The 72,089-nt window shown below is 35.9% G+C and overlaps 3 protein-coding genes and 1 pseudogene across 3 annotated transcripts; 2 read left to right on the top strand and 2 right to left on the bottom strand.

Annotated features, from left to right (window-relative positions):
* The first annotated feature begins 1,629 nt into the window (after positions 1-1,629).
* LOC146955400 (uncharacterized) lies at positions 1,630-2,097 on the top strand. The gene has a single exon (XM_085748370.1). The coding sequence runs from the start codon at positions 1,630-1,632 to the stop codon at positions 2,095-2,097; it is 468 nt and encodes a 155-aa protein (XP_085604496.1).
* A 23,020-nt stretch (positions 2,098-25,117) lies between these two features.
* LOC146955399 (uncharacterized) lies at positions 25,118-26,190 on the bottom strand (annotated as a pseudogene).
* Positions 26,191-29,335: 3,145 nt separating this feature from the next.
* LOC146955398 (uncharacterized) lies at positions 29,336-29,797 on the bottom strand. The gene has a single exon (XM_085748360.1). It carries the CDS (start codon positions 29,795-29,797, stop codon positions 29,336-29,338), a length of 462 nt encoding a protein of 153 aa, XP_085604486.1.
* Positions 29,798-33,736: 3,939 nt separating this feature from the next.
* Positions 33,737-34,198, top strand: LOC146955397 (uncharacterized). Its single transcript, XM_085748355.1, has one exon. It carries the CDS (start codon positions 33,737-33,739, stop codon positions 34,196-34,198), a length of 462 nt encoding a protein of 153 aa, XP_085604481.1.
* Positions 34,199-72,089: the final 37,891 nt, after the last annotated feature.

Genomic DNA, 72,089 nt, shown 5'->3' with positions numbered 1-72,089 from the left:
TGTGGAGTGGAATAAACACGTCGGGATGGTCGTGAAAATTGATTTTGCTGCAAGCAGCATTATTGTTGATATAAATTATTCTTTTAGGTTTTGAGTAGACATACATCCTAATTAATACTGTTTATTGTTTCTCTTCAACCTGCATATGGTTCTGGAATTCTTATAAAATTATATATATACAAGAGCGTTTAGATTAGAGCCATTAAAACGGGCTATTTCGGGCCGGGCCAAAAAGACCCGGAAGATAAACGGGCTCACAAATATTTGTCCAAGCCCGGCCCTTTGCGGGCTACTGGCTTTCGGGCCAGCCCGGTTACTTAAAGCTTTTAATTTAAAAAAAAAATATTACACTAAAAGATACCTACCGACAACTCAATTAGCAATTTACCACTATTTTTTTATAAAATATCTCACTATTTTTTTATTAAGTTACTGCTGCTGCATCAAATTGGAATTCCACCTTATTTATATCTTATTTCATTTCCATATTTCCTTAGTTTTATCTATTTCCATGTGTTTTTGTGCGCTTCTGTGATCAGCTAGATCTGAGGCAATGTACTCAAGCAGTTTTAATTTGTCATAGCAAAGACCTGCTTAATATGTATTTTCCTTTTTGTTTTGTCATGTACCTATGTACTGTGATAGAAATTTTGTGTATTAATTTCTCATCTGTATGAGTAGTTATGATATATGCTGGCTCATGTCCTAGTGCTATTCTATATTCAAATGTTTATGTTATGCCTTTTTCGCTGCATCCCATTTGCTAACTGCCTCTATGATCATGTTAATTGTAGATAAATGTGTCTTGTGGTAACTATTTTTGTTCCTGCAAAGCATTTTTTGGTTAATATCATTATACTTTAAATGTACTCAATTGAATTATGACAACATCTTCATGGTGGGCTATAGAAAATTATAATGTCAAAAAATAATTATAAATTAAACGGGCTACCAGTGGCCTGGTTGAGCTAGCCCGTGACGGGATTGGGCCTCAACGGGCTCGGGCTAAAAAGACCCGGTTTTAAACGGGCCCAAATTTTTGTGTCCAAGCCCTACATTTTTTTCGGGCTTTTGCAGGCAGACGTGACCCGTTTTGACAGCTCTACGTGGGTCTTTTTCAGCTTAACTAAGATTTCGAGTTCGAATTCAGCCTTGGACATGTATCAACATTAAATCACTTAGAGAGTTTGTCATCCATTTTAGTTCTATAAAGTTTAATGGATTAGTGTCTGCAATTTATGAAAAAAAATATAATAACATAATTTTTGCTAGAGAGAGTTTGTCCCATTTTGGTTCTATAAAGTTTAATGGATTAGTGTCCGCAACTTACGAAAAAAATATAATAAAATAATTTTTGCTTTTAAAATTTCATGTTTTGTTTATATAATATATAACTGTTTAAATGAATTAAAGTTGTAACATGCATACTGTGTTTTAGAAACTTACAAGATTCTCATAAAAGAAAAAAAGAAACTTACAAAGATTAATATTTTTGATTTTGGTTAGTGTTTTTCAGTAACGAGTTAATGCGAGTGTTTGTTGTATGAAACTATAAATATAGCTTTTCCCTTGAGCAGTCATCACCAAAGCATTTAGATAATATTTGTCACAAAAAAATCTCTACAAGACATGGCTGCATTCCACACTCTTTGCCTCATGTTGGTATTTATAACTAGTTTTCTTTTGTTAGTCCAAACTGGGCTTTCTGATGATGTTACCGATCCACCAATTGGATCTCCTACTGAATATATTTATGCAGAAGGGCCATCGTCTTCGTATGAGAAGTATTTGACTAATTGTGCAACAAAGCTATACCCAATTTGCGGTGAGGAGATACTTTCTACTATATTTTTTGGTAATACAACTTATAGCAATGTATGTTGTTTAAATCTTGTGAATGATGTGGGAAAACGCTGTCATGATGGCCTGGTGAAATATTTTCTGTCATCTCCAAAATTCAAGAAAAACATAATTTCAATTTGGGAAAGGAGTGATCAAGTTTGGAATGATTGTGCATCTAGGGCACAAGATAATACTCCAGTAGAAGTAGAAGCTGAACCTCCAGTAGAAGCAGCTGAAGCTCCATATAATGTTTAAATTAATTTAACGTTAGGAGATCATATTTATCTATAGGGACAGAATTAATTGGCAGCAAAGTGTCAAAATGGATTGTGACATTAAATCCTGTCCCTTCATTTTACTTAATCAGAAGACTTCTCAATAATTCAATTAAATGTTTATGTGATCTTTATATATGCTTCCAACAAATTTAGATCTCTACTGCCCTTTATGTCTCTATCTATTTCATCATTTTCCTATCTGATCCTCATCTTTTCGGTTGAAGTTATGTTGTAATACGTACATGATCAAATTCCTGCTTCCTACGAAGGATGCTAATACATTTTAACTAAGGTTATGTTTATAACTTAAAAAAATCCATTTTCCTCTCTGTGGCTAATTTGGTAGTATAGAAATAAAAAAAAATTCAATAATGTTGATTTTGATCCGCTGCTTATTTCACATAAGGTCTCTCACTAGAAATCTAGTTGGTTCAAATTTTCATTCCCTAGAAAACCTTGTTCAGCTAGCTCAACCAAACCCCTCTCACTGACATGACCTAACCTCAAATGCCACAGTTTAGTTATGTCTAAAGTGTCTACACTAGCAACCGATGCATGAGCTATAACAGTGGAACCTTCTAAAATATATAAATCATGTATTTTAGACCCTTTAGCTATATAACTAATGCACCATGAGAAATTCTCATCATACCACGTTCAATTCTAGTACAATATCCTAGACCATCAGACATGCTTATAGATATTTGTTGTGAAAGTGACTCAAAATTGGAGTTTGGAGGCCAAAATTGATGTTTGCTGAAAGTACAAATCGGGGCCCGAATGAAGATAAAGCTATACTCTTGTTGTGTGCTCTACCGAAATCTTATGAATCGTTCAAAGATACCATGCTCTATGGCAAAGAAGGCACTGTTACCTTGGAAGAAGTTCAAGCGGCTTTGACAACCAAGGAGTTGACCAAGTCCAAGGGCTTGAGAGTTCATGAAAACGGTGAAGGCCTAAGTGTCTCAAGAGGGAATGGTGGAGGTAGAGGTAACCGGAGAAAGAGTGGTAAGAAGTCAAAGTCTGAATGCTTTAACTGTCACAAGATGGGTCACTTCATGAAGGATTGTCCGGAGATTAATGGTAACTCCGCACAAATTGTCACTGAGGGTTATGAGGATGCAGGTGCTCTGATGGTGTGGTGTTGTTTGGAGGATGAAGATGATGTTGGTCACCTTGGGATTGATGCCTAGTGGAGCGGTGTTCGTCTGGAGAGACGTTAAACACTCAACATCAGCCTGGAGAGACGGTGGTAAGAATACTCATGATTAGTCTGGAGAGGCGGAGGCAATAATACTCATGATCTACCTATTGAGGTGGAGTTTCAAGGTTGAAGACATAGTGGGATGTACACATTTGCTAGTTGAGGTAGAGTACGCTCAGCTTGAGGTGGAGTTGAACACACCGGTAATGGTACGACTATGGAGGACCTTGGGTGCTATGCTCTATGGTGAGCAAGGGATTTCTTCATGAAGACGGAAGGCATTCCAGAGGTTGAAGAATGTATAGCACAGCTTGCGGGATTACCCTAAAAAAAGGCCAAGGGTGATTGGATGCAAGGAGACCTTCAAGGAAGCGGGAGATGTCCTGTGTTGAAGATGTCATGGTGAATGCTTGTGGAACTACCTAAAACTTCTAGTGTAGTTGGACTGCAAGGACTCTTCGAGAAGACGGAAGACGTTCCGATGGATGAAGAGGTTGAGGTAAAGGCTTGTGGAACTACCTAAAATTCCTAGCGTAGTTGGACTGCAAGTACCTTCGAGAAGGCAGAAGACATTCCGATGGCTGAAGGGATTAGGGTGTAAACTTGTGGAGCTACTTGGTGTAGTGGGAAGCAAGGGAAAGAGCAGCAAGGTGTTGATGTTAAATGGGCATCATCACTAATTTGGAGTCAAGGTGGAGATTGTTGTGAAAGTGACTTAAAATTGGAGTTTGGAGGCCAAAATTGATGTTTGCTGAAAGTACAAATCGGGGCCCGAATGGCAAAATCGGGGCCCGGTTTTGGCTGTCTTTGGGTGCAGTTTGGTGCTGGAAAAATCGGCGCCCGAATGGTAAAAATCAGGGCCCGATTTTGCGTGCTGTTATTTTTCAGAAACGTATTTTTTGGGCCAGATTTGGTACAATTTTATGGGAGTTACTTTTACTATAAATATAGACATTGTATCAGTGTAAACCTTGAGATAGAGGGGGCTGAAACAAGGGTTTAGAAAGGCAACAACAAAACTAGGGTTTGTATAGAGTTTGTCTCGTTGGAACAAACACTAGGTTTTGAGGTTGATTCACCTTGGGAAACACTATTAGGATTGAGTCTCTTGATTACGTGAAGAGGCTGGGTTTTAGGTAAAATTAGGCGGGAGACTTATTCTTCTAACCCATTGAAATCTCTTTGTAACGTTACTCATCATATAGTGGAACGGAGGGCTGCTCTCTCCCCCAGACTAGGTCAATTTGGACCGAACTGGGTCAACAAATTCTTTGTGTTCTCTCTTCCTTTTCTCTCGCTGTTGTTTTCTACTTTTGGCTTGTGATTATAATTGTTCCATACACTTTGATTTTGGTTGCTTAATTATCCCTTGCTCCACACATCAAGTTGTTATTGGTGTGAGTTTTTCATCGAATTCGCAACAATTGGCGCCCATCGTGGGACAAGGGTCAAAGGATAATCAAGTACCATGGGTTCAAAGTGGGATATTGAGAAGTTTACCGGAGATAACGATTTTGGGTTATGGAAGGTAAAGATGGAAGCGGTGTTAATACAACAGAAGTGTGAGAAAGCTTTGAAGGGTGAAGTTTCGTTACCGGTCACCATGTTACGAGCGGAGAAGACCGAGATGGTGGACAAGGCCAGGAGTGCCATTGTCTTGTGCCTCGGGGATAAAGTTTTGAGAGAAGTAGCGAAGGAACCAACCGCGGCATCGATGTGGGCAAAGTTGGAATCTTTGTATATGACAAAGTCTTTGGCTCATCGGCAATTCCTAAAGCAACAACTCTACTCATTCAAGATGGTGGAGTCAAAGGCCATCATGGAGCAACTTACGGAGTTCAACAAAATCCTTGATGACTTGGAGAATATTGAGGTGCAACTTGAGGATGAAGATAAAGCTATACTCTTGTTGTGTGCTCTACCGAAATCTTATGAATCGTTCAAAGATACCATGCTCTATGGCAAAGAAGGCACTATTACCTTGGAAGAAGTTCAAGCGGCTTTGAGAACCAAGGAGTTGACCAAGTCCAAGGACTAGAGAGTTCATGAAAACGGTGAAGGCCTAAGTGTCTCAAGAGGGAATGGTGGAGGTAGAGGTAACCGGAGAAAGAGTGGTAAGAAGTCAAAGTCTGAATGCTTTAACTGTCATAAGATGGGTCACTTCATGAATGATTGTCCGGAGATTAATGGTAACTCCGCATTGTCACTGAGGGTTATGAGGATGCAGGTGCTCTGATGGTGTGGTGTTGTTTGGAGGATGAAGATGATGTTAGTCACCTTGGGATTGATGCCTAGTGGAGCGGTGTTCGTCTAGATAGAGGGGGCTGAAACAAGGGTTTAGAAAGGCAACAACAAAACTAGGGTTTGTATAGAGTTTGTCTCGTTGGAACAAACACTAGGTTTTGAGGGTTGATTCACCTTGGGAAACACTATTAGGATTGAGTCTCTTGGTTACGGGAAGAGGCTGGGTTTTGGGTAGAATTAGGCGGGAGACTTATTCTTCTAACCCATTGAAATCTCTTTGTAACGTTACTCATCATATAGTGGAACGGAGGGCTGCTCTCCCCCCCAGACTAGGTCAATTTGGACCGAACTGGGTCAACAAATTCTTTGTGTTCTCTCTTCCTTTTCTGTCGCTGTTGTTTTCTACTTTTGGCTTGTGATTATAATTGTTCCATACACTTTGATTTTGGTTGCTTAATTATCCCTTGCTCCACACATCAAGTTGTTATTGGTGTGAGTTTTTCATCGAATTCGCAACAATTGGCGCCCATCGTGGGACAAGGGTCAAAGGATAATCAAGTACCATGGGTTCAAAGTGGGATATTGAGAAGTTTACCGGAGATAACGATTTTGGGTTATGGAAGGTAAAGATGGAAGCGGTGTTAATACAGCAGAAGTGTGAGAAAGCTTTGAAGGGTGAAGGTTCGTTACCGGTCACCATGTTACGAGCGGAGAAGACCGAGATGGTGGACAAGGCCAGGAGTGCCATTGTCTTGTGCCTCGGGGATAAAGTTTTGAGAGAAGTAGCGAAGGAACCAACCGCGGCATCGATGTGGGCAAAGTTGGAATCTTTGTATATGACAAAGTCTTTGGCTCATCGGCAATTCCTAAAGCAACAACTCTACTCATTCAAGATGGTGGAGTCAAAGGCCATCATGGAGCAACTTACGGAGTTCAACAAAATCCTTGATGACTTGGAGAATATTGAGGTGCAACTTGAGGATGAAGATAAAGCTATACTCTTGTTGTGTGCTCTACCGAAATCTTATGAATCGTTCAAAGATACCATGCTCTATGGCAAAGAAGGCACTATTACCTTGGAAGAAGTTCAAGCGGCTTTGAGAACCAAGGAGTTGACCAAGTCCAAGGACTAGAGAGTTCATGAAAACGGTGAAGGCCTAAGTGTCTCAAGAGGGAATGGTGGAGGTAGAGGTAACCGGAGAAAGAGTGGTAAGAAGTCAAAGTCTGAATGCTTTAACTGTCATAAGATGGGTCACTTCATGAATGATTGTCCGGAGATTAATGGTAACTCCGCATTGTCACTGAGGGTTATGAGGATGCAGGTGCTCTGATGGTGTGGTGTTGTTTGGAGGATGAAGATGATGTTAGTCACCTTGGGATTGATGCCTAGTGGAGCGGTGTTCGTCTAGATAGAGGGGGCTGAAACAAGGGTTTAGAAAGGCAACAACAAAACTAGGGTTTGTATAGAGTTTGTCTCGTTGGAACAAACACTAGGTTTTGAGGGTTGATTCACCTTGGGAAACACTATTAGGATTGAGTCTCTTGGTTACGGGAAGAGGCTGGGTTTTGGGTAGAATTAGGCGGGAGACTTATTCTTCTAACCCATTGAAATCTCTTTGTAACGTTACTCATCATATAGTGGAACGGAGGGCTGCTCTCCCCCCCAGACTAGGTCAATTTGGACCGAACTGGGTCAACAAATTCTTTGTGTTCTCTCTTCCTTTTCTGTCGCTGTTGTTTTCTACTTTTGGCTTGTGATTATAATTGTTCCATACACTTTGATTTTGGTTGCTTAATTATCCCTTGCTCCACACATCAAGTTGTTATTGGTGTGAGTTTTTCATCGAATTCGCAACAATATTAAATTTCTCTTAAGTTCAGGAATATACCTCACATTCTTCAAAAGGAAATCACGGTCATCAAACATTTTCAGATGGATAGTACCCATACCTTGAATTTTGCAAGCCTTATTATTACCAAGGCGAACAACTCCACCTTCTTTCAGCTCTAAAGTTTCAAAGTACTCCTTTCTCGGACGTATGTGATAAGAGCACCCAGAGTCCAAGACCCTGCCCTTTTCAGGTTCCCAACTTGTCACAGTTAGTGCTCCAGTACTCTCATAACCTTCCTCTTCACTTGCAATCTGAACGGATAATCTACCACTTCCATTGACCTTCCTCTCAGGACAATCCTTCTTGAAGTGACCTGGATTGTGACAAATAAAACATTTGTACTTTGTCTTATGACTGTTGAGGATTTTTGAGACTATGTATTGATGATGATATATGTAGTATGTTGACATGGCTACTTGGAAAAAGATTATTATCCCAATTAATTCATACTTAATTTTTTATTATCCCAATTATACCCTTAAACAACTTTTACTATAATAAAGATTGTTGTTGGTGTTATTGAAACTAGCGAAAAGACGGGCACTCACGTGCCCGTCTTTCCGCTCTAGTTCTTTACTGCGCTAAAATTTGAAAATTATGAACTATATTTTTTTTTATGGAATTTTGATTTTGGTTTGTTATAACTAGAAAACAACAAACATTTATATTTTTAGTTTTAATCAAAATCAAAATTTCATAAAAAAAACATAGTTCATAATTTTAAAATTTTAACGCAGTAAAAAGAGCAGAAAGCTATTCTATCATTTTTATTAGTCGAACTAGGAATTCATTTTTATTTATGCTGGTTCAAAAGAGCATGCTGGTTCAAAAGAGCATGCTGGTTCATTAGTCTATCATTTTTTTAACTCCATCTTGCACACCAAAAGCATGCTGGTTCAACCGTAGCTACGAGAAATGCCTGCAATCATAGTAGGTAAAAACAGATGGGATGCTTCAAACACGAATTTGTTTCAAGAGCACCAATTATTCCGCATTGTTACCAACCAGTATATTTAGAATATAGAGTATGAAAGAGAAGAGTATAAGAGTATAAGAGTATATTTATCTCCTTTTTTTTATAAAAATAAAAAAACAAGAAGAGTATACTTATCATAATCCACTTCTTCATAAATATATTTACAAGTAATAAAGCACTTTAATGTTTTAGGGGGAAAAATGAGACAATGCAAGATGGTTTCTACCTCACTCTCAGAAAAATGATTGACTAGAGTGTTTTGTGCAAGTGTGAGTTATATGTCCCACATCGGATAGAAACGTAAAGGTTGAACACCTTATAAATAAGAAAACCTATAAGCTCACTACCTTAAGGTTTAATTCTGGGTAAGAGTGTGGTGTCTCTCTTGCTGTGTGGTTTCTGGTTTCCTCGCCTTGATGTGAGCGGTCTCCCGAGCATGTGAGCGGTCTCCCGAGCTCCCCTCTATGACCCAACATAGAGTTATAAACAAATGAGTGAGCGGTCTCCCGAGCATGTGAGCGGTCTCCCGACCCAACATAGAGTTATAAACAAATGAGTGAGCGGTCTCCCGAGCTCCCCTCTATGACCCAACATAGAGTTATAAACAAATGAGTTAATGTGAGCGGTCTCCCGAGCTCCCCTTTATGACCCAACATAGAGTTAATGTGAGCGGTCTCCCGAGCTCCCCTCTATGACCCAACATAGAGTTATAGCTCCCCTCTATGACCCAACATAGAGTTATAAACAAATTCCTTGATGTGAGCGGTCTCCTGAGCTCCCCTCTATGACCCAACATAGAGTTATCAACATAGAGTTATAAACGAGCGGTCTGCCATGACCCAACATAGAGTTATAAACAAATTCCTTGATGTGAGCGGTCTCCTGAGCTCCCCTCTATGACCCAACATAGAGTTATCAACATAGAAATTCCTTGATGTGAGCGGTCTCCTGAGCTCCCCTCTATGACCCAACATAGAGTTATCAACATAGAGTTATAAACGAGCGGTCTGCCATGACCCAACATAGAGTTATAAACAAATTCCTTGATGTGAGCGGTCTCCTGAGCTCCCCTCTATGACCCAACATAGAGTTATCAACATAGAGTTATAAACGAGCGGTCTGTCGAGCTCCCCTCTATGACCCAACCTAGAGTTATAAACATCAATATGACCCAACATAGAGTTATAAACATCATATTATAAACATCATAGAAAAAGAGATTTTTCTAGATTTGATGTGAGCGGTCTCCCGAGCTCCCCTCTATGACCCAACATAGAGTTATAAACATCATATTATAAACATCATAGAAAAAGAGATTTTTCTAGCCTTGATGTGAGCGGTCTCCCAAGCTCCCCTCTATGACCCAACATAGAGTTATAAACATCATATTATAAACATCATAGAAAGAGATTTATGGCATACTTGCCTAATGAGAAATTGCATGCTTGCATACACTTTGAGCTTCCAAATCTAGGTCTCCCGAGCTCCCCTCTATGACCCAACATAGAGTTATAAACATCAATATGACCCAACATAGAGTTATAAACAAATTCCTTGATTTGAGCGGTCTCCCGAGCTCCCTTCTATGACCCAACATAGAGTTATAAACATCATATTATAAACATCATAGAAAAAGAGATTTTTCTAGCCTTGATGTGAGCGGTCTCCCGAGCTCCCCTCTATGACCCAACATAGAGTTATAAACATCATATTATAAACATCATAGAAAAAGAGATTTTTCTAGCCTTGATGTGAGCGGTCTCCCGAGCTCCCCTCTATGACCCAACATAGAATTATAAACATCATATTATAAACATCATAGAAAAAGAGATTTATAAACATCATAGAAAGAGATTTATGGCATACTTGCCTAATGAGAAATTGCATGCTTGCATACACTTTGAGCTTCCAAATCTATCCCAACCTTCCCAATTGTAATATAAACATCATAGAAAGAGATTTATATAAACATCATAGAAAGAGATTTATGTCATACTTGCCTAATGAATACTGGTCTAATGAGAAATTGCATGCTTGCATACACTTTGAGCTTCCAAATCTATCCCGACCTTCCCAATTGTAATTAGATGATGATTAGCAAGCAATCACTTATAGCCACTCTTTGTGGAATAGATTCCATTCTGGTGATGTTTTCAATTTCAAGTGTCTTCCAAGTTTTGAAAACATCATAGAAAGAGATTTATGGCATACTTGCCTAATGAGAAATTGCATGCTTGCATACACTTTGAGCTTCCAAATCTATCCCAACCTTCCCAATTGTAATTAGATGATGATTAGCAAGCAATCACTTATAGCCACTATTTGTGGAATAGATTCCATTCAGGTGATGTTTTCAAAGTGTCTTCCAAGTTTTGAACAAAGCAAGGACTAAGAGTTTGTATAAGGCGAGATAAACCATTGCAATTAAGTTGTTACATGCAAATTTTGAATAAGTATTGTCTATCAATATGAAAACCTTTACAATCTCCCTCGACCGAACTCAATGGCCTTTTCGAAAACCAATTTTATGAAATTTGATGACAATGCTCTCGAATTCATTCGAAATCGAGAATTCGTAACTTCTCAAAACCATCAGATTTAAAATGTACAAAATAATTTTTTTCAAAGATCAAGTCAAAAGATTTTTCAGCACCAAAGATTCAATAAGAAATAAAACTTGAAGAAGATTTCAAGAAAGTTAGAAGACGCATGACAATCATGCGTTCTGAGTTAATTCATTTCCTTTTTTATGAATAGTAGAATCAAAATTCATGCAAAGGAGTTCATTTATGTTCCATAAAACTTTTAAAATTGACCCTCACAAGGTAAATATCATATTGGTTCTTGAAACGAATGATGTATGTAACTCGCCTATAAATAACATTGTTTTGATCACACATTAAAATTCACCCTCACAAGGTAAATAGCATAGAGCACACTACTTGTATAAATAACATTGTATTGATTACTTTCAATCTAATGAACATATGAGATTCATTCATTTCTCTCTAGTGATAATATGGTATCAGTTTTCTCTCTCTTGAGAGAAAAGTTTCGATCCTAACCATTTTCTGTAACGGTTGCTTCCACTACAATCTTCATCTTCAACCTCTGATTTTATTCTCCCCTTCCACCATTGATACCTACCGAAGCTTTTCTTCATGATTCTCTGTTTTCTCCGTTTGTTTCAATCGGTGATTTTTTCCTCTTTTCTTCATCTGTTTTCTCCAATTTCTGCGTTTTCACGCATTGTTCATCTTTGATTCCTCTTGTTTTTCATCATGCCTCCTCGTCAAGCACCTATCATCATCCAAGATGCACCTCAACCTGATGTTGAATCAGTTTTCTACGTTCATCAAGCCAAGGTCCAAATTCCATTACTATCATTCCAAAGCTCAATGGCTCCAATTACTTAGCTTGGAGTCAGTCTATGAAGCGTGCTTTGGGAGCGAAGAACAAACTTGCATTCATCAATGGCGTTGTTCAACAACCTGACATTTTGGATTTGAACAGAGCAGCGTGGGAACGGTGCAACCATTTGATACATTCTTGGATTATCAATTCGATTTCTGAATCAATAGCTCATACTATTGTTTTTCATGATTATCCTTCAGATGTTTGGGAGGACTTGAAAGAGAGATTTTCTAAAGCTGATAGAATTTGAATTTGCACTCTTCGTTCTTCTATTAACAATCTCAAGCATGGAGGAAAATCAGTTTCATAGTACTTCACTGAAATGCGCACACTTTGGGAAGAATTGAATTCACATAGGCCTCTTCTGAATTGCTCTTGTGTTCACCAATGTCATTGTGAAGCTTCAACTCTTGCTCATGTGTATCGTGTTGAAGATCAAATTATGCAATTTCTCAAAGGCCTGAATGATCAATTTTTAGTGGTCAAGACTCAAATTTTGCTTGTGGATCCTCTTCGTTCTTTGAATAAAGTGTACTCCCTAGTGATTCAAGAAGAGAGTAATTATACAACTATACTCTCTCTTGCTATTTATGAGTCTAACTTTTCAGTTAATGCCACTGATTCAAAGAAATCTTATGGTCGTGGTAAAGGATCTTATGGAAATCAGAAGAATTCCTCTAGATATTGCACCTTCAGCAATCGTACAAACCACACCATTGACACTCGTTATCAGAAGCATGGATTCCCTAACTCTAACAAATCATGAAATTCCAATGCCTTCACTCATGGATCCACTAATAGTGTTACAGTTGACTTTGGAAATAGCAGTAACATTGAGCATGGGAATGGTGAATCAGGTTTCAGAATTAAAAATACATACTGAATTATTCTTTATTTCATTTGCATAATTTGTGTTAGGATACATACTGCATCACTATTGGGAAAAGAACTAAATTCAATCATAACCAGTTTGGATGGTATTATGAGAGTTGCACCAAATGTCCGTAGGCATCAAAGTCAAATGGTGCTAGCTATAGATGTGCATGTGGGAGCGATGCTTAATTTCCATTTGTTTCAACAATGTTAATTGGTCAACGGGGTACATATAATCCACATGTATGCACTTATCTAGACTTTACAGGAAGATAATAGGAAGATAAATTACAAGTCATGGTATATTTTCTTTAGCTTAAAATCAGTTATGCTTCCTTCATTTTATAAATTATATGTAACTATATTTGCCTACATCTTATCCATGTTAATATGCATTAGAATAATATTGTAGTTATTTCCCTGTTTAGCATTTCCCAAACGAGGTGTCAAGAACAATTCTGAAAGGAAAGCGCAAAACAATCACCCTCATTGATGACAAGACATAGAAAAAGTATAAGTATCGCCTATGAAAAATACTTGGGTGGGCAGTGGTTCAATTTCTGTAGAGAACGTGTGATGGAAGAAGGTGGTAAGCTCATCTTTGATCTCAAAAAGTCACCGAAGAACTTGCATGTTCGAGTTGTTCCAAAGTAGATCTTTGATGCTGAACTATTTGACCTTCTACTATTTTGGCGTATCGCTTGGACTGTAATTGTAAACTATCTTGGCCTTCGGATGCCATTTGTTTTGTTCATTTTGTGTGATGTAAATATTGGCAAAAATCCCTTTTTGGTTAGTCTATATGACACTGACAGTCTCTTTTATAAACCTAACTATTATGTAACGTTAATCTGCACACTGTTGGTTCCTTCATTGGTTCCAATTAGTATCATGTTAATTATAATGTTGTTTTCCTAATCTCTTGAACAAAATAGAACATGCTCTTTTCCTACAGCAAAACTTTATAATGCTTTGGTAAATGTTTTAGAAATGTACATATAGTTGAGAATTGTGCAATATGCTTGCTTGATTTGCAAATTTCTCCTTAATAACAAAGATTTTCAAAAATACAGTATTCAACCCGTGCGAAGCACGGTTTTTTTACTAGTAATAAAATACATTTCACACGAGTTTTTTACAATAGTATTGTTCGGGTTTTGGATGATTGATTTTGAATAAAGTGAAATTGATACTTGAATAAATAAACGTTAGGTTTGACTGATTTATTTGGTTTAGATCCAAACAAAGAAGAAAACCAAACCAAAATTATTTATATTGGATCTTCAGGTTCATTGGATCATTAGATTGCACATGATAAGTGTAGAATAGTACTATAATAATATGCAGTAGAAACCTTTTTTCTTTGATAAAATATATAGTACGAATACTGAATTATATGTAATTACGTACATTCTCCGGTCACTATTATAAGGAAAAATTTATTTTCTAGGTTCATTCATTAAATGATATATGTAGTCTATTAAATAGTCCAGATACATAATTTATTGAATGAATATAAAAAGTGAATTTTTGCTTATAATAATGACGGGAGGATGTACCTTATAGCCGTGTAAATGAATTGATCATTAGTGAGATACAAGCTGTAATTGAAAATCAAGGTCTTGATATTCCCTTGACTAATATTCAATGCAAGAAATAGCAAATTGTACAAAATGCTGTCAGAGCAGGAATGAAACCAAACATATGGTTGAATTGAGGTCGTCACAAAATCAGATTTCAACGTTGAGAAATCAAGTGTTTCCCAAACTGGTTGGTCATTGCTAGCTCTCTCCCATGCTTCAATAAAACGACCAACAGCTGAATCTGATTCAAAGATATTAAACTCCTTACAAATCTCAACCAAAATCTCATCAGGAAAATTCTTCAGAAGAAACTCCCACATGGTCACGTCTTTTTTCACTGCACCGGCTTATTTCAACTTCCATTGCACCAAATTTCCTACAAATAAAAATAATTATTTCAACTTCTATATGATAAGAAATTAAAATAGAAACAATTGTCTTAAAAGTTGTGCATTCAACTTTATTCAACTTTTAAAAGTCAAAATTTTGTTGTTTTCTATGTAAAGCTTCTAATTTTGAATTCCTTAACTTGTGCCCTAAGGGCACAAGATAACAAGACCCATTTTTTTTTGAAAGGACATTTATAAATTTATTTGACTATTGACTCAACAAAAGAATACTTTTGTCTTTGTACTAATTAATTTCTTCAAAAGACATTTATGAATTTGTTTGACTGTTGACTATCTTTATATTGAAACTTGGACCCAATTTGACTATAAGTAAACAATTTTAAAAAGATTAATGGTTCAAATTGACTTTGTAATTATATAGGCGAAGTCCATAAATATATGACCTAAAGCCCCTAATATAGTCCTTAATTTTAAAGGTCTAACCATGGTCCCTTCAAAATAACCTTCAATAGCATGTTTCACAAAAAATTGTTTCATGGTCCCACACACCAAAAAATCTTTGTTAATGAGCAGCATTATATATTACTTTTGTACCCTTCCACGCGATCTTAAAACCCCCAAGTATAGCACCATTTTTATACTCCTCTCTCTCTCTCTCTCTCTCTCTCTCTCTCTCTTCATCACTATTCTACTCGTCTCTCTGTTCATCTCTACTCATGCCTTCTTCTTCTATCTAATCTTAACCTTCACCACCTGCACCCCTCCATTTAACCCGTAAACTTTTAGATCAACGTCATTTCACCACGTTAGTTCGTCTGTCATTCATAACTAGTGACAGAGATTTGACAACAAGGTGAAGACAAGAGCAAGTATTTCGGTCATGTTGTTGCTGTAAAGATCGAGAACTTTGAGGCTCATGAGAAGAGAAAGCTCGGAAGGGAAAGTATCGTTGAAGACACTGTTGGAAAGTGATCTAGAGAGTTAATCGATTTGGTCCTCAGATCTGTTCTAAATGTTGTAAGTTTGTGGTTTAATTTTCGAATCGGTTTCATTTCAATTCAATTATTATTGGGTTATTATGAGTATACTTTTGTATCTTTTATTAACATGAAAAGAAATAGAGATTAGATGTTCTTTTTGAAATTCAAAATAACAAATTATAACTTGAAAGCATCTTACCTAATTTTACATTAAAGTAGACTTCTAACAATCATTTTACGAAGGAGCTTCACCGCCTTACTTCTCCTTGCACGAGCATGCCGATAATAATATTTGCATCATGAGGTAATCTTGAGTTAGTTTTTTGGTGCTTGCTGGGTTCGGCTGTCTAATGTGTTGTCTTTTGTTTTGTTTTTCTCGCTGTTTCCTTTGCAGCTCTGTTGCGCAGGGGTTGTTAGTGGGTCTGGGTTTGTTGTTGTCTTGTAACGCAATCTATCTCTCTTTTGTGTTCTTGTGCCTAGCCTTTTGTGGTGTTGTTTCTTTGTTGGCTGCCTCTTCACTTCTTGTAGAGGGGATTAGCTTTTAATAAAGTTTTGTTGTTTCAAAAAAATATAATTGCCGATTATAAAAAAATATGATGTTACTAGATGTAGTATGAACCCACAATCCACTAATCCAAACACCTAAGTGTAACATTTTTTATACAGCTCCAAAAAGTACAAATAACGCAAAACATATAAACTGAAAGAGACAAAATGGAGAGTGCAGAAGTAATAACGACATAGTGAAAAAAGATTTTTTTTTTTTTTTTTAAGAAAGTAATTTTACCTAGATACAATTCCATTGATCTAACTCTGGTTCTTTGTTGACATCTTCAAAGGTTGCAAGTATATTTCCACAAAGCTGTTTAATATTAACTATAGTTAATTTCTCCCAAATCATCTTAAAATGTAACTGCAACTTTATTAAAATAGCCTTTAGATGCACAAAAATATTAACTGTAGTGTCAACCCTTGGTTTTCTGGCATGATTTGAACCTTCTTCGGCGTTTCTACCTAAGATTGTTTAGGAAATTTATCAAACAGCAAAGACATTAGGCACCTGTAATCGTCATGTTATATCATATACAGTATTAACCCTGTTCCAAAACCATATATTATGTTCGGCGGTATAATTACTCCAGCAAATTCTCTAAGTAAAGCGTTAACCAAGCTACCTTGAAACCATAGAAAGGGCAGGAAAGTACAAAGAAAATGCAAAGGCATAAGGGCATGTCAATATATAGGAGTATGATTATTGTCTTTATGCTAGGAGAAAGAGATAAGTCATACATGTTTTTTGGTGACAATGTACACTCTTGAGCTTTCAAATCTTAATGCATTATAAACGCCATAAAAGAATCTAGAGATAAATCTTCCACAAATAAAAAATTTGAACATTAAAATTCATGACAATAAATATTTATTAAGTTAGAAGGGGCGGAATAGAAAGTATACCTCTGAGATACCTAAGAACAAATCTTATTTTAATGTAAGCATGAATTCAAAACATAGTTTCGGCGACATATCTATTCTAAAAATTCAACATCCATGTGCAATGTTATTAATCAATACTATCACTTTAGTGATAAAATTCAACATCCATGCCCAATGTTTATCCAATTCAAATCTTATTAACTAATTATCTTTAATGATTTTTTTTTTTTAATTTCTCAAGCTCATCTTTGCACATCAATAGTTTGAGCTCATCTTTGCACATACATTAATATACACAACTTGATTTAGATCAACTTATAGCCCATCATCTCACCTTCACAAAGGAATTAGGAGGAATTCTAAGAATTCCGAGGGCATGTTCCATGACCTCAGGGTCTATGAAAACAACTTCACGTTGAATTCAAGCGCATGTTACATGAACCCACAACATCTCGACATCAGAGCACCACCTGCAAATCATTTTTCCATATACAATATAAGCAAATTAGCACTTCATCGTATAAATGATCAGGAAAATAAAATACAAGGAGCACAGAACGAGGAAGTGCTAATGCCTTGTATTTTATTTTCTTGGTCATTTATATGTTGAAGTGCTAATTTTAATTTAATGTATATGAAAAAATGATTTGCAAGTGGTGCTTTGAAGCCAACTGATGTCAAGATGTTGTGGGTTCATGTAACATGGGCTTGGTTTCAACGTGAAGTTGTTTTCATAGACCCTGAGGTCATGGAACCTGCCCTTGGAATTCTTAGAATTCCTCCTAATTCCTTAGTGAAGGTGAGATGACGAGCTGTAAGTTGATTCAAATCAAGTTGTGTATAATAATGCATGTGCAAAGATGAGCTCCAACTATTTATGTTGCAGATCTTGAGAAATAAAAAAAAATCACTAAAGATAATCAAATAATAAGATTTGAATTGGATAAACATTGCACATGGATGTTGAATTTTTATCACTAAAGTGATAGTATTGATTAATAGCATTGCGGATGGATATTGAATTTTTAGAATAGAGATGTTGCCGCAACTATGTTTTAGTTCATGCTTACATTAAAATAAGATTTGTTCTTACGTATCTTGAGATCTAATTTCTATTATGCCCCTTCTAACATGAATAAATATTTCTTGGTATGAATTTTAATGTTCAAATTTTTAATTTGTGGATGGTTTATCCCTAGATTATTTCATGGCGTTTCCGATGCATTAAGATTTGCAAGCTCAAGAGTGGACATTGTCACCTAAAAACAAGTATGACTTATCTCTTTCTCCTAGCATGAAAACAATAATCACACTCCTATATTTTGCCATTCCCTTATGCCTTTGCATTTTCTTTGTACTTTCCTGCCCTTTCTATGATTTCAAGGTCGCTTTCTTTATGCTTTACTTAGAAAACTTGCTGGAATAATTATACTGCCCAATAGAATATATGGTCTTGGAACACTCTATTTTGTCTCTTTCAGTTTATATGTTTTGCGTTATTTGTGCTTTTTGAAGTTGTATAAAAAAATGTTAAACTTGGATGTTTGGATTATTGGATTGTGGGTTCAGACTACATCTATTAACATCATACTTTTTTATAATAGGCGAATATACTTTTTTGAATCAGGAAAACTTTATTAAAAGCTAAAGCCTCACAAGAAGTTAAGAGGCAGCCAACAAAGAAATAACACCACAAAAATCTAGGGGAGAGAGAGAGAGAGAGAGAGAGAGAGAGAGATTGCGCTACAATAACAAACCCAGACCCAACTAACAGCCCTTGCGCAACAGCACTACAGAGGAAACAACGGGAAAAACAAAACAAAAGACAACACATAAGACAATCGAACCCAGCAAGCACCAAAAAACTAACTCAAGATTACCTCATGATGCAAATATTATTATCGACAAGCATGTGCAAGGCGCACTAAGGCGGTGAAGCTTCTTCGTGAAATGATTGTTAGAGGTCTACTTTAATGTAAAATTAGGTGAGATGCTTTCAAGTTACAATTTGTTATTTTGAATTTCAAAACGAACATTTAATCTCTATTTCTTTTCATGTTAATAAAAGATAACTAGTACAATTGGTTCCTTGTTACGTTTATTTTGATTAAAAGCTATACTTTGGTAGTGTTCACTATGATACTTGTAAGAAGAATAGTGGTTGAATTTTTTTTATTCCTTAGTAACTATGCTTTTCTTCTCAATATGTTTTGAACCTGCTTCATCTGTTTTCAAAGATTTTTTTCGTTCACTGTAATTGCTAGAGTACATTCTTAATCTTTTTATCCACTGGTCTGAATTAATAGAGTAAGAAATACATTTTGTTTTGAATCTCTTATTAAGATATCCATGGAGAAATTAAGTCAGGAAAAAAATTGTACGATAAATTAGTTAAAAGTCATGCAAGAAAGCTATGATTTTAGCTTAAACAAATTATGTATGGTACATTTTGCCTATCATTACAACAGATATATGGTTCTTGCCAATTTAATAACACATAGAGTTCTGATTGTCAAGACTTTGGTTTGTTTAAAGTTTAATAAATGTCTGAAGCAAGTCTATAAAATCACAATTATAAAAATCACAAAACAAAAACAAAAATACAAAAAGAAAACAATAAAAGTATACTCACAATAACCCAATAATAGTTGAATTGAAATGAAACTGAATCAGAAATAAAACTACGAAATTACAACTTTTAGAACAGATCTTAGGACCAAATCGATTACCTCTCTAGCTCACTCTCCAACGATGTCTTTAACGATACTTTCCCTTCCGAGCTTTCTCTTTTAATGAACCTCAAAGTTCTCGATCTCTACAACAACAACATGACCGGAATACTTGCTATCGCCCTCACCTTGTAGTCAAATCCCTGTCACTTGTTATGAATGAAGGACGAACTAACGTGATGAAATGATTTTGATCTAAAAGTTTACGGGTTAAATGGAGGGGTGTGGGTGGTGAAGGTGAAGGTTAAGATTAGATAGAAGAGGAAGGCATGAGTAGAGATGAACAAGGAGAGGAGTAGAAAAATGGTGCTACACTTGGAGGGTTTTAGGGTTTTGTGGAAAGGTGCAGAAGTAATATGCAATCCTGCTCATTAAAAAAGATTTTTTGGTGTATGGGACCACGAAACAATTTTTTTTGGTGAAACCTTCTATTGAAGGTCATTTTGAAGGGACCATAGGTGGATCTTTAAAATTAAGGACCATATTAGGGCCTTCCAACATTTACTAGAAACAAAACATATTTTAGCCTAGTTTTTAATATTTTTTTTACTATATACTATTTTTAAAGATTATAAATATTTCAAACAGTGTAGGGACTTGTAACTTATTGTGTTTGATAGTTTTTCCTTTCATTTCTAGATAGCGGGTCTCAAGGATGTCTCCCTACAAATTCTCTATTCAGTTGTTTTAAATTTTAGATATCGTATGAAATCAAAAGGGAGATCCAATCCCTTCAACCACTAACTTCTTCAAGCGTCTTCTCTCGAAAAATTGCAAAAAAACTAAATGAAGTAAATGAGTATCTTAAGGCATGTTCCATATGATAAGTTGTAAGTGCATGGTTTCTATCGCGTAGTAAAATTTATGGTCCTTATTGATTAAGAGCTTTTGTCCGTTGAATCTCATAAAAAGAGTAACGTTTCATGGTCAATTCAATTTTATGTTTCTTTTCCATTTTTCATTCCATATTCTTTGAAATCCTTTTTTTCCTGTCCTACTATTACTTTAAGGTAAAATGTTCATTAGAAGTTAACTAGTCATGATTCATGAACTTAATTGCACACGGAAGGTGACAATTTGAATGAAGGATGCTTTTTGGACTGAAACAGTATTATTAATTACATTCAATAAAAGTGGCAATACAACTATACAAGGTAGGATTAGTAAAAAAAAAAAAACTATACATGGTATGATATTTGCTACAATCATATATAGATATGCAGATGACAAAATATAATTTTAGGGTTGTCACAAGATTTCTTGTTCAATATTTTTTTTATACTAAGAAGTCATGAGGACTTATGACATGAAAGATAAAAAACTCAAGTTCTGATTTTGCTACTTTTATCAACAGGCCTAAACTTAGCATTCATGGAGTTGAGGTCAATTTGAGACGTAAAACATAGTACTACTAAAACAAAATAAAAAGAAACCAAATTTGATTTCAAAACCAAAGGCAAAAATATGAAATGAATTCAATTTTGCATAAAGCATCACACATTGGTCAATTTGGACCGAATCTTGTGATGATGTAGAGGTTATTAATCATGTGAATCTAAATTATGCTATTTTACTTTCATTGATTATGTTTAATTGTGAATTGTGAACTAACCCCCAGTGGTCGTTTGGTTGACCGCCTACCTTATTCTAATGGATGGGTAGACGACGTGCATGACTAATTTCTTTGCTCGGTGAGTTGCTTGAGGATAGCTTGGATGCTACCTCGTTTATTGCATTTTGGTGTCTTAGTCTTTAGAGCTCTGATTAGGGGTCGGTCTTTGCTGTTTACCTTTATTATGACTATTGAGGATTTTCGAGACAATGTATTGATGATGATATATGTAGTATGTTGACATGGCTACTTGGAGATCTATTTTATTATTTATGAAATTGTTGAGATGATTATTCCGCTGCGATGTTTGGAATTTTAATATGCATGTTGTGAATTATAGAAGAAGTAACATCTAATTTCTTTATATGATTGTATCATTTGCGTAATTTATCGCTTTGAGAGTTTAGGGTGTTACAATTATTGGTGATGGTGGATCAATCGATAAAATAACTCCGACATCCAAAATGGTACCACATACATGTAGAGTCGTGTCTAGAACATTGCATGCATATGAGTCTATGTGAAATGTCTCATACTTGATTATATGAAATTATGTGAACTATGTGGATTATGTGAATGTTTGTGGAGAGGTGTACATGATTATGTTTGTTTTTGGTGATACTTGTACATTTGTGATGATGGTGATAAAATGAAAATGATGAGAACATATCTTGGTGATTTCATTTATTGATGACTATTTTGGTGATGGTGATAATTTGTGAATCGTATGCACTTGACTTGGTGATTCCTTTGATGATGATGATGACTTTCTTGTCTATACTCTTGAGATGATGATTGAATTTATTTGAGATAATCAGACAAGAATATATGTGAATATTGTATGTTGTGATGAACTTGTGTTATTTAATGAGAAGAGATGTGATGGTGTGGTTTTGTGGTAATATATCTAATTGAAGTTGTGATGTTTGAAGATGAGTTTTGTTAATTAAGTTAAGATGTGAATTATGTGAATTATATGCATTAATTATGTGGATCATGTGCTTTATGAGAATATAAGTGGAGATGAGTATATGGTTATATTTTATAAATGATGATGTTGATGTAATTTGATGATTATGATAAATGGAGAATGATGTAAGAAACTCTTGAGTGATTAACGTTGTTGATTTATGAAAGTATATATATATATATATATATATATATATATCTGTGTGTGTGTGTGTGTGTGTGTGTGTGTGATATTTGAAATCCTATTATACTAAACTTGAATTTGTAGTTTCTTAATGTTGAATGTAAACTTACCCTCCAGTGGTTGTTTGGTTGACCGCCTCACCATTGAAAAATAGTGTTGACGTGCAGGTGGAAGATGCTTGAGACGGCGTGAGTTCCAAGGATTAGCTTGAGGCTTCCTCATTTTCTTTTGCTTTGAAGTCTAGTCTAGGCTTTGATTAGGATCTTTTGGGAGTTATTTTATTTATATTCTATGTTGGATTTATATGGAGAATCATGTTGTTTTATTTTGATGTATCCGAGATTTGAATTATGTTGTTGAGTGTTGACACCTTGATATAATTTTGAAGATGTTGTTTATTCCGTTGCGTAACTTTGATGAAAAATGTAACATGCATGTTTTGGAGTTTTAATGAAGTGACACCTTGAGCATAATATGAATTAATTGTTGTATTTGTATTAAATAGGCTAAATTGCATTTTTGGTCCCTTAACTATTTAATTAGTATCGCTTTGGTCCCTTAATTAAAATTTGATTTATTTTGGTATCTTAACTTTTTCTCTGTAACACATTTTGGTCCTTTACGTTAGTTTTAATTCAAAAACGTTAGGGTTTCTTCATCTTCTTCCCCTCTTCTTCATCTTCATATCATCTCCATTAACCTTCAACAACAATCCTAGAAAAATTCCAGAAGAAAATGAAGAAACCCTAACGTTTTTGAATTAAAACTAACGGAAAGGACTAAAATGTGTAACAACTAGAAAGTTAAGATACCAAAATAAATCAAAGGGACCAAAGAGATACTAATTAAATAGTTAAGGGACCAAAAATGTAATTTAGCCTATTAAATATTAATGTTGGGGTTCAAGGGTGTTACAAAATGCATTATGAATCATATAAACTTCAAGGTGCTACTTTATCTTTAATCCAAAACATGCATAAATCATCATATACAAAAATTCTTTGAACGTTGTTTCCAAAACATATCATCTTTGATCAACAATTTATCCAACCTCTGCCTTAACATGTTGAAATAACTCACATTAGAGGCATTCACATGTGAACGGATAGCTTCAAGCGTACGTTGAGTCTTGCGAATCTCTTGTTTAGTGTTTTGGTTAGTAATCATGCTCCATTTAGATAGATCCACAACACATTGTTTGAGTTTATTTCCAACTTGTTTTACATTAGACTAGTTTGAAAACCCGTGCCAAGCACGGGCTACAATTACGACTATTTTTTATTTACTTTATAAAATCTAATTAAACAACACATTCATTATTTTATACATAATATATCAATAGAACGTATCATTATCGTATTTTTTATTGCATGTTATATACAAATTTCAACGCGTATATAGTTATGTGGATTTTCGTATCGTTAAACATGAATGATTTAACGGATGTAACGCCGAAATATTAGTATTTAATGCCGGAATATTTTACACGGATGACTAAAATTGATCCGGAGACATGAGTCATTATATATAGTTTCTACCAGAAGCCCTTATATATAGTTTCTTTCAAATTCTATAATTTCTATAATGGATACCCTTATATATACAAATTTAATATCGTGCATACACTTGATTCATCTTAACATCCAACACGAATTTGTAATTATTCAGTCGTGTAACAAAAAAGTATAACAAACAACGACAAAGACATCAACTATCTATCACATTTTTTAATTAAGCATATTATAAAATAACCCATCAACAAAAACACAACAAAAAAAGGCTTGAAAAAGGGACAACAAAATTGACTTGTGCATGCAAATAGACATAGGCGCTCCAAAGAACAAAAAAAGAAAATTCGGATATACAGTGGATTGTATAAAAAATGAAGCAGAACATATAGCTGATATTATGATCATTGGAAGAGTACGGCTTACATTAGAAAAAAAAAATAAGAAAGATCATAAGGATACTGACATTATAAATAAAATTAAACTGAGTATGCAAATATTGAAGCTGCTCTATCAGATAATAGAAAAACCGAAGTCTCAGTAGATAAACACCTTAATGTATCAGGCAAGTTAATTTCGGAGCCGAAGAGAAGGGATTGCACCTATTGCAATTGGCCAATGATATTTCAATGCCATAGAAATTCCATTAATGTCAGCATGTGTACATCTGAATGATATCATGTCACCTGAAGCACAAACCAGCACCTGAAGGTACATGACACAAATAATATTGTCAAAAAGGGATCGAAAATATTACTCCATATAACATATTAGTCCCCATAACAAATCTATCATTCATCCTGCTCTTTGCATAGCAATAAATGTCATTGGAATTTATATAATGAAATAAGAAGTGTGATCTCAATTGTTAGTTGTTGTAGTTTATCTACATGAACAATCCATTACTCTTTCTTTCCGCAACTATTAGAATGGTTGCAAGTAGCAACAACCAATTCATATCCAAATAAAAAAAAATATATATTACAAAGAAGTTTAAAAGAGGAAGAAAAAACTCATACCCACCTGTGTCTTCAGGAACGACCGATTAAACATTTCGAAAAACATCACGGTACACAACATTAGTGGTCTCAGTACACACGCGACTTTCTTCATCCAGTATAAGCATTTTCAATCCCTTTTTGGAAGTGACTCTCGACACAGCGATGTACAACTGTCCATGAATAAAAACCAGGTTGCAAAGATAGATTCCAACATGAGACAATGACTGACCCTGACTTTTATTTATTGTCATTGCAAAACACAAAGCCAACGGGAACTGTCTCGTAGTAAATTTGAAAGGCAAATCAGGATCACTTGGAACAAAGTTCATTCTTGAAATAATTAATTTTTCACCAGCGTTTTTTTGGTAATAACAGTTGCACCGATAAAGTTCTTCCCAAGATTGTCTACAATCGACCTAGTCCCATTGCACAATCCAGCTGCTTGGTCAATGTTCCTCATCAACATAACTGGATATCCAACTTTAAATCTCAACTTTTGGTTTGGAATACCGGAAAACTTGATATTGTTTAAAAATTCGGTGGTAAACCATTCGCTTTGTACCTCACTATTCTCGTCTGATTTGCAAACCGAATCAAAACTGATATATTCCTTTTTGTCTCCTGGAACCAATGATAGATGGAATTAGTTTATGTGCTCAACTGCGTCCAATGTGGGAGCAATTATCCCCGCTCTTGGAAAAAATCTGAGATCATGTTTTGCAAAAAAAATTGGATATACAAAATCAACCAGAGAACGCAACGGATCAGAGGAATCTTTTATCAGCAACTCATCAGGAATGGGTACGTTAATTTCTCCACTCTCGTTGGTGGATCCTATTCCATCTCCAATTGAAAGCATCTAATCGACAAACTTTCTTATCTCATCTTGCTCAACACGAACGGTTGAAGCACATAAACGCATATTTATTGTAAGTGTGAGAACCTTACAGTGACTCCACAACTTTGATGAGTTGATGGATGAAGCAAGTATGTCATGTATGCATTCTTTTCTTATCACTAGCAAAATTTGTCTTAAATCACCGCCGAAAACCACAGAAACAACCCCAAATGGTTTGTCTGTATTATCGACACCATCATAAGACATTATATCGCGCATGATTTGGTCAAATGCCTCAAAAAAATAACGATGCATTATCGGTGCCTCATCCCATATTATTAATTTTGCTTTTTTGAACATAGAATCTTTGTTGCTCTCTATCAAATCCACAACTTGATGTTTTGTACCTCACTATTCTCGTCTGATTTCCTTTTTGTCTCCTGGAACCAATGATAGAAGGAATTCGTTTACGTGGTCAACTGCGTCCAGCGTGGGAGCAAGTATCCCCTGCTCTTGGAAAAAATCTGAGATCTTCAAGTTTTGCAAAAAAATCTGAACATACAATTTTTTTTTTCAAGGGAGTAGAAAAAATCTTAATATTTATAAGGAACATTTACCTAATTAACCATTTTTTACAGTAAACTTCGTTTTTGGATGTCATTCAGTTTCATTCTATTTTTGTGGTAAACTTGTTATTGATGTTCAATTGTCATTGTTGTTATAAGTTGAAATGAATACTTTAATGTTTTAGCTTAAATTGATGAAAAAATGATGTTGTTGTTGTTGATTGTTGGTGAAATCATGATTATATGATATGCATGTTGTTGGGTTGTGTTGGTGATGATAATTCATGCCATGGGTGTGGATAAATGTGTTGTTGTGGTTAAGTTTTTGGGTTTTTGAAACTTTTGTGAAAATGGGTTAAAAATGGAGAAGTTTTGATTTAGATAAATTTGAATTAATTAATGGATTGGTTATGATGAGTTAGGATGATTAGAATTTCTATTTTTGATCAAAGGTTTTGAGTGAGAAATCGTTTGAGAGAAAATCAGGTTTTTGGGTAAAAAGTCGTTTTAAGCATTTTTGTGAATAAGTCATTTTGGGGTGAGTTTGATTAAGTTGTTTTGAGTTTTAAAACCATGTTTTCAAGTATATTTTGAGTGGTCTAAACGTTTGGGACGCGTTGGCAAAAACGGAATTGAAAATGGATCGAAAATCGGAATTTTACGCACAAAAATGCTCGAAACGAAAAATTAGCACTTCCCCACCTGTCATGGAAGCACGACCGTGCGCCCTCATGGCATGGGTCGTGCGTGTGCTTCTGCCAAGGGTGGCTCGACCATGCCACTTGTGAGCACGGTCGTGCCAGCCTCCCTGTGCACAGAAATGTCGATTTTTCACTTTTAAATGGTACTTTAAGTATACCAAAGGATCCCAAACACCTAAACCTGATGTATTGAAGTATAATTGGGATTCTAGGGGTGATTAAACATAGGTGTTCATTAGGATTGAAATTGGTTTTGAAACAAGTTAAAAATGAGATGAACTTTGAGTTTTTGAGAAAATAAACGAACCCCGTGAAACCAAGATGTTATGATTGATTACCCTAGATGTTAGATGATATGTAGAGATGTTTTTGATGATGTGTAAGAACTTGGAACTCTTATTTTGTTGAGAAAATTGAAAATAGACGATTTATGAAAATATACGAACTTTGTTAAAATGAGGTTTCTTAATCGGATAACTTGCAATTGGCTTTAGAAATATGATAATATGATAAAATAAGAATTAAACAATGATTGTTGGGTGTTTGATATGTTGGATATCATGATGTGGGTGTTTGTCGTCATTTATGCGAATTGTGCTTTTGAGACAATGTGGTTTACTTGTGGTGATAATTGTTGATGTTAAATATGATGATGACTTTGTTGAATTATGACTTGTTAATTGTATGGATGTAAATACTTGATAATGAAAATGTTGGTGAAAGACATAATTGGTGGTGATTATTATGTTAATTGGTGAAGATATTGTATTATGTGTAAATTGTATAATATAGTTTGGTGAGTTGTGCATTGTCAAGTCTTTACTTGAAGTTCATGCATTCATAGTCATGTTGAGGTGTTTCGAAGAATGTAATTGGCGGTGTTTGTTACATTGCTTCTGCAGAACGTAATTGGTGGTGTTCATTACATTAGTGGATTCAATATGGTAAACATATCTCCAGAATCCAATTTGTACCACATGCATGTCGAAATGTCTAGAACATTGCATGGATTTGAATTTGGTGAAGTGTGTCATACTTGAATATGTGATGTATATGTGCATTGGTGAGAGATTTGGTGAATGTTGCGATGATGTAAATTTGTGTACTCGTTTATGTTGATTGATATACTATGATGATGATGTGATAATATTCATGTGGAGTTAATATTCTAAGAATGTTGAATACGTATATGTATATTTATTTGAAAATCCTTGAATGTTCTATTTGATTATGTTTATTATGTGGATTAGTATCTAACCCCCAGTGGTCGTTCGGTTGACCACTGCGTCATTTCTTTGAATGACGTAGGTGATTTGCAGGATTGAGGTGATTGTTTTTTCTTTGACGCTTGAGGGCTAGCATGGATGCTTCCTCGTTTTAATTATTTGTTTTCGCATGGAGTCTAGATAGGGTCTGATGTAGGAGTGTCGGTCTTATGACCTTGTCTTTTGATACCTTTTGATGGTTTATGTTGATTATTTGATAAGGATAATTGTATTATGGTGATGTATTTATATGGAGTGAGACATGTCATGTTGAGATTTATTACTCTTGATTTGAGAACTATTACTTGGTGATGAGATATGTATGTTCATTGTCTTCCGTTGCAAAAAAATTTATGGAAACCAAGTTATATATGTTTTGGAAAAATGTAGACGTAACATCTAAATCCTTGAATTATAGAATTTATTGCATGACTATAACTTTCAGAATTTAGAGTGTTACAGAATAAACACTTGTGACTTTTTTTTTTTTTTTTAAGGAAGAATAAACACTTGAAAGTTAAAAACACTTGAATAATACATTAATATAATTACACTTTCATCGATGTCCATCCAAATCTTGTGCAAATGAGGGCAGCAGATATAAAGTGCAATTAAGATTTGCAATAATACTAATATAAGAAAAATGATGAGAGAGATAGAGATATAAAGGACAACAAAGATCTAAATCCGTAGGAAGCATAGATAAAATAAGATCTCAAGACCGAAAATAAAAGAAAGATCACATGAACATTTAATTAAATTATTGAACAGACTTCAGATTAAGTAAAATTAAGGGGCAAACTTTGATGTCACAATCCATTTTGACACTTTGTTGTCAATTAATTCTGTCCCTATAGATATATATTAATCATCAAAGATATGTTACATTAATTTAAACATTATATGGAGCTTCAGCTGCTTCTACTGGAGGTTCAGCTTCTACTGGAGTAATATCTTGTGCTCTAGATGCACAATCATTCCACACTTGATCACTCCTTTCCCAAATTGAAATTATGTTTTTCTTGAATTTTGGAGATGACAGAAAATATTTCACCAGGCCATCATGACAGCGTTTTCCCACATCATTCACAAGATTTAAACAACATACATTGCTATAAGTTGTATTACCAAAAAATACAGTAGAAAGTATCTCCTCACCACAAATTGGGGATAGCTTTGTTGCACAATTAGTCAAATACTTCTCATACGAAGACAATGGCCCTTCTGCATAAATATATTCAGTAGGGGATCCAATTGGTGGATCGGTAACATCATCAGAAAGCCCAGTTTGGACTAACAAAAGAAAACTAGCTATAAATACCATCATCAGGCAAAGAGTGTGGGATGCAGCCATGTCTTATAGAGATTTTTTTGTGACAAAAATTATCTAAATGCTTTGGTGATGACTGCTCAAGGGAAAAGCTATATTTATAGTTTCAAAGAACAAACATTTGCCTCAAGTCAATTCTGAAAACACTAACCACCAAAATCAAAATTATTAATGTTTGTAAGTTTCTTTTTTTCTTTAATGAGAATCTTGTAAGTTTCTAAAACACAGTGTGCATGTTACAACTTTAATTCATTAAAACAAGTAAAATGCTAAGAAGGGCACTTAGGGTATTGTTTAAGATTCAAAAGTTGTAACTTTTACATAGAAAATTTTGTAGTTATGACTTTTACATGTGTTTGACTTTTATTTTCAAGACAATTTTTTATAGGTTCCTTAAACAATGTCCTTAAGACACTTGTTAGCAAGACCCTTGAAACAATTATATTTTATATAATCAAATCATGAAATATTAAAAGCATACACAAGTCTTTAGCATAAATTATGTTATTATAATTATTTTTTGCGTAAACCAAATATGCTCCGCGTGCAACAGTGGAGAATAATCTCTTAAGCTTCTGCAAGTTCAAAGTTGTATTCGAACCCACCATGGTTAAGCTAGAAGAGACATGCGCCATCTCATTTAAACACTCTTGGATATATATGATTTTATAAGAAATTACATAACCATGCTGGTTGAAGAGAAACAATAAACCGTATTAAATAGGATGTATGTCTACTCAAAACTCAAAAGAATAAGTTATCTATACTATGTACTATATTTTCTTATTCTTTCTATAATCTATATACTCCCTCCGTTTTAAAATGAGTGTCGCTTTAGTAAAAAAAAACTGTTTCAAAATGAATGTCACTTTCGGTTTTCAATGCAATAATAACCTTTTCTTTTCAATTGTACCCTTCAATTAATACTATGTTACACTACTTCCAAAGTATTATTTTTTCTTTAATGAAAAACAAACCAATAGTTGATTAGGATAATTTGGTAAAATTGCTATGACATTTGACTACTTTATTCTATTCTTTAATCTGTGTGCAATTCGCTAAAGCGACACTCATTTTGAAACGGAGGGAGTACATTACAATGATATTTTTATTTTTTAATATTCAATGTTTTTGTCGATTTCACATTTGTTTTGAATAATATTTATTTTTGAATAATATTTATTTTAATTTGATATAAATATACCAATGTACATTTTTTTTAATGTTTTTATAATATTATGTTTTTTATTTAAATAAATTTATTATTTTTTGAATTTTCTAAATACTTTATTCATTATTTTTTATCTGCCATAAATATCTCAACAAACTAAATATATTATATATTTTTGTTTTGTTTTATTTTTGCAATACCTTATCTTTTAAAACCTATTTTTTATAATTGCTTAAATGATCTGTTACTTCCTTTTATTTATCTTTTAGCATCATATTCCAATTCAAGCTTTAACTATAAATCTAGGTTCCTTTTGTTTTATTTCCATTTTTTAAAGTTGTTTTATTTTACTTTATCATAGTTTATTTCAATAAATTTATTATTTTTTATTATTTTTCAAATTTTAGTATATTTTATTTATTATTTTTTATGTAACATAATTGTCTCAACAAATAACATATACCGTATCTTTTTCTCTTTTAAAGATTTTTGTTATATTTTATCTTTTAAACCTAATTTTTTCAATTACTTAAATTATTTGTTATTTCTTTATCTTTTAGCATCATATGCCAATTCAAATTTTAACTACTCACATATTATTAGGACTATAAAATTAAGGGATTTTTGCTAAAGAACTACTCACATAATTTTAGCACAAGTCGAATTACACCTTTGAAATCAACCTTTCTCATTTTTCAGGTTTGACAAATATCACTTCTACAATTTTTTTTTCATACACTTTTTCATATACTATTGAATTTTTTTTTTCCAAAAACTTTATTAACACTATTCACACTCTAAATATAGAATATGGAGACTTAAGATTAGGATCATTAGAATGTGAAGAACGCCAGATTTTAAAGAGATCACATATATTTAATCGATGCGATTTTTATGAATGATAGAGCATGCATCAAATTTTTTTCTTCGTGAACTTTTACTAACATGATTTCACATTAACTTAATTATTTTTCTATGTTAATATTTATTTAATTTTGTTATTGGTGATATTCTAGGGGATTAAAATTCAATGCATTGTGTGAAGCGGCAATGTTACAAACTATCAATCTTTGTTATTATAAAAAAAATATCAATCGAAATATGTTGTGAGATGAAAAGTATCTTAATTTCTAATAACCAACCATAAATTTAAACCAACTTCATATGAATATAAAATATTTTAGAAAAATATAACCATTGTGAAGCCGTATAATTTTTTTTAAGGATTTAATTTATATGTCTTTTGTCTATTTATTCGTTATACTTTTTTTTTGGGTAACCATGATATAGGTTCACAAATTCCACCATCGTTAGAGATGATTAATCTCCATCATGAATCGGTGGGGCACAAAAGGTGGGTTCTTCCCTTTCAATCAAATTTTTTTCCCATACGCATGAGCCACGAAACAAACCCATGACCACATGTTTAAAGAGACACAAACTCTTAGCACTTGGACTAATTCATTATTGATTTTGTTACACTTTTTATTCTTGCAATGGACATTCATCTCACCATTTATATTTATTTTTAAGATATTATTATAATTCTAAATTTAAATAAATTCAATTTAATAAACTTACACGTGCATTCGTGTACACAAACTTATTTAATATCTAACCCGGCCAACGTCGGGGCTCTAAACCAGTTTTATTAAGAAAAAGGGGAAGAAAAAAAATACAAGAGGAGGGACTAGACCAAAACCCTCAAACAAAGAAGAAAAGAAAAGGCAAAGCGAAAGAACAGACTGTGGAAATCTGTAAGAAGGCAGACCACATTTGTCTCTAAAGAAATGAAAATGAAGGGCATGGGGAAGTTCAGACAGCCAAACAGAATCCTGCACTGAATGACCCATACTAGCTAGCATATCAGCACAACAATTTCCTTCCCGGTATATATGTGATGAGATAACCTGGACGTCGAGATTACATGCATTAATCCATCTATTACGAGGCAAAATCGGGACCAAAGATAAATTTTTAAATATGCCCATAGCACTAGTGGAGTCACTCTCAATCCATAAATTCCTCTAACCATGATGGGCAGCAAATTTGATAGCAAAAAGAAAACCCATAACCTCAGAATGAAAGACCGAAGCGTTGCCTAAATTACAGGTAAAGGCTCCCAGAAAAGTACCAAGGTGATCCTGGAAAAGACCACCACAAGCAGCATGAATTCCAATGACTGAACTATCCGTATTAACTTTCAACCAAGGGGCGGTGGGAGCTTTCCAATTAACCAAAATAATTTCCTTTACTCGACGGTGGTGTGGGGAGACCGCAAGGGAATCAAGAAAATGAGCATCCATTGCCAAACAATTACCATTCGACTTGTTCCCACTCAAAGCAAGCCACAAGTGAATACGACTCTTAGCAACATGAATCGGAGCCTTATTCAAGGAGAACCGCACAGTGTTACGAGATAGCCAAATAGTGTGCAAGGTGTGCACTACAGCCGCAACATATAGATCAGCAACCCGAGAGGAACATCTACGGGGCACACAATCAAGAATAGATAACAGAGATGCAAGGAAACTTGTTAGCATTTTCCTTGTTTTAATGAATTAAAGTTGTAACATGCATACTGTGTTTTAGAAACTTACAAGATTCTCATAAAAGAAAAAAAGAAACTTACAAACATTAATAATTTTGATTTTGGTGGTTAGCGTTTTCAGAATCGACTTAAGGCAAATGTTTGTTGTTTGAAACTATAAATATAGCTTTTCCCTTGAGCAGTCATCACCAAAGCATTTAGATAATATCTGTCACAAAAAAAACTCTATATATAATAAGACATGGCTGCATCCCACACTGTTTGCCTCATGTTGGTATTTATAGCTAGTTTTCTTTTGTTAGTCCAAACTGGGCTTTCTGATGATGTTACCGATCCACCAATTGGATCCCCTACTGAATATATTTATGCAGAAGGGCCATTGTCTTCGTATGAGAAGTATTTGACTGATTGTGCAACTAAGTTATACCCAATTTGTGGTGAGGAGATATTTTCTACTGTATTTTTTGGTAATACAACTTATAGCAATGTATGTTGTTTAAATCTTGTGAATGATGTGGGAAAACGCTGTCATGATGGTCTGGTGAAATATTTTCTGTCATCTCCTAAATTCAAGAAAAACATAATTTCAATTTGGGAAAGGAGTGATCAAGTTTGGAATGATTGTGCATCTAGAGCACAAGATATTACTCCAGTAGAAGCTGAACCTCCAGTAGAAGCAGCTGAAGCTCCATATAATGTTTAAATTAATTTAACATTATTTATCTTTGATGCTTAATATTTATCTATAGGGACAGAATTAATTGGCAGCAAAGTGTCAAAATGGATTGTGACATTAAATCCTGTCCCTTCATTTTACTTAATCCGATGGCTTTCAATAATTCAATAAAATGTTCACGTGATCTTTCTTTTATTTTTGGTCTTGGGATCTTATATTTATCTATGCTTCCTACGAATTTAGATCTTTGTTGTCCTTCATGTCTCTATCTCTCTCATCCTCATTGCTAAAGGATAATCTCAAACTCCATGAAAGTGTAAAACAAGCTTGCAATGTGCAAGAGGAAGAAGAAGGAGCAAAAGAAGACTCTGGGTATTTCTCATATAAAATCTGTCTATACAGTTGAACTATACACATATGTATATATAGAGTATTCTAATATACTAACTCAACTATGATTACTTAACTCTTAAGTAACTAACTAATAACTAACTATTACAGCTGTAATGATTAAGCTACAAATTAGTTACACAATGAAACTTGCTGCTCAAGTAATAGTAACCATCTCATTCTTCACTATCTTTAACATCCCCCCTCAAGCTGTAATAGATGTTAATTGTGCCAAGCTTGCTCTGAAGATTATTGAAAGGACCAGGATGCAATGATTTTGTAAATATATCAGCTACTTGTTCTTTTGAGGAGACCAGTAGTAAATGAATGATGCCTTCTTGCACTTTGTCTCTAGCCACATGACAATCCATCTCTATGTGTTTTGTTCTCTCATGAAAAACATGATTTGTTGCTATATTTAAAGTTGATTTGTTGTCACAATAGAGAATGATAGGTGATGAATGAGGTGTGAGAAAATCCGGCAACAAGTAGAGAAGCCATTGTCCTTCACAAGTAGCTTGAGCAAGAGCCCTATACTCATCTTCTGAAGAAGATCTTGAGACTACATATTGCTTTTTGCTTTTCCAGCTTATAAGAAATTTACCAAGGAAGAAACAAAAACCAGTTGTAGATCTTCTGGTGTCTTGACATGCTCCCCAATCTGAATCAGAAAAACCTTTCAGTGTCAGAGATGAAGGAGAACTGAAGAATAACCCTTGGCCAGGATTATTTTTAAGAAACTTGAGGACATGTAACCCTGCAAGCATATGCTCAGTGGTGGGAGCATCTAAGAATTGACTCAATTTACTCACAACATAGGCTATTTCTGGTATGGGGTGGGTTAAGTATAGTATTCTACCAATGAGCCTTCTATATGTGGTTGATTCAGATAAAGGTTCTCCAGATGTTTTGTGTAATTGAAGTTATGGCTGCATAGGAGTGGGACAAGGCTTTGAGCTTAAGAGACCTGCATCTTGTAACAAATCTAGAGTATACTTTCTCTGGCACAAAGTTATTCCAGCTTGTGATCTTGCAACTTCAAACCCTATAAAGTATTTTAGAACTCCTAAATCTTTAATACTGATTTTCTTTTCCAATTGGGTCTTAATTTGTGGGATCTCTGTAGTATCAGTCCCCCCTAAGACCAAATCATCTACATACACCAAAATGACGATGAAACCATTCGTAGATTTCATAGTAAACAGAGAGTAATCAGCTTTGGACTGTGTATAGCCTGAAGAAATCAGTGTTTCAGTGAGTTTGGTGTTCCATTGTCTGCTTGCCTGTTTCAATCCATATAGAGATCTTTGTAGCTTACAAACTTGATTAGGAGCAGATAGAATAAGACCAGAAGGGGTTGCATGTACACTTCTTCATTGAGGTCACCATGAAGAAATGCAGTATTGACATCTAGCTGGTAAAGAGACTAATTTTGGGAAGCAGCAATGGAAAGAAGAACTCTAATGGTTGTCATCTTTACCACTGGACTGAATGTGTCCATATAATCAATATCTTATGTCTGTGTGAAACCTTCTGCAACAAGTATGGCCTTATATCTCTCAATGGTGCCATTATCATGAAGCTTAAGTTTGAAAATCTATTTGCAACCAATAGCTTTCTTATGAGCGGGCAGCGAAGTTAATTTCCATGTATTGTTCTTGTTCAATGCCTCTAACTCCACTTTGACAGCATTTTTCCAATTTTCATCACACATTGCATCATCATAGTTTGTAGGTTTAGGGATGGAGGATAGAGATAGGCAAAGTGTTTGTGTGCAGAAGAGAGATGTTGATAAGTCAAACATGAAGATAAAGGGTACTTACAAGATTCAGCAGATGATGATGAAGCAAGAAGGGATGGAGGATGAATTGTATTGTTGAGCAAGTTACAATGAAGACTTTCTGATGATGGGAGTGTGATTTTTTGGTGGATCATTATTTGATGAATGCATTGTGGAGTCAGAAGAATGATTAGAATGAGATGCAGTTGACTCAGATGTATTATTATTGGGAGTACTTAATAATGGTGGTGAGGATGTAGAATGAATGTATGATGAATTATTTAAGGATGCATGATGTGGGAGTGAATGATATTGAGTATGATTATGACCCGAAATACTGTCATCAAATAAAGACTGTGAAGAAATGTAATATGCAGGTTTAGATGCATTATCAGATGACACAGTTGATTGATATGGGAAAATATGTTCAAAAATTAACATCTCCAGAGATAAAAATTACCTTAATAAGTAAATCAAACATAATATGACCTTTAACACCCTGCTTGTACCCTAAGTAAACGCATTTTCTTGACCTAGAATCCAGTTTATGTCTATTAGCTTGAAGAGTAAAAGCAAAGCATAAGGATTCAAACACCTTGAGGGAACTAATATCAGGTAAATGATCATACACAACTTGAAAAGGACACTTTTGAGATATGAAGGGTGTAGGTAATCTATTGATAATCTGTACAGCATGACCAATGGCATGAGCCCCAAAAGTTTTTGGCAGATTTGCTTCAAATAAAAGAGATCTAGCAACACCAAGTATATGTTGATGTTTTCTTTCCACTATGCCATTTTGTTGAGGGGTGCTGACACAAGAATTTTCGTGTAATATGCCCGTGGCATTGTAAAAATCTTTTAATATAAATTCGTGAGCATTATCTGTTCTGATGGTTTTTATTTTTTAATTAAACTGAGTTTAAACAAGACTAATAAAACATTTTATGATGGAAGCAGCTTCAGACTTAAGTTTCATTGGATAAACCCAAGTGAATCTACTTTTGTCATCAACAATGGAAAGAAAGTATTTGAAACCAAACATTGAGGTAAGAGCTAGAGGGCCCCAAATATCCATATGGATTAAATCAAAAATTTTGCTAGATTTATGAGAGCTTAAAGAAAAAGGAAGATTTTTTTTGTTTAGCATAAAAACAAATATCTCAAGGATCAGAAGAATTATCAGTGGAAACACATGGAAATTTTTTCTTTATTTCAATCAACTTGTCATGTGAAGCATGACCAAAACGCATATTCCATAGTGTACATTCTTTATTCAAATTCATAGTTTTGACATCAGTGATACAGTGAAGATTAGGAGTATGCACTATACTAGCTAAAGGTGTCTTAAGCAGATACAATCCATCTTCCAACTCAGCTGCACCAATCATCTTCTAGGAATGCTTGGCCTGTATCAAACACCTTGTATCATCAAAAAGGAATGTGCAGTGTATATTTCTGGTTAGTTTAGGAATAAATATGAGATTAAAAGAAAATTGTTGGAAAAATAGCACATCAGTGAGATAAAAATCAGAGGTAAAAAATATTGTGCCTATCAAATTTGTTGAAACAATGGAACCATAAGGTAATTTGATGTTTATGGGTGCAACTTTCTTCATGCATTGAAATTGTTTTAAAGAGTGACATACATGGTCTGTGGCTCCTGAATCAAGAATGAAAGCATCAGGTTTTCGTAGAATAGGGATTGTGCATATAATACCTGTGTGTGATGCAGGAGTGGTAGTTGATAGACTTTTAGCAAGTGTACTAAAAATGCATCGAAGTAATAAAAATAAGTTCGTATCCACGAGGACTGCGTTAATCTCAATTTAGCAATAAAGTAAATATTTAGGATTCGGTTACAAAATATGATTTTTATAGATTTGATTTGATTGCATGAAATTAAATAACATAAAATAAAGATTCGGTTAGAAAATATAGATTTGGTTAGAAAGTATTAGAGATATGAGATCAGGTCTATCAAATCATCTATGCTCCCCTAATTGGTATATTGCACCTATTCTTATAAATGATTTTCAAGTTCCATGATAGTTAACAAAATAGTCCTAATCAATCCCTTGAGTTAGGACCCTCTTCTCAAACTACATCCCCTAATTTCTTAGGTGGTCTAAAAATCTTTGAAGGTTTAAGCACGTTAACCTAATATCACTAAAAAACGATTATCCATTCCTAGACTAACCATGTTTATTAGAACAATTCAATTAGGTCTAAGTCGAAAGCTATGGTTAGTGGTCATTCGTTCTCACTAAATCATGTTTATATCTGATCAGGATATAAAAAGCATTTAGAACAGTTGAATTGAATAAAAACTAGATTGTCATTCACAATAAATAGAGTTTCACAGCAACATGGATCAATTAGGGTTAGAAAGAATCATCTCAAACCTAACCTCTAAGAGATTTAGCTACTCATAATTGAGTTCACAAATTGCATAATCAATGAAAGAATTAAAACAAACATAAACTGGTAAAGATTGGAAGAAATCGCCCATTTCTTCAGTCTCCAGGTCTGCAAATCGCACTTTCTCTCTCCAGAATTCGTAACCCTTGTGTTCAGAACAGTCTTCATCTTAAATAGGCAACAACTGCTCCTTAAATCGTGACACGTTTCTGCCTTGTGTAACAAACCACCCAAATTAGGGTTTCCATAATCGTGTCACGTTTTTGCCATCGTGGCACTTTTTCACCAATGTCGAATGCATGTTTCTTGAGATTTCCAAATCGTGACACATTTTTCAATAATCGTGACACTTTTTCTTGCTTTTCTTGCTGCTTAAGCTTGCTTGTGAACTCCAAAATATCATAAAAAGACTCTAAAAAAGTGAAATGACTTACTGTCATCGCAACCCCAAACTTGAACCATTCCCTGTCCTCAAGGAATCTACTTGCAATATTGATAATCAACAGTAAAATAACAATTACCTTATCAAGCGATCATACCCAAAAATACAACTCCTTACTAGCTAAAGATGAGCTAGTTTGACTTGTACGCATCCACCAATTCATAACTCCACGCAACAAAATGAATAGGGTTCACACACAGTCGACATGCAAATCTACATATTACCATACACTTGAAAAGTTTCAAAACGTCAATCAAAATCAATATCACAACACACATTGAGGTTTTTAAGGGTTATAACGGGGCTTAGGTGATGGTAAGACAATATTTGGATAAGTAGGCTACACAAAATTTTGAGTTAGGCACTCCTACGGAAGTTAAAGCACAAATTCAATCCATCATTCACCTTTGGAACAACAATTCTTGTGAAGGTACTAGAGAATACTTGTAACAATTGGGACAATCGAGTTTGAAGTTACTCGGATTTTTAATGTTTTGTCCCTTTTTCATTCTAATTTTTTTTTAATACACCATTTTTGGAATATTGTTCATGATAATGTTATTTCTTTGTTCTCTAGTATCCCCCACCCTAAACTTAGTTGGTTGAAAATTCCAATAGCAACCCCAAACTTATTGTTAAATAACATTCTACATTGCCTAACTCAAACATTTTGGGTTCAATTCTAAAAAGTCTCTAGGCTTCATTTGTAGTTTGTCACCGAACAAAAAGGATCTAATCCTACCGGCTCAAATTGGCTTTCAAAAAGGATATATATATATATATATATATATATATATATATATATATATATCAATTAAAATCAGGGTAGGTTTCAAAAGGCTAACATGACCAAGCACTTTTGCCTCAGTGTGTATATGAAAAAGATCAATCGACAATAAAGAAACAATGCAAGTTCTAGAAATGTAGATGCATGGAACACCCTATTTAAGTAAATTGGAAAAATAAAATTTGGCCATGAACCTTACAGTGTTTAGATTTCTGGCAGTTGTGACTACCTATCTTTAACTGTCATACACTTTGCCTTTGAAAGACAAGTCACTCCTCTTTTTGAACTTTTGGAATACCACTTGAACAAAAATTTGTTATTAAACCGGAGAAAGTCAATAAAACAAGCAAATTCATCAATAATAAACAAGTGCAAGTTCAATTACATCATAAGGGGATACAACTGAGTTCAACCAAAAATGAAAATTAAAGACAAATTGTTTAACTCAACAATAGAAATAAAATACTAAAAACAAAAACATAAGAAAAGGATGGGTTGCCTCCCACCAAGCACTTTCTTTTACGTCATTGAGCTTGACGCTTCAACCACTGTTAGGGTGGAAAAAATGATAGAAAAATATATCATCCTTCTTCTTCCTCTTGTTTGGTAGGAATGCCATGAATTTGGCATAGAGAGTCAAATACTCCCATGCACCCACTGTTAAACCTTTAGAATTTGAACTCTCCCACCTTAGAGAAGGACATGCATCCATCTGCACACGAGTGATTTTATTAACCCCCGTTGGTTCAGACTTTGGGAAAATATCAACACTCCTTACTTTGGGATTTTCTTCCACCACAACCTTGTGACACTCAGTCTCCATCTGAACCAACTTTCTCTGAGACTCATGTGCTTTCTCAACAAGATCACCACATTGAACATCAAACTTTTCAAATGAAACTTGATTTGACACCAAGAAATCATCTAAAATATTTTGAAGTTGAGTATTTTAATCGATGTTGATCACCTCTTTCTTCCCTTCACAATCACTACCTGGTTGATTTGTGTAACACCCACACTAAACGTATCTAGAAAGTTTAGTATGTGCGTTATATTTAGTACTGGATACATTAAAATTTACAACAATAAAACTTCGAATGAATATAATATACAACAATACGCGTTCATACAATATCAATACAACACATCTCGTCTAAAACATAGTAAAACATCCTTGATATCCATATCATCAGACTGTGGGTACGAACGAGCATCTGCTGAAATATCCATCCGGCTACTAGCTTGCTATCCAACCTGTTTATCTGAAACAAATAAGTATTGGGATGAGACATAATGTCTCAGTGAGTTCTACCTAATCCTAGGCTATAGGTAACCTCGGGGGTAACCTACGGTCACCATGTGTCTACAATAAAACCTGGCGGTTGATTATACGTGTGTGGTCTTGCTATCCTAGACGGTCATGCACACTAGATCCGTCGTAGGTTCATCTTACTTGTCATAAGTCTTACTATCATCATACGTGTCATGGCGGAAAAAGGGAACCTAAGACCGCTATGCCAAGATAAACTAAACGCATCGAGGCCTAACATACCATAATCATGACACAAACCTAAACCGGACGATTAGGGAAACCTAAGATCGTCATCGGCATAATCTTCTTTACTTGCACTTTATAACTTGTATGTATCTAACGTCATATACTATCTTGACATCCTTAGGGGTTCATGCTATCATACTAGTTCTCGACGATCTACGTCAAGTCTCTATTACATAACATATACATATCTAACTTCATATAACCAAGTTCATTAATTAAGTTAGAGGTTAGCGTTGAACAACAATCATTATTTGAGTTCATTTTACGGAGATCCCCGGGGTGGAGTAAACCCGAGCACAATCCCTATCTAACCGATGAAAACCTATCTAAGGTACATCCATCGGAACTCCCTCAGTGACGTGTGGGCCCCCTTACGAGCTTATCCCGTTTCACCTAGCGGAAACCCCTTGAGATCCAACCTAGTGTGGATCACAAGAGACACGACACCTACTTCTTTCATTATTATCTTATTCATGAAAGGTTTCTAACCTATACATGCTTTCTCATATACCTCGGCTGTAATATCCCACTTTTATGATACGATGAATTACCTGTTAACGATAGATTAAACTCGTTTAAGACTAGGGGTATTATGGTAATTGCGCACTAAGGGATTATTTAAAGACTTTTGGTCCAAAATTATCACACAATCTTCTTCACTTTCTCTCACTAGGGTTTGATAGAAATTTTGCTCTCCCTTCTCTCTAGAAATTGGTCATCATCATCATCCTTAACCCACAATTTTTGCTTCCTTTTTTCTTCTCTTTGGAATCAATTATAAGATGGTTAGGGTTTATGGTTTTGGTTAGTGAAGTGTTGAAGCAATCTTCTCTTTTCTTCTCTACACCTCTTTCTACTCATGATCCTCCCTTAATCTTCACTTAATCCTTTAAGAAGTTAGAATTGAAGCAAGGGTAGGGTTTGGTGCTTGTTGGTGACAAGTTGGAAGCAAGCTTCACCAAACTTTCATCTTTCAACTAGGGCTTTGAGCTTAGGGTTTGTTGTCAAGAACTTGGAGTTGTGTGGATATTCTCAGGTTATTTCAAGGTGAGTTCTAGGGTATTTCCATTTCATGGGATGAGTGTTAAAGCTTGCAAGAAAACTATATATTTTTCTAGGGTTAATGTATAGAAAAGTTACCCCTTTTATGCCATGCATCTTTATACTTGTGAATACTTGCATAACAGCTGTTTTACAGGTTCTATATGACTTCTAGTACTATGGTATGCCTTGGGATGCCTTGCTTTGAGGTTTTTGGGTTCAAAATGTCATTTTTACATGTTCTGAATTGACATAACTCGCCACGGCGAGCTATTACTCGCCATGACAAGCTAGAAGTGCGAATAGGGGGTTCCACTCGCCCCTAACTCGCCTAGGCGAGTAACTACTCGCCTCCCACACCATTTTACTCGCCATGGCGAGCAGACAATGGGGGATACTCCTTGTTTTGCTCGTCATGGGTGGTTTGGGCGTTTCGCGGCGGTTTTCTTAGAGCAAATCTTGAAACGGTAACCCTTCAATTCAAGACACCAAGGCATAGTTTCCAAAAGAATGTTTCTTGAATGTTAAGCAAGTATTCATTATGCATAAATGAGCATGTCATACGAGGGAGTTTATTAGATAAGTTGAATGGGCATATGTGATAGTGAAGGAGGGAAATGGAACTAGAGCCTCGACGTAGATGTTGAGAACTAGGATGTAGATCATGATTAATTATGTTAAGGGTAATGAATGTCTTTTATGCTTATGAACTTGTATGTATTACCCTAAGGATCGATCAAGGATCCAAGTTCAAGGAATTTAACTCAAGTGATTATAAATTAATCATTCATGTATGCATAAGATTATGACTAATACAAGATGTAGGTGTTCATGTCTCTCGCTATCCACGTTAGGGGGATACGAGAGGTTCTCGACCTAAGGGGAACGGTTCAAGCCGCAAGGGACCCGCACGACACCAAGGGAGTCCGATGTACGTACATCGGTCATGTATGGGAGTGTACTCGGGGTTAATCCACCCGGGACTCTCCGTAAAATGAACCAAGATTATGTTTGATTGTTCAACCCTAACATAATGATTTAATGAATGTATTCATGCATGATTATGATATGATAATAGATATGAGCAAGTTATTAAGGATTGCCAAGGACGATCCTAGGTTACCCTATTCGTCCGGTATAGGTTGTGCCATGATATAATTCATGTTTAGGCTTCGATACATTTAGTGTATCTTAGCAAAGCGGTTCTAGGAACCCTTAACCGCCATGGCACGTATGTTGTTAGCAAGCCTATAACAAATAGGAGAGACCTAAGACGGATATAGCATGCACGACCGTCAAAGGTACAAGTCCACACACGTATAATCAACTGTCAGGTTGTAAAGTAGACACGTGATAGCCGTAGGTTTTCCCCGAGGTTATCACTAGCCTAGGTCTAGAATGAACTCACTGAGACATTATGTCTCACCCAACTCCTTATTTGTTCAGGTTCACAGGTTTCGCAAGGAAAAGGTAAGGAAAAAGTCTTGGATTGATCGTGACGTCGTGGAATCGCTTGTTGTGAATTAAAGACGCATATGTTATATTATGAGATGTGTAATTATGGGTTTTGTATTTACCTTATGTTTGTCAAACTTTTTGGTGTAATAATATAACATAGCAGTTGTGGAATGATGTTGTAACCAAACTTCCGACTGGATGTCGTTTCATTTATTTGTATAATTAATGTATCCGATATCAGTTTAACGCTTATTTGAATATTCTAGACACTTTCAAATTTAGGCGTTACAATTTGGTATCGGAGCAGGTCTTTCCAGATCGTGCCTTGGGTCATTAATAATACGATTCAAGTAGTCGTTCTTTTTGGTGTTTAAGATATTTGTCCTTGTTGTTATATTGGTTAAAATTGATCACTTTGACTTAAATATGACAGTTAGAGCGAAAATGTCTGGAGCCCGAAGGGGACGAGGCCGGCCAAGAGGGAATCCGAATGTGGAGGAGAATGTTAAGCCTGAAGCTCAGATGTGGGCACAGTTGATGCAACAAAACCAACAGATGATGCATATGATGCAGCAGCAAATGCAGCATAATTCTCAGACTCAGCAGCAGTGGGCTGCAAATATGCAGCACGGTCCAGGTGTTTGTCATCAGCCCCCTCCACCACCTCTAGTTGTGGGGATTCCGACCTTTCGAGAATTTAACCGGAACCATCCCCCAGAGTTTGATGGTAGTGGCGAGCCGCCTGAAGCTAAGAGGTGGATCAAACAGATGGAAAAGATCTTTCTGATGGTTCACTGTACCGAGGAAGATAAGGTGGTTTTCGCAACGAATCAATTCCGAGGTGCAGCGCTTGATTAGTGGGAAACTGCTCGGCGTAGAATGGAGAATAATGGGTTAGAGTTAAACTGGGAGAATTTCAAGCAAGTGATGAAAGAGAAGTATCTTCCATTGTCATACATGGTTAGGAAGGAACAGGAATTTCTCCATCTGAGGCAAGGACATATGTCTGTGACAGATTTTACGAAGAAGTTTGAGGAGTTATCTTATTACTCGACTCACAATGAGTATGCGGGTAATGAGATGTGGAAGGTTAATCAATATAAGCATGCTTTGAGGGGAGAACTCTATGATGTTGTAAGTCAGCAGAGGGTAACTGATTATGATGAATTGGTGCATAAAAGCTTGGAGGCCGAAAGAGGTTTTGATAAGGCAGCTAGAGAAGGTTCTGGGGCAAGTGGAAGAAACAGAGGTAACTTTGTCGACAAGTACCATGAGAAGCTGAAACCCAAGGGTTCTCCAACTAGAGGAAAGTACACAGGTTCACCTAGAACTTATCCAACTTGTAGGAAGTGTGGTAAGGCTCATCAAGGAGTATGCAGGGTAGGTTCTGATAATTGTTTTGCATGCGGGCAGTCAGGGCACTATGTGGTTGATTGTCCAACCAGAGGAAATAAAGGCAAGGGTGTGAGTACTACAATGAGTAAAGGTAGAGTGTATTCCCTTGATGGTAAGAAGGCACATGCAAATGAAGACTTGATTGGTGGTACGTGTTTTCTTGGTCAGAATCCTGTTAATGTTTTATTTGATTGTGGTGCATCATGTTCTTTCATTTCATTTCAATGTGTTGAAGCTCTTCAGTTGTCTACTTCATTATTAAACCCCCCTATGAAAGTAACCACGGCCACTGACGGAAGTATTGTCGCGAATTATGTTTGTGAAAATTGTCCCATCACCGTATCTAGTAAGACGTACTATATAGATTTAGTGTGTCTTCCGATGAAGCAACTTAATGTTATATTAGGTATGGACTGGTTGTCAGCCAATCATGTGTATATTGGGTGTGCAGAAAAGACTATTTACATGCCAACTAGTAATACGGTTGAAGGTGTAGCATGGTCAGAACTGATTAAGCACACGTATCAGATGGCTCGGTTTATTTGTGCACAAGATAAAGGTTTTTATGTAATGCTCACGGTGACTCCAGAATCAGACTTAAGCCCCAATGATATTCCAATAGTTAGTGAGTATTTGGATGTTTTTCCACCCGATAATACTAGCTTGCCACCGGAAAGGGAGATTGAGTTTTCAATTGATTTGATTCCGGGAGCCGAACCTGTGTCGCTAGCACCTTATAGAATGTCTCCTTTGGAACTTAAGGAATTGAAATCGCAATTAGAAGATCTTATTCAGAAGCATTTCATTAGACCCAGTGTGTCTCCATGGGGTGCACCGGTATTGCTGGTCAAGAAGAAAGATGGCAGCATGAGGCTGTGCATTGATTACCGTCGGCTTAATAAGGTAATTATCAAGAACAAGTATCATTTGCCAAGGATTGATGATCTTCTTGATCAACTTAAGGGAGCGTGTGTGTTCTCGAAAATTGATCTTAGGCCAGGTTATCATCAGATACGCATCAAATCCTCTGACGTGTCCAAGACGGCTTTCAGAACTCGTTACGGACACTATGAATTCCTGGTTATGCCTTTTGGAGTATCCAACGCACCAGCAATCTTCATGGATTATATGAACCGGATTTTCCAACCTTATCTAGATCAGTTTGTTATTATTTTCATTGATGACATTCTGATTTATTCTAAGAATCCGCAGGAGCATACTCAACATCTAAGGATAGTGTTGGATATCCTTCGGGAGAAGCAATTGTTTGCAAAGTTCAGTAAGTGCGAGTTTTGGTTATCAGAAGTCAAATTTCTGGGCGACGTTATTTCTCAGGGTGGTGTAGCCGTTGATCAATAGAAGGTTGAGGCTGTTTAAAATTGGGCAAGGCCGAAGAATGTTTCAGAAGTTAGAAGCTTTTTGGGACTAGCAGGTTATTATCGACGTTACATCATGAAGTTTTCTCAAATCGCTTTGCCTTTAACTCGACTCACGAGGAAAGAGGTACCTTTCGTGTGGGATGAGGAATGTGAAAAGAGTTTTAGGACCCTGAAAAAGAAGTTGACTCAAGCCCCTGTTTTGATTATTCCAGATCCGGAAAAGAAATATGTGGTATTTTGTGATGCATCATCTAAGGGACTCGGAGGAGTGCTTATGCAAGAAAATAATGTAGTAGCTTATGCATCTAGACAACTCAAGACGCATGAAGCAAATTATCCCGCCCATGATTTAGAGTTGGTTGCTATAATCTTCGTTTTGAAGATATGGAGGCATCACCTTTATGGAACGCATTTTGAATTGTTTAGTGATCACAAGATTCTGAAATATTTATTTGATCAGAGGGATTTGAATATGAGGCAGAGGCGTTGGATGGAATACCTTAAGGACTTCAACTTTGATTTGAAATATCATCCAGGAAAGGCCAATGTTGTAGCGGATGCTTTGAGTCGTAAGGCCTTAGTTCAAGCCGAAGTTATGATGCACACTTGTAAGATGTATGAAAAGGTTCGTGATCTTAACCTTGGAGTTACAAATGTTGGTGATGGTATTTGTTTGTATAATTTGGAAGTCTCGTGTGACTTGCGATCAAGAATCGTACAAGCACAAAGTGATGATTTAGAACTTAGGAAACGAAGTGGTTACCCAGAATTCTCTATGGCTGCAGATGGAGCAATTTTGTATGAAGGAAGATTATGTGTTCCAAATGATCAAGAGCTTAGAAGATTGATTTTGGAAGAAGCTCATAAAAGCAGTTTTTCAATTCACCCTGGTACAACTAAGATGTATCAAGATTTAAAGAAAGAGTATTGGTGGCTCGACATGAAAAAGGATATTGCTGAATTTGTAGCACGGTGTGTTGTATGTCAGCAAGTCAAGATAGAGCATCAGAGACCAGCTGGTATGTTGCAACCGTTAGAGATTCCTCAGTGGAAATGGGAGCACATTACCATGGATTTTGTAGGAGGTTTACCCCGTACTCAAAGAGGTCATGATTCAATTTGGGTAATTGTAGATAGACTAACCAAGTCAGCTCATTTCTTACCGGTAAAGTCTACCTACAAGACATCACAATATGCGGATTTGTTTATTTCCGAGATTGTCAAGCTACACGGTGTTCCTGTGAGTATCGTATCAGATAGGGATCCAATCTTCACTTCACATTTTTGGAGAGCTTTTAATAAAGCTTTGGGGACTAAATTGAAACTAAGCACGTCACATCATCCGCAGACTAATGGTCAATCAGAAAGGACTATCCAAACCTTAAAAGATATGTTACGTGCTTGTGTTTTGGAAGATGGGGGAAGTTGGAACCATCATCTACCTTTGATAGAATTTTCCTACAACAATAGCTATCATGCAAGTATAGTAATGGCACCATATGAAGCTTTGTATGGAAGAAAGTGCAGGACCCCATTATGTTGGGCTGAAGTTGGAGACAAGAGTATCCTTGGACCCGAGATCATTCAAGAAACGACTTTGAAGATTAAGTCAATTCAGGAGAAGATGAAGATATCTCAGAGTCGTCAGAAAAGCTATGCGGACAATCGACGAAGACCTTTGGAGTTTAATGAAGGAGATCATGTATTTCTAAGAGTCACGCCTAAGCTGGGTTTGAGAGGTGTTTTTAGAATCAAGAAATTAAGTCCTAGATATGTGGGACCATTTTTGATACTCAAGCGTATCGGACCAGTAGCTTATCAGTTGGCTTTACCTCCGGCTATGTCGGGATTGCATGATGTATTCCATGTGTCGCAGTTGAAGAAGTATGTTCCAGATCCCTTCCAGACAGTCGAATTAGACTCTGTAGAGTTAAGATCAGATTTGACGTTTCAGCCAGAACCAGAGAGTATAGTAGACCGTGACGTCAAGTCTCTCAGAAACAAAGAGATTCCCATAGTGAAGGTTGTATGGAAAGGATCACCAGATGGTGAAGCAACATGGGAACTCGAATCAGAGATGTTGAGTCAGTATCCGCATTTGTTTTCAGGTAAATTTCAAATTTCGAGGACGAAAATTTCGAGGACGAAATTTTTTTAAGGGGGGTAGGATGTAATATCCCACTTTTATGATACGATGAATTACCTGTTAACGATAGATTAAACTCGTTTAAGACTAGGGGTATTATGGTAATTGCGCACTAAGGGACTATTTAAAGACTTTTGGTCCAAAATTATCACACAATCTTCTTCACTTTCTCTCACTAGGGTTTGATAGAAATTTTGCTCTCCCTTCTCTCTAGAAATCGGTCATCATCATCATCCTTAACCCAAAATTTTTGCTTCCTTTTTTCTTCTCTTTGGAATCAATTATAAGATGGTTAGGGCTTATGGTTTTGGTTAGTGAAGTGTTGAAGCAATCTTCTCTTTTCTTCTCTACACCTCTTTCTACTCATGATCCTCCTTTAATCTTCACTTAATCCTTTAAGAAGTTAGAATTGAAGCAAGGGTAGGGTTTAGTGCTTGTTGGTGACAAGTTGGAAGCAAGCTTCACCAAACTTTCATCTTTCAACTAGGGTTTTGAGCTTAGGGTTTGTTGTCAAGAACTTGGAGTTGTGTGCATATTCTCAGGTTATTTCAAGGTGAGTTCTAGGGTAGCTCTATTTCATGGGATGAGTGTTAAAGCTTGCAAGAAAACTATATATTTTTCTAGGGTTAATGTATAGGAAAGTTACCCCTTTTATGCCATGCATCTTTATACTTGTGAATACTTGCATAACAGCTGTTTTACAGGTTCTATATGACTTCTAGTACTATGGTATGCCTTGGGATGTCTTGCTTTGAGGTTTTTGGGTTCAAAATGTCATTTTTACATGTTCTGAACTGACATAACTCGCCACGGCGAGCTATTACTCGCCACGGCGAGCTAGAAGTGCGAATAGGGGATTCCACTCGCCCTCAACTCGCCTAGGCGAGTAACTACTCACCTCCCACACCATTTTACTCGCCATGGCGAGCAGACAATGGGGGAGACTCCTTGTTTTGCTCGTCATGGGTGGTTTGGGCGTTTCGCGGCGGTTTTCTTTGAGCAAATCTTGAAACGGTAACCCCTCAATTCAAGACACCAAGGCATAGTTTCCAAAAGAATGTTTCTTGAATGTTAAGCAAGTATTCATTATGCATAAATGAGCATGGCATACGAGGGAGTTTATTAGATAAGTTGAATGGGCATTATGTGATAGTGAAGGAGGGAAATGGAACTAGAGCCTCGACGTAGATGTTGAGAACTAGGATGTAGATCATGATTAATTATGTTAAGGGTAATGAATGTCTTTTATACTTATGAACTTGTATGTATTACCCTAAGGATCGATCAAGGATCCGAGTTAAAGGAATTTAACTCAAGTGATTATAGATTAATCATTCATGTATGCATAAGATTATGACTGATACAAGATGTAGGTGTTCGTGTCTCTCGCTATCCACGTTAGGGGGATACGAGAGGTTCTCGACCTAAGGGGAACGGTTCAAGCCGCAAGGGACCCGCACGACACCGAGGGAGTCTGATGTACGTACATCGGTCATGTATGGGAGTGTACTCGGGGTTACTCCACCCGGGACTCTCCGTAAAATGAACCAAGATTATGTTTGATTGTTCAACCCTAACATAATGATTTAATGAATGTATTCATGCATGATTATGATATGATAATAGATATGAGCAAGTTATTAAGGATTGCCAAGGACGATCCTAGGTATATGTTGTGCCATGATATAATTCATGTTTAGGCTTCGATACATTTAGTGTATCTTAGCAAAGCGGTTCTAGGAACCCTTAACCGCCATGGCACGTATGTTGTTAGCAAACTTATAAAAAATAGGAAAGACCTAAGACGGATATAGCATGCACGACCGTCAAAGGTACAAGTCCACACACGTATAATCAACCGTCAGGTTGTAAAGTAGACACGTGATAGCCGTAGGTTTTCCCCGAGGTTATCACTAGCCTAGGGCTAGAATGAACTCACTGAGACATTATGTCTCACCTAACTCCTTATTTGTTCAGGTTCACAGGTTTCGCAAGGAAAAGGTAAGGAAAAAGTCTTGGATTGATCGTGACGTCATGGAATCGCTTATTGTGAATTAAAGACGCATATGTTATATTATGAGATGTGTAATTATGGGTTTTGTATTTACCTTATGTTTGTCAAACTTTTTGGTGTAATAATATAACATAGCAGTTGTGGAATGATGTTGTAACCAAACTTCCGACTGGATGTCGTTTCATGTATTTGTATAATTAATGTATCCGATATCAGTTTAACGCTTATTTGAATATTCTAGACACTTTCAAATTTAGGTGTTACATCAGATCCGACATCGATCCGATTAGCGATAACTACATACTTGTTCATTCATGAACGTACTTAATCATAGTGGAGAGATTAACCTATCAATCCACAGCTTATCATGCGTGCACAAACTTTCTTAAGCATATGCGAAGAGAATATACTTCGCGTCTTAACTTACATAGGTTTCCAGCTAAACATTCTAGTTCTCGACTTTCTATGCCGAGGCTCTATGTTTTTCCCCCATACTTAGTGTTATTTCCTACCCGTATCAAGGGTCATATCATAACATCTCATGTGCTATTCGTCATTGAAATTCTTGATGTTGTTCATGCATTTCATTGCCAATATCTTTAGGTGTAATGTGCAATGATAACTTGACGTTGGGGGGTTTTTAAAGTTATAAGAGACTGCAGGAGAAAGCTTCGTCGAAACCACTGCATTTCATGAATTTTTTTGTGAAAAAGTGATGTGCTGTGGAATCTCGCGTAAGTGAGATTCATCTAGCGTAAGCGAGATTGGCAATTTTGATTCGACATTGATTTCGCTTGATAGAGATTTTCTCGCTTAAGCGAAGTTCTTCAGTATCAGACCTGCAGAATTCGTGATTTTGACCTCTAAACCTCAAAAATGAGTTTCCAATGCACACAAAACACCCAAAATACATAGAAAATAGCTTAGAACAAATACATAACAACAAACAACATAATTTCAATGACTAATGGCAAAAGGGGTACTAAAATCTTCTAACTCATAAACTAACATAATTCATGTTTTCTCACAAGAATCACACAACCCAAAGGTAGGATAAGCTATCTAAGAACTCACCTAAACAAGTTTCTTGCAATTCCTTGAAGCTTCAAGCTTTCCAAAGATCAAACCCGAGCTTAAGAATCCAAACTTCTATCCATTCTCTTTGTTGTTTCTTGTCCTTAAATCTTCCATAATCCTTGCTTGGTTACCACTTGTTGATCTTGAAAGAGTTTGAGTGGATTGGGAGAGGGGAAGGGGGCGACCTCTTAGAGAGAAGGAGGAGAGAATTCTTTCTCTCAAACCTAGAGAGAGAAAGAGGAGTGGAAAATGAATAATTTTGGCCCCAAAACACTTATATACTCCCTCGCGCGTAAGTACTTAAATGCCCTTCGTCTTAACGCGTTTTATCTAACACTGATACTTAAATCGTATTTAACTGGCATCACATAATAAACATTTCCGTCATGCTTACTTTCCATAACATTAATCCTCTAGCACGATCGACTGATAATATTCCGATACTAACAAGCGGGATATTACAATTTGCCTTACAATGATCATTTTTCTTATTTAAGCTCGAGATTTTATTGTCCAAATATTTGATCTTCAGAGATAGCATATATTTTTCATACTGCAATGTAACAATATCTTCTATGTCATAGAGGCGTAACCTATCTACTAACCTGTCTATCATAGCTGCAAAACTTGGATAAACTTTTTAGCAGCAAAGTACAATGAGATAAACATGAAAGGATCAAATCATAATTTTTTTTTCAAATTTTTTTTTTATATATACAAAAATATAAATGACAGAAATCGTAAATAAAAACAAAATTGCCAAGTTGAAATGATTTAACAGTCCCCGGCAACGACGCCAAAAACTTGATAGACTTTTAGCAAGTGTACTAAAAATGCATCGAAGTAATAAACATAAGTTCGTATCCACGAGGACTGTGTTAATCTCAATTTAGCAATAAAGTAAATAATTAAGATTCGGTTACAAAATATGATTTTTATAGATTTGATTTGATTGCATGAAATTAAATAACATAAAATAAAGATTCGGTTAGAAAATATAGATTTGGTTAGAAAGTATGAGAGAGATGAGATCAGGTCTTTCAAATCATCTATGCTCCCCTAATTGGTATATTGCACCTATTCTTATGAATGATTTTCTAGTTCCATGATAGTTAACAAAATAGTCCTAATCAATCCCTTGAGTTAGGACCCTCTTCTCAAACTACAGCCCCTAATTTCTTAGGTGGTCTAATAATCTTTGAAGGTTTAAGCACGTTAACCTAATATCACTAACAAATGATTATCCATTCCTAGACTAACCATGTTTATTAGAACAATTCAATTAGGTCTAAGTCGAAAGTTATGGTCAATAGTCATTCGTTCTCACTAAATCATGTTTATATTTGATTAGGATATAAAAAGCATTAAGAACAATTGAATTGAATAAAATCTAGATTGTCATTCACAATAAATAGAGTTTCACAGCAACATGAATCAATTAGGGTTACAAAGAATCATCTCAGACCTAATCTCTAAGAGATTTAGCTACTCATAATTGAGTTTACAAATAACATAATCAATGAAAGAATTAAAACATACATAAACTAGAAAAGATTGGGGGATATCGCCCCTTTCTTCAGTCTCCAGGTCTGCAAATCACACTTTCTCTCTCCAGAATTCGTAACCCTTATTTTCAGAATAGTCTTCATCTTAAATAGGCAACAACTGCTCCTTAAATCGTGGCACGATTTAAGTAAATCATGGCACAATTTAAGTAAATTGTGACACGTTTCTGCCTTGTGTAACAAACCACCCAAATTAGGGTTTCCATAATCGTGTCACGTTTTTGCCACCGTGACACGTTTTCACCAATGTCGAATGCATGTTTCTTGAGATTTCCAAAGCGTGACATGTTTTTCAGTAATCGTGACATGATTCCCTTTCTTTTGTTTCTTCAGTTTTTCTTGCTTTTCTTGGTGCTTAAGCTTGCTTGTGAACTCCAAAATATCATAAAAAGACTCTAAAAAGGGATTACCAATCCACACTCTTCTTCACCAATTCCTCATTCAATTCCAAACCTAAACAATTTCCGATCTGGATTGAAAGGACAAAAGGGATTAATGCTTACATCAAAAACACAAAACAAACCCAGCAACCATGAAAACACCATAAAAAAGTTATTGGTTACGGAACTAGAAACAATTGTTGCAATTTCTTAAATCTCAAACCTTCATTCAGTTTCCTCATTCATTTTCGTCCATCTTCCAAACGCTCATTCAGTTTCTCTTCCCTCTTTCTATTCCTTTTCAATTCAGCCTCATAATTTCTCAGCCTTTAATTCATTTTCTCCTACAATCAACAACACAAAACAAACCTCTTGTTGATGCTTTTCCTTCTAATTTTATTTTGATTTCATTCAACTTTACCTATATAAATTCTGCTATAACATTGAAAGATGAGTTTAAAGCCTTTATGATTAAACGGGTGTATGTTTTACAGACGTATGGAAAGTTCAATAAGTGGCTCTTATCATCTTTAATTCAATGTTTGATCCGTGGCGAGTATGACGGGTGTGTTTTTCAATACCCTTTTTTTAATGTTATGAATTTGCTTGTTCAAGTGGAGGAAGGTATGGGTATCAGTGGAGGAAGAAGAAGGAATGGGTATCTCTGCTGAATCACGTGGAGGAAGAAGAAGTTGTGCATGTGGCTAAGACCTCAGGTGTATTTTCCTCTGTTCAAACCAAAATTTGTTGAGTCAAACTGCCACATCATCAAATTACTAACGTGGCTCTTCTTTAGAATCTGTAGCCCAGAAACTAAGGTTTGAAACCTTGAGTACATCTCCTCAATAGTTTCATCATCCTTCATCTTGAATAACTCATACTGATGTACAAGCAGGAGAGCCTTTGCTTCTTTGACCTTCTTGCTCCCTTCATAGTTTGAACAGAGAGAAGCAAACATAGCTTTAGCAGTGGATTTGTCACTCATCTTCATGTATTCTGCTTTGGGTATGGCAGTGACAAGGGCTCCTCTGATAATATGATGCTTCTTGTAGAGTTTCCTCAGTTCTGGAGTATGTTTCTTTCTATCCACAACAGCTCCTTCTTCATCAAGGACTAAATCACCAACACCATCTTTCAGAATATCCCATAATTCTTCATCTAGGCTCATGATGTAACTGTAAAAGTTGGTCTTCCACCAAGAGAATTCTTCAGCATCTCCATTGAATTTTGGAATCTTTCCAACACTGGATTTCTTACTATCACTATAATCATGTGAGACATTTTTATAGCTAGTATCACCAGAACCGGTAGGAGGAGGAGTAGACATGTTTTTCTCAAATCTTTGACTGTTGCACGGTTAAGTGTTACACAACAGACCAAGGCTCTAGATACCAATTGAAGGTGAGAAAAAACACAAGAAAGGGGGTTGAATTGTGTTTTGAAAAATTCTTCGTTTCTCCTAAAAACTGAACACCCTGATCAGAAGCTAAGTGAGACAGCTTCTGAAGTGATAATCAGAATCTAAATGCAGCGGAATAAACAGAGAGAGAGAGAGAAGAAGAACGACACAAAGCAATTATACTGGTTCCTTCCACAATCCGGAAGTAGTCCAGTCCCCCTTGCACTTCCAAGGAGATTTCACTAAGAGTAATATCTGATTACAATTGCTCAAGCACACAAGCAAGAGACTTCCTTTGCTCAAGCACACAAGCTAGAGACTTCCTTTGCTCAAGAACACAATCAAGAGACTTCCTGCTCAAGCACAACTGCAAGAGACTTCCTAACTAAACAAAATTACACAGAAAATTGTTTAAGGTTGAACACTTGATATACAATCAGAGGTGCTCACAATACAAATCAGATACAGACTCAATGGACTTAAGAATTTCTAAGATATGACTTTGAGACACAGAAATTCTAAGTGAATGCAGAACAATTTCAGCAGAGGTTTGGCACTTGTAAAAATGTTGTGAGTCTTTCGTTCAGCGTTCTTGCATTACCAAAACTCTAAGTCTTCACTCCTTTATATAGAGGTGTGAGAGAGACGTTGTGAAATTGCCAGCGCACCAAAGAGTCGTTGTTTGAAGCTTGATCTTTCACCAATGATCTTTTGCATGATATGGTTGTTGTCCTATGAAGAACCAATTTGAAATCCATTCCTTATCCAAAGGAACATCTATGCAGGCGAAGCCGTATTCTGGAGCTGTTTTCTTGTCTTGTAGCGTGGACACAAAACAGAGTAGTGGAGAAGGTGGTTGTACAGTTCGTACAGTAGTACAATGTCAACGCTTTCGTCCAAATTGCAAGCACATGCCTTCAAACACCTTTGAAATGACCGTTGCAATGTTCCACTAATTTTCTGCTGTGTTTTCGAATCCAATAGACAACTTTTGCAATGTAGATTCTTCAATCTTTGAATCTTTTGCAAATTCAGTTGATCTTTAGCTTCTGGTGAAATGACTTCTGATGAGACAGCTTCTGATGATGTAGCTTCTGTAGCTTCCGATGGTGCAGCTTCTCCAGCTTCTGATGATGTAGCTTCTGATGATGCAGCTTCTGAGAATGTGGCTTCTGGACTTCTTGTCTTCAGGAGCACTTTTCTTCAGGAGCGCTATTTCTTCAGGAGCGCTTTTACTATCTTCAGGAGCAGCTCGACTTCAGGAGCGCTTTCTACTTTCAGGAGCGTATTGCCTTCAGAATCGTCTAAGCTTCATTTTCTTTTGCCCTTTATTTGCTCATTCAGAACCAATTAATGATGTAACTTTTTAACTGTGGTCCTGTACACTCGAACAAATATTAGCTAGTCCAATTTAAAATTTTTAATACCTTGTTATCATCAAAACTCTTTGAGGTTCATTGTTAAACACATTTTGTTCCAACAATCTCCCCCATTTTGATGATGACAAACAATAGTATTTAAAAATGGTCAATTATTGTTAATTAATTAACGAGTTGACTTTGGGGTTTCTGAGGTTTGTAAGCTCAGAGTCTGAGGTTTGTAAGCTCTAACTCCCCCTGAGTCTGATAGTTTTTAAGGTGAGGTTTGTAAGCTCCCCCTATGTTCTATCCAGGTTAATTAAATTCATTTTTCGCACAATAATCTCAGAGCTTTAAAAAAATTGAAAGAATTGACTTATAGATAAGAAGAATGGTTCAATTAATTTTTATTTGAAATTTGATACTCCCCCTTTTTGATACACTGTTTTAAGGTTAAAAACAAAAAGGATAGAAATTTTCAAAATTTTCAAATATTAATTAATGGGGGCTCAGAGCCATTAAATACTATCACATATACTCCCCCTTTTGTCATTAGCAAAAAGACATAAACAAAAAGAAGAGATGAGAAAAACATAAGATTAAAGGTTCAGAGCATAATTCAAATAAATTTAAAGCATTTTAACCATCTTCAAAAATTAAATAAACAGGTCATAGCAAGCACACATGATATAAACAGTTAATGATATTCAGAAGCAAGAAGAATTCAGAAGCTAATAATATCAGAAGCGAAAAGAACTAAATCAGAAGCAGAGATGAACCAAGAATATCAAAAGCCTAAAGAGACAAAAAAAATAAGCTAAAAATGTGCAACTATGGGTTTGGCTTATTTCTCTAAAATCTTCTTCAGAAGCTCTTGAACATCAACATATTTCTTGTCCATATCTTTTCTGTAGTTGTCTTCTCTGATCTTGGCTTCTTGCATATCAGCTTCCAGTTTTGATATCTTCAGCTTCTGCTCTAGTAGTTCTGTTTCAAGCCTTTCATTTTCTTCTTTGAGCACCCTGTTCTCCTGAGCTAGAGCCAGGTTAGGTGCATCAATCTTTTCCAGGATCTCAGAAGGAATAATCAGATGCAGCTCCTTAGGCAGGAATTCATCAGGTTCTCTGCCTCTGATACTGAGTGGATTCTTCACCCAAGTACCAAGAACTTCAACATCTCCAGTATTCTCTTCTATTCCATTCAACCAATCTTCCAGCTTCTGCTTGGCTTGCTCTTGAGCCTCAATGCAGGAATCATGCAAAGCTGAAATCAGGTTGATGACCCTTTCTTTTATCCTCTTCCATTGCTTCTGATAGCTTATTGTATGACCCAAGTCATTTCTACCTGCTATCAATATGAGAACTTCAGAAGCAATATCTTCCCACACATCTTTTAGTACTTGAGAATCCAGGTAAATGGTGGGAGGTGAAGGTTGTTTAGAGGGTTTTGGAGGGGCTAAGTGTACAATGGGTAGGTTTGATGATGATTGGTCATTTGTAGTTAAGGTTTGGCTAGTTGATGGTTGGTCAGGAGTGGGGTCAACTACCATATCTGAGGCATGATCATATTGATCATCCTCAGAGTCTGTGTCCATATCACATACACCAGTATGATGGGTGATCTTGATAACTTGTATTGGTGAAGGAGTTATGGAAGCAGGGGTTGGCTCAGGAACAATGTGTTTAGGAGCAGCAGTTTCAGGTGTAGGTTCAGGAATGGGTTTAGCAACTGGTTTTTCAGGAACAATATGTTCAGGAACGGTCTTTTGAGGATTGACTTGTTCAGGAACAGATGGTTCAGGAACAGTTGGGGGTGATGAAGTTGTAGGGGGTGAAAAGGCTTTTTCTGGTGAAGGTTTTTGTTGTGGGGGGTTTTCGGAAACAACTTTATCAGAAGCAGCTGCTTCTGGGGTTGTTTCAGAGGCTTTTTGTGAGGTTGTGTTAAAGCCAGATTGGGGTAGTTCACCTAGATAATGACTTTCTAGGTGATCTAATAGAGAAGTGTCTTCAGAAGGAATAGAGGATGTGGTACAAGATGTGTGAGAAACTTGAGGTACCTAAGATAACATTGCAGAGTTATCTACTGCTTCTGAAGTTCCAAGATTCTGAACTTGCTCTACATTTTCAGCATCAGCTTCATCCACGATTAGCATCCTTTCTCCTTCCTCTTCTCTTTCAAGTTCTTTCAAGGCTTTCACTTCTCGCCTATTTGCTAAAAAGTCATCAGAATGTTCCTTAGCCATTCTCTTCATGACTGGAGTCACTTGAACCATAGAGCTTTTCATATCAAGTGGAGCCTTCTTTCTTTTCAGCTTAGGCTCTGCCTCTTCTTTCTCTATCTCCTCCCAAGCTTCTTCCAACCTTTCTTTATGAAAAACGGTTTCAGCTTTCCCTCTCTTTCTCTTAGCAACCTTCTATTGCTTGCCCTTATCAGTAGCTGCTTCTGATGCAGTAGCACTCTTAACCTTCTTCACTTTAGCAGGAACAGCTTCCTCCTGAGTGCTTGCATCTTCTTCCAAGACATACTCAGCTACTGATTTAGCCAAGATTTTAGGATTACTTTCCTCAAAGATTGAAGGAAAGTTCCTGATAATCTCAGTTTCTTCTGTGGTCATCTCCAACCACTTTTCATTTTCAGGAGCTTTCTTGATAAACTTCATAGAGAATAAGCTCCTGCTACTGATAGTCCTTTCAGCAGTAGACACTTCAAAGCATTTATCAGAAGCACTCCTTGTATTTCTCAAGAAGTCCAGCACTCTTCCTTGATGAAAGATCTCAGACAATAATCTTCCATAAGGTACTTGTTTTCTTCATTTAATAGTGTCTTCATTTATAGCCCAGCAGAGATGATCCATTACATATCTTGGGAAGTTTATCTTTTCCAGATTGGTCATGAAGTAAATTGCTAGCTTCTGTTGGTTGTTGGGTTGATCAGACCCTCCTGCTCTTTGAAAGAAGCAATCGTTACTGAATTTCACCAACATTCTGTTGTGAATCTCCATTTCAGAAGGCTTAGCATCTTTGTTTCCACCCAGAAGAGTGTTGTAGTAGCTTTGCAGCAGGACATCTTCCTTCTTGACTATTTCTTGAAACCTTCCTTCTGCATTCATTCTACAAGCTTTAGCTATAACATCCTCAGTGATCGTTATAGGAATGCCCATCACTTCAGACCTTATTTCCAAGCTATCAAAGGAGGTGGGATTCATATCCATGATTGTTTTCCCTTTCTTTGACCCAGCTTGTTTAACTTCGACCTTTGCAGGCTTTCCACTGTACACCTCAGCTTTTAGCCAAAAATCTTTGATCAGGTTCACATATGTTGGCCCATTCATCATTTTGAAGTACTCAGACAGCTTCTAAGTTTCTATCAACCCTTCCATGTTCACTTTGTACTTCTTAAGTGAAGCGAAGTCCACCGGTGATTCTACTTGAACTATTAAGGATTTCCATGGAATATCCATAGTCTTCTCTTTGTAGACGGACCCAGATTCTGGTGCGCTTTGCATGTTTGAGGTAGATTCAGAAACTTTTGAGCTTGATGATGCCATATGATGATGATTGAAGAAGATTTAGAGAATTTAGGGTTCTAAGGTTTTTGCGCTTACTTCGCAAGAGGTTTGAGAGCAAATGTGTTTGTTGTGAGTGAGTAGTGTGTGAATTGAAAAAGTGTTTAAGAGTAAAAACATTTGCAATTAAAAAGAGACAAACAAACATAACATTAATGACAAATTGGGGGCGCGTGAAAAGTACTTTCAAAGCTATTAAATCATCATTGCCCTTTTAGTTATACACCAACACATACAAGCCACGTAAGAAATTCACAGAGTAACTACCAAGTTAGTGGGCCAGAAGTTACTTTTAAAAAGTAACTCCCAACGTTTCCCCTAATTTAGCTATTCAGAAGCAATAAATCCAGCTTCTGGACTTCAGATGCCGACGTCATCATCAGAAGCGAGTTTTCCTCAGAACCTCAATAAAGAGCTTCTAATGGACTACTGCTTCTGAACTAACTTCAGAACCTAAAATCCTATTCAGGAGCAAGCAAACTTTAATCAGACACGTAGTGCATGTTCAAATTTTTCTTTATTAAATCAAATCTTTCAACATTTAAAGGCTTAGTAAATATATCAGCCCATTGATTTTCAGTATCAATGAATTGTATATCTAAAATTCCTTTTTGAACATAATCTCTGATAAAATGGTGTTTGATTTCAATGTGCTTGGCTCTTGAATGCAAAATTGGATTTTTAGACAAACAAATAGCAGCAGTATTATCACAATAAATGGGAATACTGTTAGCAATTATCTGATAGTCTTCCAACTGATGTTTCATCCAAAGTAGTTGTGTACAACAACTTGCAGCTGAAATGTATTCTGCTTCTGCCGTAGACATTGCAATAGTTGTTTGTCTTTTGCTAGCCCAGGATATAAGATTATCACCCAGAAATTGACAATTGCTACTGGTTGACTTTCTTTCAATCCTATCACCAGCATAATCAGCATCACAGAATCCAATTAGCTTATAATCTAAGGATTTCCTATAAAGGAGTCCAAGATTAGTTGTTCCTTTCAAATACCTGAAGATTCTTTTGACAGCAGTCATATGAGATTCTCTAGGATCTGATTGGAATCTTGCACACAAGCATACACTGAATAAAATATATGGCCTAGATGCAGTGAGGTATAACAAAGAACCAATCATACCTCTATACAGCTTCTGGTCAACTTTAGCTCTTTCATCTTCTTTGCTTAAGGTGCACGTAGGGTGCATTGGAGTGTTCATCACTTTACAATCTTCAAGTTTGAACTTCTTTAGAAGCTCCTTTGAGTACTTAGACTGATGAACATAGACTTCATCTTTGCATTGATTAATTTGAATGCCCAGGAAGAACTTCAGCTCTCCCATCATGCTCATTTCAAATTCATCCTGCATTAACTCAGAAAATTCCTTGCAAAGAGATGCATTAGTAGAACCAAATATTATATCATCAACATATATTTGCACAACAAGAATATCTTTCCCAAGGGTCCTTCTGAAGAGTGTTGTATCAACCTGTCCTCTTTTAAAATCATTCTTGATTAATAAATTACTTAGTCTATCATACCAAGCTCTGGGAGCTTGTTTCAAGCCATATAGTGATTTCTTTAGTTTAAAAACATGGTCAGGATATTTAATATCCTCAAATCCAGGAGGTTGCTTGACATACACTTCTTCTTCTATGACACCATTTAGAAATGCACTCTTGACATCCATTTGATATAATATTATGCCATGATTAACTGCATAGGAAAGAAGTAACCTGATTGCTTCCAATCTTGCAACTGGAGCAAACGTTTCAGTGTAATCAATGCCTTCTTGTTGACTATACCCTTGTGCAACAAGCCTGGCTTTGTTTCTTGTTACTTCACCTTGCTCATTCAGCTTGTTTCTGAATACCCATTTTGTTCCAATAATGTTCTTGTGCTGAGGTTTGGGTACCAGATCCCACACATCATTTCTTTGGAATTGATTCAACTCTTCTTGCATAGCTAGGATCCATCCATCATCTGAAAGTGCTTCATCAACTGTTGTAGGTTCAATCATTGAGATTAGTCCAATCATTGACTCTACTTGTCTGAAATGTGATCTTGTTCTTCTTGGACTATCTTTGTTTCCAATGATTAGCTCCTCAGGATGTGAAGACTTGTGTTTGAATGTGTTTCTGGGAGGATCTGCTTGATGTGAGCCATCTTGTGCTTCATCAGAAGCAGCTTCATCTTGCGCTTCTGATGTGGGTTCAGCTTCTGGACTATCTTCAGATTCAGCTATCTGATCAGGTTCTGGAGTAACTTCAGCAACCTGTATCTCTGCAAAACTTTCATCTTGCTTTGAAGTTTTATCTTCAGGCTCCTTGTCATCAAATTTAACGTGCATAGATTCTTCAACACAGAGTGTTTCTGAATTATACACTCTGTATGCCTTTGACCTTTCAGAGTAACCTAAAAAGATTCCTCTTTGGGCCTTGGCATCAAATTTCTTTAGGTAGAGCTTGTTGTTCAGAATGTAACATGTACATCCAAATTGATGAAAGTAAGAGATATTGGGTTTTCTTCCTTTAAAGAGTTCATATACTGTTTTCTCCAAAATAGGTCTAATATAAATCCTGTTTTGAACATAACATGCTGTATTCACTGCTTCTGCCCAAAAATGTTTAGCCAAATTGTTTTCATGGATCATGGTTCTGACCATTTCTTGTAAAGTTCTATTCTTTCTCTCTACAACCCCATTTTGTTGTGGAGTTCTAGGAGAAGAGAATTCATGGATGATTCCATGTTTTTCACAAAAAGCTTCAAATGACTCATTTTCAAATTCTCCACCATGATCACTTCTGATTTTCAAAATTTTTGACTCTTTTTCAGTTTGAATTTGTGTGCAGAATTTACTGAATACCTCATATGCATAATCCTTACTTTTCAGGAATTTCACCCAAGTCCATCTGCTGTAATCATCAACAATGACTAATCCATATTTACTTCCATATAAGGATGCAGTACTCACTGGTCCAAATAAATCAATATGGAGTAATTCTAAAGGTCTTGAGGTTGAAACAATGTCTTTGGTTTTAAAAGATGATTTCACAATTTTCCCTCTCTGACATGCACCACAGAGTGCATCTGAATGATAGTCAATGTCTGGTAGACCTTTCACAAGTTGTAACTTACTAAGCTTAGAGATTAACCTCCAGTTAGCATGTCCCAACCTTCTGTGCCACATCCATTTCTTATCATTCACTGATAGTAGGCAAATCACCTTCTGATCAGCCAGTTCAGAAAAATTGATTTTATAGACATTTTCAACTCTCTTTCCCTTGAACACAATGGATTTGTCTTCCTTGTTGATTACTGTACAGTTGGGTTTCTCAAAAAACACATCATAACCATTATCACAAATTGACTAATGCTCAAAAGGTTATGTTCAAGACCATCTACCAACCATACATTATTAATTGAGGTAGAGGAATTACCAATAGTTCCTGTACCTATGATCTTGCCTGACTGGTTGCCTCCAAACTTCACATTTCCTCCCTCTTTCATTGTTAGGCTGAGGAACATGGATTTGTCTCCTGTCATGTGTCTTGAGCAACCGCTGTCTAGGTACCATGATCTTTGCTTTGACACTGCTCTTAGACATACCTGCATCATTGACATTTTTAGATTTAGGTACCCATTGTCCTATGGGTCCTGGAAGGTTAGTACTTAAGGCTTTACTCTTCACTTCTTGTACCTTGTGCTGTGAATTGGGTTGCTTCTGATTAACCATCACCTTAGGTTTTGGTACTTCAGAAGCAGTAACTGTCTTCTTCTGAAACTTAGATTTCAGAGCCTCAGATTTTGGTTTCACCAGACTCTGAGGAATAGGTTCTGATCTTTTCAGGATCCTAACCTTTGAAGTCTTGGAATCAGATTTGATCATAGCCTTTGACTTAGAGTTCTTTGGCTGTGAAGTAATCTTAGCCTTAGAACTAGAAGCTTCAGGTTCTGATTGAACAACAGTTTCCAACTCAGCCCCTTCTGGTACAAAAAAGGTTTTCAGACCTTCCTTGATGCATTCACAACAAGATTTTAGATTGGTTTTCTCAAGTTTCACTTCTGGAAAACCAATTCCTCTGCCATTGTTCTTGTAAATGCTATAAATCATAGAAGCCACTCTGCTTCTGTCAATGCCAGATATAATAAAATCTTCAAGAGCAATTTCATGGTTACTTAAAGGTTTTTCATTACACTTTTCTTGTAGCTTCTGACATAAGAACCTGAGCTGATCTTCATCTGTTTTACACATGAAGTCAAAGCCCCTAAGTCCTTGTTCAGAAGCTTTCAGATCCAATAGAGTTGATTTTTGCTGTTGTACCAAATCAGCATATTTTTCTTTTAAATCCTTCAACTCATTGGTTCTTACTTCAAAATGTGTAAGAAGTTCTTTAAGTGACTCAACAAGTTCATCTCTGGGAATTTTGGAATATACCTCGTTTTCATCTTCTGAGTCTGAATCTGATCCAGCTTCTGAAGTTGCTGTTGCTACCAACCCAACAACTACCTTTGCATCTTCATCAGCTTCCTCTTTATCAGATCCAGATTCACTACCCAAATCATCCCAGGTTGCCATTAAACTCTGCTTAATCTGCTTCTTGAATTTGCTTGGTTTGAATGTAGACCTCTTTGACTTGTCCTTTAACTTTTCTCTTTGAAGATCAGGGCATTCAGCAATGAAGTGTCCAGGCTTCTTACAGTTGAAGCATCCCTTCTGATCTTCTTTCCTTGAGCTTCTGGAGTTACCCCTTCTGGCGAGAAACTTTCTGTTCTTCTTGGCCAGATACTAAAGTCTGTTTGAGAGCATGGCCATTTCAGCAACATCTGGTTCAGAATCTGAACTTGACTGTTCTTCTTCTTCAGATTCAACCACTTTGAGAGCTTTTGATGACTTGCCTTTGGATGGAAGAGCTATTGATTTACTATTCTTAGTAGACTCATGTTCATTAAGACTTAACTCATGAACTTTGAGAGAACTAACAAGATCTTCGACACTTAAAGTGTTTAAATCTTTAGCTTCCTCAATGGCAGTCACCTTTGGTCTCCATCTGGCAGGTAAGCTTCTGAGTATCTTGCTTACATGATCAGAAGCAACATAACTCTTCTTTAGAATCTGTAGCCCAGAAACTAAGGTTTGAAACCTTGAGTACATCTCCTCAATAGTTTCATCATCCTTCATCTTGAATAACTCATACTGATGTACAAGCAGGAGAGCCTTTGCTTCTTTGACCTTCTTGCTCCCTTCATAGTTTGAACAGAGAGAAGCAAACATAGCTTTAGCAGTGGATTTGTCACTCATCTTCATGTATTCTGCTTTGGGTATGGCAGTGACAAGGGCTCCTCTGATAATATGATGCTTCTTGTAGAGTTTCCTCAGTTCTGGAGTATGTTTCTTTCTATCCACAACAGCTCCTTCTTCATCAAGGACTAAATCACCAACACCATCTTTCAGAATATCCCATAATTCTTCATCTAGGCTCATGATGTAACTGTAAAAGTTGGTCTTCCACCAAGAGAATTCTTCAGCATCTCCATTGAATTTTGGAATCTTTCCAACACTGGATTTCTTACTATCACTATAATCATGTGAGACATTTTTATAGCTAGTATCACCAGAACCGGTAGGAGGAGGAGTAGACATGTTTTTCTCAAATCTTTGACTGTTGCACGGTTAAGTGTTACACAACAGACCAAGGCTCTAGATACCAATTGAAGGTGAGAAAAAACACAAGAAAGGGGGTTGAATTGTGTTTTGAAAAATTCTTCGTTTCTCCTAAAAACTGAACACCCTGATCAGAAGCTAAGTGAGACAGCTTCTGAAGTGATAATCAGAATCTAAATGCAGCGGAATAAACAGAGAGAGAGAGAAGAAGAACGACACAAAGCAATTATACTGGTTCCTTCCACAATCCGGAAGTAGTCCAGTCCCCCTTGCACTTCCAAGGAGATTTCACTAAGAGTAATATCTGATTACAATTGCTCAAGCACACAAGCAAGAGACTTCCTTTGCTCAAGCACACAAGCTAGAGACTTCCTTTGCTCAAGAACACAATCAAGAGACTTCCTGCTCAAGCACAACTGCAAGAGACTTCCTAACTAAACAAAATTACACAGAAAATTGTTTAAGGTTGAACACTTGATATACAATCAGAGGTGCTCACAATACAAATCAGATACAGACTCAATGGACTTAAGAATTTCTAAGATATGACTTTGAGACACAGAAATTCTAAGTGAATGCAGAACAATTTCAGCAGAGGTTTGGCACTTGTAAAAATGTTGTGAGTCTTTCGTTCAGCGTTCTTGCATTACCAAAACTCTAAGTCTTCACTCCTTTATATAGAGGTGTGAGAGAGACGTTGTGAAATTGCCAGCACACCAAAGAGTCGTTGTTTGAAGCTTGATCTTTCACCAATGATCTTTTGCATGATATGGTTGTTGTCCTATGAAGAACCAATTTGAAATCCATTCCTTATCCAAAGGAACATCTATGCAGGCGAAGCCGTATTCTGGAGCTGTTTTCTTGTCTTGTAGCGTGGACACAAAACAGAGTAGTGGAGAAGGTGGTTGTACAGTTCGTACAGTAGTACAATGTCAACGCTTTCGTCCAAATTGCAAGCACATGCCTTCAAACACCTTTGAAATGACCGTTGCAATGTTCCAATAATTTTCTGCTGTGTTTTCGAATCCAATAGACAACTTTTGCAATGTAGATTCTTCAATCTTTGAATCTTTTGCAAATTCAGTTGATCTTTAGCTTCTGGTGAAATGACTTCTGATGAGACAGCTTCTGATGATGTAGCTTCTGTAGCTTCCGATGGTGCAGCTTCTCCAGCTTCTGATGATGTAGCTTCTGATGATGCAGCTTCTGAGAATGTGGCTTCTGGACTTCTTGTCTTCAGGAGCACTTTTCTTCAGGAGCGCTATTTCTTCAGGAGCGCTTTTACTATCTTCAGGAGCAGCTCGACTTCAGGAGCGCTTTCTACTTTCAGGAGCGTATTGCCTTCAGAATCGTCTAAGCTTCATTTTCTTTTGCCCTTTATTTGCTCATTCAGAACCAATTAATGATGTAACTTTTTAACTGTGGTCCTGTACACTCGAACAAATATTAGCTAGTCCAATTTACAATTTTTAATACCTTGTTATCATCAAAATTCTTTGAGGTTCATTGTTAAACACATTTTGTTCCAACAAACACTTCAACTAGCTTATCAGATAAAAGCTAAAAGCTATCAGCTAGCTTATCAACTATCAGCTAATTTTACCAAACAGAGCCGTAATGGTTATAAATGTGATTTTTCTGCGGAGTTTTTTTAAAAAAAAAAATTAACTACAAAAGTACCAGAAATACTACTAGAGTAGACTGTACGCTAATGAGAGCTTTAACCCATACTAGTATATAGCATGTTCAAAATACCATCACAAAAATTTTAGGAGAGATGGAGAATGTTTTGTCGGTTAACGCCTTAAGTGTCGTTGGGCAAATTGTTGTTCCTAGAAAAATCTTTTGAAGTTGGTAAGGGGGTAGAAGTCTCATCTGTCTATCAAGGGTGAAGGTTTTTGGTAATAAATATGTCACTTTCATTTGTTTATGCTAGAATGACGCATAATTTGAAATGGAGTGAGTATCACATATTTTAAAAATACGTGTATTTATATCATGTATTTACTACAAAACTATAATACCTCATCAAAAAATGACAAACCTCATCACATAATGAATTGTAAAAAAACTTAAATACCTTCTGAGTCCCATAATTTACTTTTAGGGTTCATTTTTATCCATTAACTCTAAAACTAGTCATTTTAGCCCCTTAACTTGAGTTTGTTGATGCAATTTGTTTCTTCTGTTGAAATAGACCAAGACAACATTATTGTTGAGATGTTGAATTTTATTTGTATAAATACTTTGATAGTGCTAAACATACCTATAATACCACAAACCTAACACGAGTCGTTTCATCCTGTTTTTATCATCACTCATATACTTTATGAAAAATTTCCCATAAGATCACCCATTTCTAAACTGTTTCAAGTCAAACAAGTTTGACTGATTATATGAGCTACTTTTTTTTTTTTTTTACGGTAAGTAGTAACAGTTTAAAATATTATTATTATAAATTTTAAAAATAGTGTCACTTCATAATTTTCTCCATGCCTAAATAAACGTTGGACATATATAATTGATATGAAGAGTAGTTTCTTTTGAGTTTTGAGTAGATCCTAATTAATACGGTGTATTGTTTCTCTTCAACCTGCATGGTTCTCTAATTTCTTATAAAATTATATATAACATAATTTTTTTGCTAAACACTTGTTTTTGCTTTCAAAATTTGATGATTTATTTATATAAAATATGATGGTCTTAATGAATTCAAGTTGTAACATACAAACCATGTTTTAGAAACTTACAAGAATCTCATAAATGAAAAAAAAAGAAACTTTCAAACATTAATAATTTTGCTTTTCATTAGTAGTGTTTTCAGAAACGACTTAATACGAATGTTTGTTGTTTGAAACTATAAATATAGCTCTTCCATTAAGTAGTCATCAGTGAATCATTCAGATAATATTTGCCAAAAAAATATAAATCTCTATATATATATTAAGACATGGATGCATCCCTCAATATTTTCTTATTGTTGCTACTCATAACTAGTTTTATTTTGTTAGTCCAAATTGGCCTTTCGTATGAAGTTACCGATCCACCAATTGGATCCCCGACGGAATTTAATTACGCAAAAAGGCCATTGTCTTCGTATGAGAAGTATTTGACTAATTGTGCGGCACAACTATACCCAATTTGTGGTGAGGAGATATTTTCTAGTGTATTTTTTGGTAATCAAACTTCTAGCAATGTATGTTGTTTAAATCTTGTGAATGATTTTGGAAAACGCTGCCATGATGACCTGGTTAAACATATTTTGTCATCTCCAAAATTCCATACAAACAAAATTTCAATTTGGCAAAGGAGTGCAAAAGTTTGGAATGATTGTGCATCCATATCACAAGGTATTTCTCCGGTAGAAGCTACGTATCATACGAGAGCCTTGAAGGTTGTAGACTCTATCGATAAGTTTTGGGATATTCCAAGTTGGGAACAGATTTTTCCAAAACCTGAAAAGGACCCTTGTTTCGCTTATGAATGGGGGTTGGATTTCATAGAGTGTTTTCGTAGATGGCGACAATAATGATTGCATGATTAGATAGGAGATCATTTTTAATTGTGAGTTTAATATCACTTGTACTTATGTCTCAAAATATGAAAGTAATACTATAATCATATGATGTCATTTTGTCATTCTATAAATTACACGAAATAGGCACCAATTGTAACTTGTTCATTATGATTTTATGAAATTATTATGAAGTGTGTTGTGAGACAATGGGACAAGAAATAAACTGGAGGAATCACACACATGAAAAATAAAATGCCCTGTCTGTACCCAGTAGCTTGATGACAACCAACATTAAATGCTTTCTGTCCTTAAAAAAAATCATTTCTATCATCTATATTCACCTAAGTAGGTATCCTGGCCATAAAAGTAATTTTTATACGTTGTTATTATAAAAGAATTTACACAATCTTCATTCATACTTTACGTGTCTCTCTTACTTGTGTGATTGTTCGCAAAGCTCCTTGTATCGGTCTGTTGCTTAGAAAGCAGCAACGATACAAGCAAGTAAAAGCTTCCACTTTAGGGATATGAGTTATATGTTCCACATCGGATAGAAAAGTAAAGGTTGAACACCTTATAAGTAAGAGGAGTCACAAACTCATTGTCTTTAAGGTTTTGGGTAAGAGTGTGACGTCTCTCTCATTAGTATGGTTGTTCTGACCTAGATGTGTGCATGTGTGTGGAGTTCAGGTATGCTCCATTTACGCAAGTGACTCGACACATCATTTTTTGTTATTTATTTTTTCTTTTTGCATGTGGTTGAACACTTGGGTGCCTCAGTGACCCAACACATATAAAAAAAAAATTAGGATAATTGAATTTTCTATTGTTTGTTATTTATTTTTCATTTTTCATGTGGTCAAACACACAAATAAATCTGGAAAAAGAAAATTAGTGTCGTGGGTTAATACCAACACACAATTAACTCCCGTTTTATTTAAGCAAGAGGGAAGCAGATGAATCACGGAGTGTGATTCATTGCAGTCACAAAAGTGACACAGTCACACATTCAAACAATACACAACCATTTGATCAAATCAAGGGTGTAAATTCACTTTCATCAGTTTTTCCACTTAAATCCATAACACATGGTAGTAAAAAGGGAAACACGTCTTCTCCATCTTCCCCTCTACACGATGCATTTATCATCATCTTCCTCGGTGAATCTCTTAAACATGTTTCATCAGTTGTCCACTACAAAACAACAACAACCCATCAAACTTGCAACCAAGACCGAGATAAGATGATTTGTGTAACACCCTACTTCTATTAAACGGTAAAACGCGCGAATATACAAATATAATCTAGAAATAGATGCTACGTCATCAAAACAAAAGCAACATACATGTATAAATTGTCAAGTTTCATAAACATAGCAGCGGAACATATATAATCATGTGAATAACATCTCCACATCTCATGACAATAAATACATCTCTCAGATACAAACAATGTCTCAACTCCAACTACATAATCAAATAGAAATCCAACATGCAAGTACTACCCTAGATCAGAGCCCTAATCTAGACGCTTGCATATAAAAAGAGGAACTCCGCTCCTCGGCAACATCAACACAAGTCTAAGCATCCTGCACTCCATCTACCCGTCCATACGGAAAGGCAGGTGGTAAACCACTGAGGGTTAGCATTACATCATCATAATCCATATGAAAACATAGCATTCAAGGAATCATACATATCACATATACAAAACTATCCCTCCTAGAATACTAGCATCACATGATTATTATCCCTCATCACTTACATTTCAAGCTATCACATTATTAACATGGCATAGCAAGCATATCCAATCTCTAAACAAATCATCGACGTAAGTTCATCAATTATCAATCAAAGAAAGGATTACTCACCTTATTCTCCACTTAGCATACTTAATTCAAAGGTACAATTCAACATTTCAAAGTTATAAGCAAGTAATCATCATCATCAAGGAAATCACCACATCATATGCATATACATATACAACTCTCACTTCATCATTATTATCAAATTAATTATCATCAAATAGATTCACCAAGTGTATAAGCACAAACAAATAAGACATGCAATTAGAGTATAATTCAATTATTCACAACCATCAACAAAATCCACCAATGTACATATACACCAATCCACACAATCACAACATTCACCAAATTTCACCAATCCACAAATCCACCAAGTCATATATTCAATGACACGACTCCTCAACTAATCAAATGCATATGATGCTCTAGACTCTTCTAGATGCATGTGGTACCAAATCACCTCAAGGTTGTCACCTTCCATGCAACAAAAACATCGTAATCACCTCAATTGGATATAAAATTCACCACCATCAGTCATGAATGCATGAACATATGACTCGACTCAATGCATATGTTCACACAAACAATAATCACCTCACCATCACCATCAGTTTGCATACATGAGTTCACCAACAAGATCATCATCAATATTAGCATGTATGAATTCACCACCAACAATCAACATTTAACATGTTCAACAAATAACATAACATAAACATGTTCATCACCATTCAATTAGTATATATGCATCGACAACAATTCACCACCACTTGGCA

Source organism: Medicago sativa, chromosome 1 (genome assembly GCF_051527215.1).
Source record: "Medicago sativa cultivar Bolivia chromosome 1, Bolivia_mono, whole genome shotgun sequence".
In the NCBI taxonomy this organism is placed as follows: domain Eukaryota; kingdom Viridiplantae; phylum Streptophyta; class Magnoliopsida; order Fabales; family Fabaceae; genus Medicago; species Medicago sativa.
Note: the sequence above shows the minus strand (reverse complement) of the source record. Positions and strands in the feature narration are given on the sequence as shown.

Bases quoted from the DNA above. Each gene is read 5' to 3' on its own strand.
- LOC146955400 (XM_085748370.1), top strand. From the start codon at position 1,630: ATGGCTGCATTCCACACTCTTTGCCTCATGTTGGTATTTATAACTAGT.
- LOC146955398 (XM_085748360.1), bottom strand. From the start codon at position 29,797: ATGGCTGCATCCCACACTCTTTGCCTGATGATGGTATTTATAGCTAGT.
- LOC146955397 (XM_085748355.1), top strand. From the start codon at position 33,737: ATGGCTGCATCCCACACTGTTTGCCTCATGTTGGTATTTATAGCTAGT.